Below are 71,817 nucleotides of genomic sequence, written 5' to 3'. Positions count from 1 at the left end.
TAATTGAGCCTTATATTGCATTGTTCGTTCAATTAAGGAATCAATTAAGCAATTCAGATTTCGGTTGGATCAAAAAACATCATCATGTGTGTTACATCCACTCTCCACACTTCCCCAGTTCGCTTACAGAGGTCATCATCACCTGAATTCTAACCCTGTCTCTCACTTTCACCAGCACAATGAGCAACCATCCAATTGACATTGACAATTGACCTCTACTCCCATTGGACCAGCAATACACATCACTGTCCCCTGCTTCCCTCTGCTCTGTATTTAAACCCCCTGTTAGTTTCGTTCAATGCTAAATCTTGTCAGTTTACTTGCAATTCTCAGTGTTCCTCTTGTTTACTGATCTCATGTGTTCCTGACCTTTGTTTACACCCTGTGTAAGACATCCTGAATTGTCCTCTGACTGTTTGTACGCCTGATCGATTGACCTACTCCTGTTGCCTTACCTCCATTGCTTTGTTATACTGTTATACCTGCTTCTTCCCGCACCCGAGTCTTACACTTCCCTGACTGTTCGCATAGGCAGTTGTGACAATGTGCTGGAAAGCCCACTAATAGTTGAAAATTTGGTAATGCAAGACCCCCAGCAGAAGTTTTCTTTCTTGAATAATAGCAAAGTTTTGTCAATTGTAAAGCCATGGTAGGTAAAACTCTCTGCACATGTAAGTGTCGGTGCCAGAGACAGAAGTACTGGATCTGTTTAAAGGAAGCAGAACAGATGTAGACCAATTGATTTTGTAACCAGAAAAGAAGCCAAATAAATTAAGCACTTGTAATGTATCAGAAGGGAATTGGGTATATCTGCAATATATAGCAGCACATCATCTGCACAGAAAGAGAGAGACATATGATGCCTAGTATCCTGAATGTTTAGGAGTAATCCCAGAGCTTTCAATGCTTGTGCCAAAGGTTCCAATGACAGGAGAAAGCTATTGTCATGTCAGGTAATTGCCTACAGGGGACCTTAATCACCTATTGAGTTTCCTTTCACTTATTGCTATTTATGGCTCATTTGTGTATTATTTGTATTTGTGTATCATTTGCGCGATTATCAGTGACGTCGCCAACCATTTTTGCCGGGGCTGCAGCCTCACTACAGATGTCTGGGCAATGCCCCAGATGTCCTCAAATCCTAGCAAGACCCCTGCGATCTGCTACACATCATCCCTGGAGATTCAATCCTCTGTTACTGTCTGATTCTAATTTTGTTAAATTTATAACTGCTCAAATAGATTTTGTTTTAGAAACAAATTCCACACCAGAGATTTCTCCCTCCACTCTTTGGGGGACATTTAAGGCTTATATACAAATAATTTCATTTAGTGTTCAAAACAATAAATGCAGATCAGGGAGACTTTCAGAACTGGTTAATCTCATCTCTCAAATAGATCAAGTTTATGCCAACTCCCCTACACCAGATCTTGGGGCGTCTAGTTTATCAGTCTGAATTTGATCTTTTGTCTACAAAACAGGCAGAACATTTGCTGTACAAAGCCCACCATAGAACTTATGAGTATGGCGACAAGGCCAGTAAAGCACCCGCCCATCATCTTCGGCAGTCAGCTGCTCCCCATTTAATTTCACAAATTCAGTCCCAGTCTGCCTGGTAAATGATCAAAAGGAAATAAACAATCAGTTCTATAATTTCTATAATCTCTTTACACATCCAAATCACCTCCGGACCCTTCCTCTCTAGAATCCTTTTTTAATGGCCTCAACATTCCCTCTATTTATTCTGATATGAAGTCCCTAGAAAACCCTGTTTCCCCTGATGAGATAACTAGGGCAATCAAATTCTTGCAGACCGGCAAATCCCCTGGACCTGATAGCTTCCCTGTAGAATTCTACAAAAAGTTTACCAAACAGTTATCACCTATCCTAACTTCTATGTTTTTGGATGCTTTTAATTCCTTTACTCTACTCCCTACTCTTTGTCAAGCCTCAATATCCTTATTGCTTAAGAAAAATAAACCCTCCATCAACTGCAGCTCATATCGTCCCATATCACTTCTACACGTTAAAATCCTTGCTAAAATTGTAGCCCTGCGTCTTGAGTCTGTCTTGCCATCAATAATTTCAACAGATCACACTGGATTTATTCTAAACAGGCATTCCTTTTTTAACCTCAGATGGCTTTTTAATATTATTTACACTCCCTCAGTAACACCTCTGCCTGAGGTGATTGTGTCTCTTGATGCTGAGAAAGCTTTTGATCGGGTCGAATGGGACTACCTTTTTGATATGTTACAATGGTTTGGCTTTGGCCCCACATTCATTTCTTGGATTAAATTGCTGTACTATTCCCCTCTTGCTTCTGTCCGAACTAATAGTACCCAGTCTAAATATTTTCCTCTTCAGCGTGGAACCAGACAAGGGTGTCCACTTTCCTCTCTCCTCTTAGCCATTGCACTTCATGATAATCAGCAAGTGCAGGGCATAGAACTGGAAGGTCACACTCAGAAGGTTTCCCTGTATGCTGATGACCTATTACTTTATTATTATTTCTGAACTGGCTACCTCTCTTCCACACCCAATATCCATTTTGGAACAGCTCAGGAATTTCTCAGGATACAAATTGAACCTTGATAAAAGTGAACTTTTTCCCATTAATTAAACTGCCGCCCAATATCCGCTTCACACTTTACCCTTTAAAATTGCCCATGATAATTTCACATATCTGGGAATTTTAGTTACATGTTCTCATGCAAATCTTCTTAAATCCAATTTTACCCCACTTTTAGAACATACTAAGCAAGACCTAATCCGTTGGTCCACTATACCATTGTCACTTGCGGGCCGAATAAACTCTGTTACAATGACTATACTCCCCAATTTTCTCTCTTTCAATGCATCCCAATTTTTATCCCTAAAGTGTTCTTCATTAAGCTTAATCAAGTGATCTCCTTTATTTGTAACAAAAAATCTCCTCACATTCGGAGAGTTTTCCTTCAAAGACCAAAGGCAAAGTGGGGCATGGCGCTACCTGATTTTCAAATGTATTACTGGGCAGCCAATATTCTGAATCTGTTATACTGGCGCCAGCCCCAATCACAAGAAACTACCCCAGCTTGGCTACAAATACAAATTAATTCCTGTAAATCCTCATCCCTTCCTGCCTTACTGTGTTAGACACACTCTGAAAATCTGGACTCAATTTAGAACTCGATTTGCCCTGATGTCACTTTCTGTACTTCCCCTATTGACAGTAACCACCTGTTCCCTCCCTCTCTGGCAGACCAGACATTTCATTTTTGGCATAATAACCATTCAGGATTTATACAAAGATAGGATTTTTATGTAATTTGAACAGCTCGCAAATAAGTTTAATTTACCTCAGTCCCATTTTATTCGATACCTGCAAGTTAGGTATTTTATACGTTCTCAATTCACTCAATTTCCGTCACTTCCCCCGAAAACTGATACAGATTCCATACTCTGCAGTTTACCAAGTAAGAAGGGTCTGATATCCCAGATTTATTCCACTATCTTTCTCTTACACTGTTCCTCCCTGTCCATATTAAAAACTTTATGGGAGCTTAACATGATGAGCAGTGGGCGGCTATTTTATCTCAGGTGCACTCCTCGTCTGTGTGCTAGGCATGGGTTTATACAATTCACGATTATACATCGTACCCATATATCTGAAACCAAACTGGCTAGGATTTTTCCAGGTTTGGACTCAATGTGTGACAGGTGCAATCAGGCTCCGGCCACGTGTCCCAACTTTATTCCTTTCTGGTTCTCCATATTTGAGACTTTTTCTCAGATTACAGGGATCAAAATTAATCCTACACCACTCATAGCTCTTTTTGGTGTTTCACCAGATGACGTCCCACTGTCCAGAAGTCAGTCAAATTGCTTGGCCTTTGCCACTCTCCTGGCTAGACACCTTATACTTCTCAATTTTAAGCGGGCTGCCCCACCCTCATTTGTTCACTGGATCAGGGACACTATGCAATTTTTCAAATTAGAAAAAGTCAAATACACACTCCAAGGGTCCACTGAGAAGTTTTATTCAATTTGACAACCTTTTTTGTCTGTTTTTGATAAATTGAGCCTCCCTTCCCTACCTTAGCTGGAGGTTGAGATACCCAAATCCCTTTTTTGGTTGCCTTTCATTCCGCTTGTTGCTGGCTGTGCATGATAATTATCTTTTTTTTCTCAGTTAATATTATTATTACTATTATTATTTTTAATATTATATGTGTGTATGTATGCATTTGTATATATGTATATATTATTATTATTTTTATTTTTTTAAGATTGTGGGGTGGGTGGGTGTGTGGGAGGGGATATAATGTATATACATCCCATACTTAATCTCTTGTTTTAAAAAGCACACTGTGCTTGGCAAGTTTATGATGTCTCTGCATTTTATATTATATTCATGTATCCTTGCTTGGCACTGTGTAAACTATTGCATAAACTCAATAAAAAGATTAATGAAAGAAAAAAAAGTATATATCGATTTCCATCGATTGACGTAGGTAAAGGCCTCTAGCTACCCTCTCTAAAGGCAGAGATGTCAATGAAATCTGCAAAGGTGCCCGGGGTGTAGGACCAAAAGCCTTATTAGACGCACAGTCTTCACATCTCTTACACCATTCCTTAACATCTTGAGTCCATCCAGGCCAATAAAACCTTAACCCCACCTTATCAAGCACATTTTCTATCCCCAAATGACCACCAGTTTTCCCATTATGCAGAAACTGTGACTGTGGTAGCACACTTCTCTTGACCAACTGGTGCCCCCTTCTTTCTATATATACAAGTATCCCTTTCCACATCCAACTGATCCCAAATACGACAATATCTCTTCAGTGTTGGATGTACTTGCATTTTAACAGGGGTACTATTTTGACCTTCTTTCTTCAAATGTATTAATTGTTGCAAATCACAATCATTTGTTTGCTTCTCCTTTAGACTCCAATCTATCCCACTTGAACCCTGTCCTCCTCCTGATAATACTACTATGGTAGGGTCTGGTGGTCGCCATGAAAGGGAGTCAGCATTTGAATGTTGTTTTCTCTGCTTCTGTTCAATACTGTTTATTTGGTTTAGTATTTTACATTTCACAAAATAAAGACAATTCAATTTTTAATACTTGTGATTAAAATCATTAAAATATCAGTCCTTAAAATCACTTACAAAATTTTAAAATCTTTGTGATTTTTACAAGAACAAAAACAATTAACTTCAAATTAAACGTGTTCAAATCAACAAAACAAACGTGATAAAAGCAAAAGCTGCTCACCAACAAAAGAGTCAAATACATTGAAAATAACTGAAAATGCATTAAACAAAATAAAGAAACAATTAAAAAGGAAAAAATAAAAAACAAACAAAAAAGGTCTAATGCATTTTAAATTAAACCCAAAACGGTCAATGTATTTGACAACAAAATATAACAAAACTATACCAAAAACCCTAAACAATGTGATTTAAAAGCAACTAAATCTTTAAAAACAATTAAGATTCGTTTTTAAAATCTTTTTAAAAACAATCATCCGTAAAGTATTTAAAAGATCTTGGACTCGGGCTCCAGCAGGGGGAACTACCGTCCCCGGAGGTGGGTCCCATCATGGGATCCTGAGCTCCCCCAGATCTTGTATACGCCAGTTCTTGTAGGCTTCCTCCTTGCCCCTCTGATGGACCTCCAGATTGACATAGTCTCTTACAAACACCATGCCCCTCCGCGCGATGACGATCGGGTCCAGCTCCTGCTTATTGAACAAACAGATGTTCCGTCCCTCCCACAGTGCCTGCTTCACTGCGCAGACGACACGCCACCAGCACCTCAGGGTAGATGATGAAATTCCCCTGGCCGGACCGTACAGGATCTGCTGGGCGGTCGCCCGCGCAGGAACGGCAAACCTGTGGAGGAACGGAGAAAACAGGAGCCAGACCCTGTGGGCAGAGGGGCACTCACTAAAGATGTGAGTCTCCGTCTCCTTCCCCAGGCAACCCTTATAGGGGCAGGTGTCATAAGGAGCTATGCCCCTTCTGTGCATGAACACTCGGGTGGGGAGACACCGACTCACAGCCATCCAGGAGACATCTTTCTGCGTGTTCGTGAGGCAAACGTGCGTAGCGTTAGCCCAGATAAACCGGCAGGTTTCGGGAGGGAAATCTTCTATCCGGCTGGTCTCCTGGGCAGATCTCATCTGGCTACAGATGGTCTTATAATCCCAGGAGGCCAGCACGACTTTATGGAGGCCTACTTCGAGCGCAAAGGCTCGGAGCGCCCTGCAGAACGGCGGGGGATCCCACGAGTGCGGCCTGGTGTTATCCATGGCGCAGAGGCCGAATGGTCTCAGGCTGCTGGCAAAATAAAAGCGGTTCATGAAACTCACTTTCTTGCCAGCAGCCTGGATGTTCTTGACCACATAGGCCAGCCCCTGCGCCTTTATCAGCCGCACAACGTCCGGGACCCCCCTGCCTCCATCCAGGGTACCCTTCACCATCTGTACTCTTTTCAGCCTCTCCATTTTGCTCCCCCAGACAAACCGAAATATAATTCGGGTCACTAGTTTTGCGATGACCTTGTCTGGGGGGAAGATCATTCCTACGTAGAGGAGTATCGGGAAGAGGATGGCCTTTACGACCAGCACCTTACCAGCCATCGTCAAGGTCCTTGTGCTCCAGCCGTGGATCTTCCTTTGGACCTTCACTATGGCCTCCTCCCAGCTCCGGGCGCCCGTGTTGGTCCCGTCGATCGTGATCCCCAGAACCTTGATAGACGGCTTCACAGGGAACACGGTCGGCGGGCCCCGGCCGACAGGCCATGCCCTGGAGAGGTAGACCTCGCTCTTGGCCTTAAATAACATAATGAAATGAAGACAACTGTTCTAACCACCTGGCAACCTGTCCTTCAGGGTCCTTAAAATTACGCAGCCATCATAATGAGCTGTGGTCAGTCCGCGGTAGAAACTCTCGTCCCCACAAGAAATGTCAGAAATAACGGGTGAATATAACCACAGCTAAAAGTTCATGACAAGTGGTTGCATAATTTCACTCAGATTTTGTAAGGGCACGACTGGCATAAGCTACAACTTGTTCTCGACCATCATGCATCTGTGACGGTACAGCCCCCATCCCATGGTCACAAGCATCAGTGTCAAGAATACATTTTTTAGCTGGGTCAGGGTATGCCAAACAGGGGAAGTAATACATTTTTGTTTCAAAGTGTCAAATGCAACCTGGCACTCACTATACCATTTAAAGGGGGACTTCTTCTCAGTCAGCCTATGAAGGGGTTGTGCAATTAACCCAAACCCAGCAACAAAGCATCTGTGATAAGAAGCTAAACCAAGAAGACTGGTTGGTTTAACCTTTAATTGTGACCTCTTCAAATGCCCTACCAAACACTATGATATTATCCAATTAATATGATGTCACCTACTGTAAGTCAGCCAAAACTAATTCCATAAGTATGAGTAACGATGTTGGGGTTTATTGTACTTTACAGACTCTTATTTATAGGTTATGCAATAAATAAAGTATTTAATAATTAGTGGGAACTTTTAAACTGACAACCAAGTACATATTAATCATAGCCAACTCCCCATCGCATTTAATGTCTCAGTATTAAATCTGAATGTCTACCTGAAAAAACAAAATCTGGTAATCGTGGTTTCCCCAAGGATTTAAGTCTGTATCTTTTCTTCTCTATATTTTTTGGGGAAGAGTTGTGGGTGAGAACGGTGTGAACATCCGGGTTCAGTCCTCAAATCCACACAACATGCAAGGGAAAACAATTTCAATGGGGAAATGAATTTGGTACGACACCTGTCCATATAACACTAATTTTTTATGAGAAATGTATTCAGGTTATATTTATCTATGTATTACTAATTTATACATATGTCACTCCATTATTTTAGTTAATTAATTAAAATATTTATTTAACAAAATATTTTAGGAAAATAAGCATTTTCATTGATTTAAATAATGATTCCCAGGTACTTCAGGAAAACATTTTTTTTAAGAAATGTGTCCAGTCAATCATTTCCTAAACAAAGAGCCTGCATGGACACTGAGACATGTATACACCTGTGCAGCTCATAGGTCTTTATTATGTCCACTTCCTCCTATTGAAGTCCAATCTACACCGGTACAGATCCAGAAGAACTGTTCCCGAAGCCAGATTGAACTGATCAATAGATTATTTCTTACCTAATCAGTGTACTTGGAGATCTTGTGTTATTACTATAGCTACTAAATGACCAAAAATGTTTTAATTTCCTGAAGCATCTGGCATCTATTTATCCCATATCTAGGAAACCTTCACTGAATGATTACAGTTTCCTCCGATTTCTATTTCTATATTTGCTCTAATTCAGTTTTCAACATTTTATTTTTATTTCTTGTTTGTAAAACCTATTCTATGTTTGTCCTTTTTCTTTAAAATTATGTTATATTAATTTAGCTCACTTATTCAATGCTTGAATAAGACCACCTGCCTAATATTGTGTAGGCCCCCCTTTTGCCGCCAAAACAGTCCTGACCCGTCGAGGCATGGACTCCACTAGACCTCTGAAGGTGTGCTGTGGTATCTGGTACCAAGACGTTAGCAGCAGATCCTTTAAGTCCTGTAAGTTGCGAGGTGGGGCCTCCATGGATCAGACTTGTTGTTCAGCACATCCCACAGATGCTCGATTGGATCACCCACATAAAAATGGGTGTAATTCCTACACTGTTTGCCCAATTTGGATGTAACTACCCTCTAATTAAAGATGAAAGTCTACAGTTAAAGAACATCTTGTTTCCTTTCAAATCCATTGTAGTGGCTTACAGGGCCAAAATGATGACAATTGTCACTGTCCAAATATTTATTGACCTAACTGTAATTTTCATAGATATGACATTCACCTTCAGTCACAGTTAATAATTAGATAATTTGATGATTTCTCCTCCTCCCCTCCCTCTCAAAGACCCTCGAGCGTGCGGTCCACCCTCAGCTCCCTGCATTCCTTTCCCATCACTCACTCCTGGATCCTGTGCAATCCGGCTTCTGCACAGCCCACTCCACTGAGACGGCTCTCCTGGCAGTCACTGACTCAGGCGCGTCGCTAGACGTCCGGTTTTAACCGGGCCCGGTCGCCCGGGGCTGACAGTGATTTCTCCGGTAAGACCGGGGGGCTGACGGTGATTTCGCACGTCAGTATAATATAATCGCAATTGGATCAAAAGACCCGGGGCTATTACTAAGAGACCCCGGGCTTAAGCCTGACACAGCATTTGACATGTGGTTCTCCTCCTACCTCAACAACCAGACCTATCAAGTAACCGGCGAGGTTCCTCACCCACCCCCCCAACCTCTCCTCACAGGCCCCGTCCTGGGCTCTATACTCGCTGCCTGGCACTGGCGGAGCCAGAGGGGTGTCACCCCTGACATCTGATGGCCACCCCGGGTGGAACCACACAATTTCTGTCGCTACTGGTAGTTTGATGCTGATTGACATATCATTTCACCTCTTGTTGAAAGAAGCATTTATATTGACGTTTGGCGGCACATTTTTCAAATCCAGGATAATAATAATAATAATAATAAGAAGAAGAAGAAGAAGAAGAACATACAGAAGAGGAAGAGACAATATTTCTACAGCAACACAAGCTCTTTTTGCGATTGGTGAAAACATCATATTTGAAGTACGTTTTAATGTTTAGCATCGGGCTTAGGTTTCCTAAAAAACTTTTACGAAAGGTTAGTCGCTGTGTAAGTTAATGTTACACATTTGACTCCATTAAGACAGTTAATTAGACAAGAGAAATCGGTTCCCAATTTAGCCTAACATTACGTGCACATCTGTGCTAGTGATACACGCATATACAGTGCAGTGTGTAAGTTACAGTACACGCATGTTTAGTTAATGCGGGTAACTAGTCTACAGCTGTCAGTGTTCAGCAAGTTAACATTTAGCAATTTGAAATCCATTAACTCTTCTAGATTTTCGTAATTGAACTCAAAAGGAACAACTGTTATTATCAATCTGTTAACGTTACTCAAAAGATAGCCTGTTTGCTATCGTAAGGTGTAGGAAATTATAGCAGCTAATGCCCCGTTTCCTCTGGTTCAGCGTCCGTCACCCACTGAGGAAACACTGAGCTGTGCTTGTGTAGACAGACAGGGAGGAGATCAGATGCATTGTGTCGGAAGATATAATCTCAAGTGCCGTGTGTGATGACGAAGAAAATAGTTTTATTAGCAGCATGGAGTGAAATCCACGTACAGAAACAATGACTGCTTACACCTAATATCCGAGTAACACAGGACCGGTGCAGCGCCCTTACTAGTAATAAACCGAAGGATAATAATCGCATCGTAGCAGCCGATGTTATTAATATTGTATGAACAGCTAAACAGATAACAGATAACAGATACATTAATGAATAAATAAATACAGCAGATGTGGGGTTCCCTCTAAAACATTAATGACTGGTTAAATAAATGCGTCCATAAACGCCATGACTGAGACGCGCACACTTCAGTTCAATTATAACCTGCTATATTGTAGCTGGATGATCAATCGTGAAACGTGTGTATTCTGTTTCAACTGTAACTTGCCGGTTTAAGACCCCGGTAAAGTCAGTCTGACGTTTGATACCAGTTTGATTTTCAACTCCCGCTACCTGGCATGAATGAAAAGAGCTGTATCTGCCCAACCACAGCAGCTAGCGCCTTCAAACCATCACATGAAGAGGACCAGTTGTGAATTCTTTCACAGCCTTTGTTTTACTTGTGAATCATAAGAATGATCTGTGAAAATCAGTAACATCACATATATGCAACCAAACTCCCGGAATCATTTAAAAAAATAGCACAGCAGATGCAAGGTTAAAATATACTATTATTTAAAAAAGACCAATTGTGAATTGTTTGACAGTCTATGTTTTACCAGTGAATCCTGTGAATAATTTGTGAAAAACATTCCACATACATGCACACACTAAGTCTGAAATGCGTAAAATCGTTTTATCTCCCCAACCACAGCACAGAGAACGTCCAAACCAACTGTAATGTTCAGAAGACGAATTGTGAATTGTTTCACAGTATGTATTTTACCTGGGAATAATAAGAATAATTTGTGACATGCCTGAAATTGCTTGATATCCCTAACCACCAGTAGCAACAGTATCACTGATTCTGTCATGCATCAGGTGCTCCCACAGTTAAAATAACTTTATGTGAAGAAGACCAGTTGTGAATTGTTTCAGAATGTTTTGTACCTTTGAATAGTATGGATATACAATTAAAACAAACACAAATCATAAGAGAGACACAGTGGGAATCACTTCACAGTCTGTTTTATTTATGCCTAGTAATCTGTTGTGAAAAGCAGTAACATCTCTCACACACTAGGTCTTCATGAATAACAAAGACAATAAGAACAATAACAAAACATTCACAAACACAACTAATATTTTCCAAAGACATTTGAAAGAAACCTAATATAAATAGAACCCTAATAAAAGCAACAAATTGATTTAAATAAAACTATATACACTCACCTAAAGGATTATTAGGAACACCTGTTCAATTTCTCATTAATGCAATTATCTAACCAACCAATCACATGGCAGTTGCTTCAGTGCATTTAGGGGTGTGGTCCTGGTCAAGACAATCTCCTGAACTCCAAACTGAATGTCTGAATGGGAAAGAAAGGTGATTTAAGCAATTTTGAGCGTGGCATGGTTGTTGGTGCCAGACGGGCCGGTCTGAGTATTTCACAATCTGCTCAGTTACTCGGATTTTCACGCACAACCATTTCTAGGGTTTACAAAGAATGGTGTGAAAAGGGAAAAACATCCAGTATGCGGCAGTCCTGTGGGAGAAAATGCCTTGTTGATGCTAGAGGTCAGAGGAGAATGGGCCGACTGATTCAAGCTGATAGAAGAGCAACTTTGACAGAAATAACCACTCATTACAACCGAGGTATGCAGCAAAGCATTTGTGAAGCCACAACACGTACAACCTTGAGGCGGATGGGCTACAACAGCTGAAGACCCCACCGGGTACCACTCATCTCCACTACAAATAGGAAAAAGAGGCTACAATTTGCACAAGCTCACCAAAATTGGACAGTTGAAGACTGGAAAAATGTTGCCTGGTCTGATGAGTCTCGATTTCTGTTGAGACATTCAGATGGTAGAGTCAGAATTTGGCGTAAACAGAATGAGAACATGGATCCATCATGCCTTGTTACCACTGTGCAGGCTGGTGGTGGTGGTGTAATGGTGTGGGGGATGTTTTCTTGGCACACTTTAGGCCCCTTAGTGCCAATTGGGCATCGTTTAAATGCCACGGCCTACCTGAGCATTGTTTCTGACCATGTCCATCCCTTTATGACCACCATGTACCCATCCTCTGATGGCTACTTCCAGCAGGATAATGCACCATGTCACAAAGGTCGAATCATTTCAAATTGGTTTCTTGAACATGACAATGAGTTCACTGTACTAAACTGGCCCCCACAGTCACCAGATCTCAACCCAATAGAGCATCTTTGGGATGTGGTGGAACGGGAGCTTCGTGCCCTGGATGTGCATCCCACAAATCTCCATCAACTGCAAGATGCTATCCTATCAATATGGGCCAACATTTCTAAAGAGTGCTTTCAGCACCTTGTTGAATCAATGCCACGTAGAATTAAGGCAGTTCTGAAGGCGAAAGGGGGTCAAACACAGTATTAGTATGGTGTTCCTAATAGTCCTTTAGGTGAGTGTACATTACTAAATAAAACCATCACAAATAAAATCTGGTTCATATTGACAAGGAATTTATGAAAATGTGGTTATTATTATCTAATTACATAACAGCTAGTTTCCATTTTGTCATTATGAAAATTATAATCTGTATATAATGTGCCACTGCTCCTATGCCTAGGTAGCCTCTAGTGCTTATTTATAGACAAACAGGACACCACCAGTCATCTTTCTGTTGTTTTGCCTTTTCAAATTCATCCTGAGTCATTTGGATGCAAGTGCTGTGTAGCCATTTCTGGCAACTATCACTGTATCTGAAAAAAAGTACATACATGTAATCATAGTCACTGAAGAACATATAAGAGATTGACGTGTTTCAAAACAATACAAAGTGTAGAACAACATTCATACATCAACAGCTGTCTTTTAACTTACCCAGCAGGACTTGCTTGGCACTGATTTACAACCACACAGCATGCAAACTTCATTTAGTGACACTATAAAAGGATATACAAAAGTCAGTATAATTGTATTCCTGCTTATTGCATGCTTTACCTTATTAAATGCAAAATGCTTTTAGATGATTCTACAGAAAAGGCAATAGATCAAATAGATATGCTTATTATGGCCATCACACTTGCTACATGCAAGCTTTTACAATTGCAAGGTATTCATTTTTCTGTCAGTTTTATCCAAAGGAACTTAATGGGGTTGCAATTACTTAGTTGGATCTTCTGTAGCAATATGGGTAGGGTACCTTGCTCATGGCTATAGCTAACATTTGGTTAAGGATACAGAATAAGTACTCCACACTGTCAACTTTTTCAGCAAAAGAGTTTATTTAACACTTTGCTTTTTCATGGAATTATATGTTGCACAACAGTACATTATTAAGATTGTTCTTTTCCATTTTAAGTTGTAGAATTATATAAAAACATCTATACCTGAGGCTTCCAAAATCATCTCAGCCATTTCCTTCCTTACATTGTGAATGGCCTCTGTGGTTGACTGCATGACGATAAAGCTAGGAATTTCAGGAAAGTCCTCCAAAATAACAGCAGCCATCTGATGTAATTTCACAACACATGGATCTCCTTTTTACTTCATGAATATTTCTGTTCAGAATGTATACAAATATGTCTTATTTTCTGTGCAGATCTTTCAGACTCTTTCTTAGTTCTTTATATTGTATCACAACCAGAAAGAGGGAACTAATGTTCTGTGAGTTGTTGTAAAACATGTCCATGATGGAACATTTGACTTGCTTACCTGCATCACGAATATTCCACAGCTAGAGCCATCTTACTGAAGGGAATGACTAATCACGCCTGGAATCCAATGTATTTTGACCAGCTCTTCTTTACCGAGTGCAACCCATCTAATTTTGAAGTAGTCTCTGTTACAGATAAAGTTTAATTTCAATGGAGTTGAATCCTTAGAAAAAGAATTTAAATATACGTACTCACAATCACAAATTAAAAACTGTTGTCAACTTCTATGGTAGTTGTGGGATCCTACACATCCTAGAACTACCAAAACAGTTCATCATAGTTTTAAAATTGTGATGGTTGTTGTAACTTCACAGACTTCTATGTTGCAATATTGAGAAATTTGGATCCTAAATGTTTTGGCCATAGCGTTTTTGATTATACACATCTTGAACATGTTCATTCTAAATGCACGTATTTACTTCATCTTTCTATCCAAAAAATATTCAATACTGGAACCTGTCTGCTGCATAAGAAGAATCTCGTACAGAACTTCCGAGGGGTTCAAGCACAAACATTGTTTGTGATATGATATGAATATACTAGGACAGAAGACATTGTTAATAGTTTTATTATTATGAACAAATGTGGATTGAGAGACATAGTAATACATACACAGGCTATAATTAAAATTTTATACATGTAAAATTTTATACATATGAACTGTACATTTTTATGTTAATGCAAATTTTCAACTTTATTGATATTAAATTATATAACATTGCTAGCTACATCTACATCTTTAAAAAAAAAAAAATCTACACCAGACCCTACGTCAGGTACCTTTTCTTTTTTTAAATAATCCTCCTTTTTTGGATATGAAGTGTTTGTAGGTTACTCACCGCAAGTTTCCAGTTACTGTTTTGATTGTTAAAACCAATGGCTGCGTCATACTCATCAAATTTGACCTGTCAGACACACCAAAAAATTACAGTATCAGCAACTAAAGAAATTAATAATTGAATAACTACATATTTAAATAGAATGCTATTTACATGATAGATATGTTATTACTATTTTAAAAGCAGAAATAATCTATTATTATTATTATTATTAGTAGTATAATCAATGGAATCTTTTTTTTGCATTAAAATTGAATTTATTCCAATTCCAAACCAACCTTCTACATGGCAATTTGTGTTTCTTGTTTGTTTTTCAGTTTCTGGTTTGTCTACCCTTTCCTTTGCTAGATCACAAGCATACCTTGACAGATCTCCCAAAAGGACTCCGCTCCACAGAGGGAATATAGCAAGGTTGCTGTCAAAGAAGTATGGATTATTGCCATCAGAAGACTTACTGTCTTCTCTAGAAAGCCGTTTCAAGCTGTCATTGCAGATTGTTTTAAATTCAGCTGTAAATGGTGACCTTCCCACAATTGTTTTAGATTGCTGGCGGGCTTCATCGTCATCTATACAGCTCTCTCCTGTTGTTACATTCACCCCGATTTCTGACACTTTTGCTTTTCTTATATATTCAGTCAGTAATTCAGTGTTTCTCCAAACAAAGCGGAGATCTTGACTTAGCATTGAATACAATGCACACCACCTTGAAAAGGGACTTGGCAGCTTTCATTGTGGTGCAATTTTGCAGAAGTGCAAAAGAATAAGTTGCAAATTCTTGTAGTCCTTTGTCCTTAGTTTTTCTTCCTATTGCATCACAAACTGCTTTAATTGCATGGGCAGAACATATGTGTATCAAGGTAAACATCTGCACCTGTATCTTCGTAAGCTAGTTTTGGACAATTTGATGTGCTCATTCTAGGTATGCCATTATGTGTTCTTTGTTAAAAGCTAGGAGAACACTTTGTAGAAGGGCCCAGCTGTAATCAGTTTCCATATGATGTATCCGTATTGATGTGCATTTTGACAGATGTAGAACAAACTGCATCAACCAGAATGTTATGGTGGGTATGCGGTGTTCATTTGTTAGCATCTCTGCAACTGGCAGTGGTGGTTTACATTTCAATATGAAAATATACTTTGCAGGACATGATTTAAATGTACATGTAGCATTCACTCGTAGGTAATGTTTTGTCTTATTTGATTCTATTTTAATATGCTGATATTTGAATGCTATTGGACAGCATGGGTTTCTCTTCTTAAATTCATTATAAAACACATGAGTCCAAGGCTTGCACAGACTTAGTTTACATTTAAGAGGTGCAATTTTTTGCCATTCTTTGGGGTCAGTGGTTATGCTAAACACCTTTGGAACTGTAACTGTTTTCCGCATTACCTTTGCTGCAATTTCCTCCTCTTCCTCACAGTTACTGGTATATGTTTCTGCCTCATCTTCCTCACAGCTCACCTCAGTGTTACTGGCTATTGTTACTGGCTCCTCTTCCTCACAGCTCTCCTCAGTGTTACTCGCATATCTCAGCACTTCTTTTCTTACACCCCTTCTGTTATTGTTCCATACAACTGAAAGCCATTTCTTATTTTTTATATCATCTCCAAAACATTTTTGCTAAACAAAACCAAATTCTTGAATTCCATGGAATTGTTTTGGAATAATTTTTGCTGTTTTGAATTCCCTTATCAGTGCAGTCAAACCTCCTGCTCTCTCCCACAAGTTGTGTCTCCTCACTGCCTGATATTTTTTCTTCACAACTGGTCCCTTTTTTAACTTAGGCATTATCCTAGGCAATAAAAAAGAACAATGATAGAGATTACATTAAAAATCCAACATGGAAAAATGCATTTTATATACAATAGAAAACATCCAGGGACGTAGGTTTAGTTTGAGAATTGGGGGGCACGCTGACAGTATTTGTGGGGTTGCTGTGAATATTACGCATATGGAGCCGTGCTTAAAATATTAGTGGGTGGGGGGAATTTAACGTTCTCTCAACATTGGGGCAGACGTGTCCCCACCACCCAATAAACCTACGCATAGGAAAATAAACAAGGCTATATATATTTAAAATGATTATCCCATGTGGAAAACAAAGTAATGTCATTACACATCAGCTAGTCACCACATTTTGGCAAACATTTTTTGAAATTAAAATATGAATCCCAACAATAATTCGATGCTACTTAAGAAATAAAAATGTACGTCAACTTACCTCTAGGCCTACCGTTAGCGGTTGCGCAGTGTGTGATATTGACTAATGGAACTAAACTAAAGTTTTTTTTTTCTCTCTCTCTCTTTTTCCATCATTCACGCATTGAAGTTGTTTAAAACCATTAACAATATTAAGATAGTAAAAACACCCGAACTTGTTTATATAAACTGAGGTTCAGTTGCAAAGTGCATTTAAAAGCATATTACCCATTTATCAGGTGGTCTGTATGATATAGATTTTCACAAATAATTCTTATGATTCACAAGTAAAATAAAGCTCTTTTCATTCATGCCGGGTAGCGTGAGTCGAAAATCAAACTAGTATCAAACGTCAAGCTGACTTTACCTCGGTCTGGTACCGGACGTCTGCTAAGTAAATTATAAATAATACGGAAAAAAGTATTGTTCGCAGTTACAAATCTGCAGAAAGAGTAATAAATTAAGGGAGTCACGTTGGGCCATTTAAAATACATATATACTAGCACAAATGATGACGATAATACTAATACTAAATAGCAAATATGTATTGTTATTGTTGCACATGGAAACGTATTCTTATGGGAACGTGCTTGTCTGAATATAATGTTCACAAAAGTCCTCTCCACATCAGGCTTTGTCACTCGTAGTGTTGTTCTCTGTCTCTGTTTTAAACACAAACACAAACCAAACCCACTGTCGCTCCTCCACCCGTCAGAGGGACGGATTCACAGTGGCCTGGTTTTACAGAAAAAGCTCTGGGACTCCGACACGACACGGCACGGATGCTTAAGACAGTGGAACCGAGGCATAAGTTACTTACTGCAGAGTAGGGCTAGTCATGATCTAACTAGTAATTTAGGATTAATTAAGATTGAGATTGGACTAAAATGTGGGTAATTGTATGTTTAGATGTAACCATAGACTCTTATTTTTGCTTATAGGGTCAATTAAACATGAAAACAAAGGGAGAGATATCAGACTGTATGCAATTGCAACTATGCAATTCATGTAACACACAAATGCTATCTTATCTCTTTGGTGCTTGAGCTTTATTTTCTGAAAATATTTTGGATGTTCAACACTTATAGACCCAGAATATATATTCATGAAAACAGAGTGACCCAAGTCTCTTGTGTGAGAGAGAGAGAGAGAGAGAGAGAGAGAGACTGAGCTGCAGTTCTGAGGCAGAGACACTGACTATAGTATGGTAGTTAAAGAGTTCTAGTGAAGTAACCCTTTTGGACCACACTATCTGCCACATTGAAGAACTCTGGGTTAAACCTCTAATCAGCAATCATAGGATTCATTCATGCTCCTCAGATGCCAGGTTAGTGTTACACACTAATTTTCTGTCATGGTCTCTGGACCCCCTGAAGTAGCCTTGGCCACCCCCTGGCCACCCCATATATAAAACTCTAGTTCCGTGACTGCTGCCTGGGCCACCTCATCGCATTCTATGGTTTATCCTACCACTTCTACATAGATGATGCACAGATCTTCCCGTCTTTTCCCTTCTGACCCTCTCATCCCCTTTCACATCTCTTCTTGTTTGTGTGCTATCTCCACCTCACACCACCTCAAGCTCAACCTCTCCAAATCTCCTTTTTTTCCCCCCACTCTTCCTCACCTTCTGCTGATCTCTCCATCTCAATCCCCTTGGAATCTATGACACTCCTTCTTCTTCCGCTAAGAACCTAGGAGTCACCCTCGATCATGTGCTCTCCTACACTCAGCACATCACCACACTGACACTCACCTGCAGATTCTTCCTGAGCAACATATGCCGAATCCGACCCTTCCTCACCAACTACTCAACTCAGCTGCTCGTCCAGTCACTGGTCCTCTCCCAGCTGGATCTGCAGGTGTGTTTCAGCATGGGGATGTGCTGGGTGTAGGAGAACGTAGGATCGAGGGTGACTCCTAGATTTTTAGTGGAAGAAGATGGAGAGAGTGTGGTGGATTCCAAGGGGATTGAGATGGAGAGATCAGCAGAAGGTGAGGAAGAGTGGGGAAAAAAGAGGAGATCAGGGAGGCCGCCCGAGCACAGCTGAGGGAGTCAGTGACTGCCAGGAGAGCCATCTCAGTGGAGTGAGCTGTGCGGAAGCTGGATTACGGAGGATCAAGGAGTGAGTGTTGGGACAGAAAGTCAGAGAGCTGACGGTGGACCGCCCGCTCAAGAGTCTTTGAGAGGAAGGGGAGTAGGGAGACAGTGCGGTAGTTCTGAGGAGAGGTGGGGTCAAGCATTGGTTGATGTTGTGCTATGGATTTTTTTTTGTCAGTCAGCAGTATCTGTCTGATAGCTATAGGGTAAGCAAGATGTTAGCCTAGTATCAATTAAAATAAAATGCTCTCTGGCAGAAACATTTTATTATTATTTCTCAATAAAACAAAAACCAAAAAGGGAGTATTGAGAGCAGATTTACATCTAATTCTATAGTTTTATGTGCAGAAATGTCCAAATTTGAACCAGCACGATGTAACCCATACTTTTTCATCTAACATAAGTGGTTTTAGGGTTTGGTTTTTCTTAACCTTAGGTTGCATACTGAAGATAACGCCTCACAATGCATATGCTGCGTCAAAATGACCCAATAATGTAATATCTGTGTTTTATTTATATGGGACTCTAAAATATTATCAATTTTGTGAAACATAATTATTTTGCCTTTCAGGCAATATTTTATTGTTTTGAAATGTTTTTAGTACTTGTGATGGAAGAAAAATGTGGAGTTAAGTATTCTAATTATCTTTGTTTATTTAACGTGAGTGATTGGGAAAGATTTCAGAGGCTTCAGGCTATGGAATCTCAGGGTTATTGGAACAAAAAAGGCAGTTCTAGAGCAGCAAAGATTTTCTCAACAAGAAGACACTTTTTAGAAAAACAGATTTCAATTTCCCTCCATATTAAAGCGAATAATTTTCCTTCACATACCTCTTTAACAGTTTGATACACTTTTCAATGGCAACATATTATAAACATTCATAATGGCTTTTGAGAATATTAGCATATTTTTCTTACAATCAATCTTGAAGTCAAAGTTTCACATTTAACCTTTTAGTGTAAATAACAAAATAAAACCACCTCAAACATCAAAATCAAAACGTATTAATCGGAAGAGACTGCAACAATTTGGAGAAGGTTTCCTAGGAATATGGGAATCATTATTGAGATCAATGGCCTATTGGCTAATATTTTGTTAGGTAAATATATTACTTCAATAAACGAATAATGGAGTGACATCTGTATGAATATAAATAACACATATTGATAATATACCCTGAATACATTTCTTGTAAAACATTAATAGGAGAAAGAATAACTGTTAGCATGCTGAGCAATGTTAACCAAAGTTGACGAGGGTTTGAGTAAGTTGACGAGGGATTGAGAGTGATAGGGCTTGAGAAGCCGGAAGAGGAGTTTGGTCTGAAAAGTAATAATAATGTGCTGCTGTTTCCAGCACACGAGGTTCTGAAGGTAACTGAAAGAGAATACGAAGGAAAATATGGAATTTACTTCATAAATTTTACTTTATAAAAAATTCAATGAGACAGTCATAGTAAGATTAAAATGGTTATGAAACTGTTTGGCAGTTATCAGGTTCAGAAAATATCAAGCAGACTAAAGAAATAGGAAACCCACACCCCCCGAATAGGAAGGGGAGAAGTGACGGTGTCTGTGAGCTCTGCTTCCCCTGGCAGACAAGCAGCCTGAGTGAGCGAAAGAGAGAGATAGTAATGGTTGCATTTTAATAATAATAACACTGATGTTGATAAGAATAATAAATAAAAGAAAACAATAATAAAAAACTAAAGCACTGGATGAGACAAGGTATTATTCCTAATACTGTGAATATAATTACAAATGTATGTTTATGGGAATGTTGTAAAACAAACTAAAACAATAATAAATTGATAACTGTAAATATTGACCTAAGAATTATTAACTATATTGTCTAAGGAGTTGCTGTAATGACTACTGATATTAATGAGATCCTATGAACATATCTGATATGTACATTATGCATCGTATCCGAATGAAACTGATATTTGACCCTTATGACTCGGACAGGACAAAAAACAATCCGAGATGTACGTTAAAGCTCCAGGAGATTGCAACCAGGCACTGCACCTTTCATAAGAGAGCTCAAATATCTTCTAAGGAAAGGTTGCCGCACGTGCAGCCCTTCCCTGGCTTGCCCATCTGGCGCATGTTGTTGACAACACAGGCAAGGGGAGGGAGATGTGTGGGAGGCATTATTTTTAAATTGCCACATTTGTCAAGCTCATAATCCTGGGAAGGGAGCTGAAATCACAAAATCATTACTTTGTTCATATGCAAATAGATTGTGTTAAAATGCCTACATGTTGTGGTTATGAATATATATTTGTACAAATGTAAATGTTTTCTACAAAGGGTTGAAGTCTATCCCTGTATGAAGGCTGATGCAGTACAAGTAGTAAAAATACTGTTATGGGGTGCTAAAATGTGCAAACAGGGCTCGAATGTCCAGATGGCCTTCCTATAGTCCTAATGACTGTCAGCAAATCTGAAAAAAGAAAAGAAAAAGAACAGAAAAGAAAATAAGCTCTTTCTCTGCATGAGATTATTATGGGACAACCCATGAGGCTTCCTGCCTCTCCTCCAGGTTCTGTAAGGGAGATGGACATCCACTTGACGGATGATTCAATGTTGTATTTTTGTAACACATGCATTCAAAGCTGTCCATTCACAGGTAAAAGCTGACCAGCCCAGCAGGACTTTCTCCTGGATCCTCTTCCTCGCTGTCTGCAGGACCATCGTCTGTGCCATAACAGCCTGGGAAAAGGACATCTTCAGTGCCCAGCCAATGGGATCATTGCTGACTGAGGAAATCAGTCCAGAAGCAGCTGACATCATCATCAACCTCCAGATAAAGAGACCAGCGCAGGGTCTGAGCAGTGGCCCACAAGGAGCAGCTGGACGCACGAGTCCACAAATATCGGGTGATGTGCTGGTAACCTCTCCCCTTCCACATATTGACACTGACACTTACACTGATCAAATACAACTGAGGATTCGACAGCGACGACAAAGCCACCTGACCAGAACAAACACCTACAATCCCAATCGAGAAACAGCACTGAATCCCGATGATGGCTGGGGTTGGCCTCACCCTTCTGATCATTGCCCTGACAGCTCTACTGGAGCGATCCAGCTCGATTGAATGCCAACAACTCAACCACAGTCCCACGGCGGGACACAAATAACAGCTGCTCCACCTCCCTGAGAACACCGATCTCCAACTGTCCTATCAGTTTACTAAAAGACTTGAATATATCATGCTCTTATAGGCCAAGGACTGCTTTTATTCTTGGACTATTCATTTTTCTCTATTTGTTTTGTGTTGATCAAGTGTTGCTGTACTCTGCATAATTATAATTTTGCTCTTATTGTGCCTTGGTCCCTGTATATGTGCATGTTTACAAAAATGTTTGGCTCGCTTGGTGTCTTCATCCATGGACGCTCTGAAACCTAAGTGCTTCGATGCCCACCGGGCTCAACTGCTGAAACAACGACAAAATAACACGTAATGAACACTGGAAATCGTCGTTGTTGTACCTTAACACAGCATATTTCTTATGTTATGTTGTTAAATAAGTTCTAATGTGGTTAGTGTAGTTTTGTGGTTAGTGTACGTTTTTCATATGTTCATGTTCTTCCTTTCAGCTCTTATCTAGCCAGCCAGAGTGCAGAAGAATCAACACCCAGTGACCCAGAGTGCTGCAAAATGTATGCAATCATTGAAATACAAAAATGTTTAAAACTGTTATTACTAGTGCCATTGGGAAGGCCTATGTGTACCTGCACCATATTTTACTACAGTACTACATTTACCATGGTATAAATATGCCAAAATGTAAATGTTCCCTTTTTATTTTCTGAATTAATAACATATTTTGGTTATTTTGTTGATATAAGGACCGTCAAATGTCCGCGTTTTTCATTTCAGAAATGTGGTCACCTAATTGTATGCGGCGCCTGAAAATACTCAAACTTTCACATACGTCCCGTCGAGAAAACTCTGGACACCCCTGCACTAGATGGACTAGATAAAAGAGCAATCACACAACGTAAATAGGCTTCTGGTAATGTGGGCAGTATCGAGTTTTCGATCTAAGAGCTTTAGGTATTGAAACTGATATTATTATTATTACTGGCTGTAGTATTGTTGTTGTTTCAGTCAATAGGGCTGCAGTACAGTACAGTAATCCATCAACGCGTCTCCAACGAAGACGCCTGCGCAGATGCAATCGCCTCAGTCCAGCCTGCTCCCTCCTCCCACTCCCGAAATCCGCCTCGGATTGCACCAGATGCGGCAAGTAAAATCTGCCTTGTACCCTGTATTCTTTGTTTTTAAACCTCCTTGGCTATATATGTATATATACAAAAGCAAAACAAAAATACATACATAAGAAACAAAAAAGAAAGCGGTGGTGAAGGACAGAGCGACAGGGATCCTGCTGCAGGGACCATGCTTTCCACTCGCACATGCACAGTCTCTTGTGTGCAGCTGCCTTTACAGGCCGCAGCCTGCAGTTTAAATTACACACCTGGCCAACATTTTGTCAGCGAGGAGTGGAGAAAACAGTGACCGAGGCTGTGTTCTACTACCCTACTACATACTGCATGCTACATACGGATTTTCTCACTAGTAAGTAGTACAGTACGCAGTGTGACGAGGAATGATTGCGTATACTGTGTATGTCATGTGACCTCACGTGACTGACAGATGTCGTTCGGTAAAACTAAAAAAGTTAAAAATAATAAAAACGGTTGAAATGTACTTTCTCTTTTTAAATCAGGAACCATCAATCCAATTGGAAACATTTTACTTACAGTTTTAAGTGCAGTAGTACAGTTAGTACACATTACAATAAGCATGCATGCTGACGAGTGCAGATATGCGATACAGACTGATCCGAGATACGTGCTAAGGGGGGCGGAAGAGAAGTTTCATTAAAACTACAGAGGCGCTAACAATGCATCAATACGAGAGCATTGAGGAAGCATAGTTGAATAAAGAGCAAAAAAGCAACAGGGCTGCCCTCAGGGGCGAGCGAGGAAAAGGAACCGGATCAAAAGCAAAGGGTGCAGAGGGGATGCCGAATAATGTCCTCTCTCACTTCAGAGGATGCATGTGTCTGTTGGCAGTTTACTGAACAGATATTATTTGACCTTTTAAAACAGGAAATTATACGTGAAATGATACAATGCTGACAAAGAGGCCACAGCTGGTAATGTCCTTGAGACGCTGTCTGCTCTGTTTATCGTGTACAGACAGGCACCCTGAGTCACGCTGTTTTCACTTTTGGCACACAAGGGGTGTCACACACTGCCAAATCAGGACAAAACATTGGTAACAATATTGAATAATAACAACAGAAGTGCATTATTCAACTTCAACAACAATTCTTGGAAAAGGGGAGAGGGATGTGTAGGCTGGTTGCTAGGAAAGTGATGAAATTACCTACACAAACACTTATGCCTTTATTTGCATTTTTACATAAATATTTTTAGGTTGGAGACACCTGATAAAACAGGAAATTGAACTGACAATATAGGAGTTGTCCAGGAAAAGGGGTGAAGTTATACGCATTTCCACAGTGGCCAGCTACGCAGTACTTGATGTAACACGGGGAAGTGGCTCAGGCATTCTAACCTTCACTGGTTCTGGCTCTCTGTTGCAACAGAGCAGAACATTGTGTGTGTGTTTGTGGGAGGAAGGCTAGAAGTGACAGTTGAGGAAGCGAGAAATTAATTTCGAAGATAAAACTAAATGTGGTGATGTGTGAGAAAAAAAAAAAAAGATATCAAGACCCTTAGCACACCCTTAACATAACAACCCAGGTCCTCATGTGCTGAACTTCACCCCTCTCCCTTCACTCTGCCTGGTGCTGAGTAGAATGAGTGAGAAGTTTGATCCTTGTCTCAATTTAACCCTGTTCACATTTCTCACCTCTCTTCCTCAGGACACCATCTACAGCCATGGATTCCACTGTTACGTTGCGGAGGTGCAAGCCAAAGATCATCGAGGCTCTTGGCTCTGACCCAGACTTCATCCTGCAGCACGCTGACTCACTAGACCTACTGTCCTGCCAGGAATACCGCCGGATCAAAGCGGCAGGAAACCCTTCAGAGAAAGCCCGGGACCTCCTGGACTGTGTCCTGGATAAAGGGTGCCGCGCCACCACCACCCTTCTGGAGCTGCTGCAGAAGCCAGAGATACAGGAGACCTACCCCCAGCTGGGGTTCCTCAGGGAGGGGGCAGTGCAGGAGGCACAGCGGGCAGGTGGGCGGCTCACGCAGATATGTGTAGTCCCGAGGAGGGTGGCACTTGCTCCAGTAGTCCTGAGAGAGAGAGAGGACTGGGAGAGAGTGGGATCCTGGAAAAATATATTTAGTTGTATATTAATACATGTGTATGCATGCACTGTATGTGTTTATTTGTTAGTTTGTTTTATTGGCTTGTTTAGCAGACATCCTGATCCAGGACAGCTTTGAGTTTGAAAGGTTTTATCATTTTAAGTGCAAGTATAAAACAAGATGCATACAGTAAGCCATATTAAAATGAAAGCACAATATAACTGCGACCAACAAAGGCAAGTATAGGTTTGCAAGTTATAATGTTATCATGTGATTTCTAAATTATTACAAGTTAAGGCAGCACTCATATGAGCAATAGCTAATCCAACCAGAGTACTACTTTCCCATTCAGAAATCAACATGGTTATTACTATCTATATTTTGGTGATATTAACTTCTTGGTTACACATGGGGCTAAAACAGAGCAGTTATACCTTTTAACACACCTTTGTTGTTGTTTTTTCACAGCCCAGCAAAAAGGGAATAACAAAATAAAAATTGATGAAGTGACATATCCCACAGAGCTGGAAGCTGAGCCAGGTCAGTGCATCACAAACACAATCTTGGCAGCTCAAGTTATTCCAAGGGACTTTGATAATATTCAGTTGTGGGCCGACACCTGGCAGATGAAATTCAATGTGGACAAGTGCAAGATATTACATGCAGGTAACAAAAATGTCCACTATAGTTACACTATGGGAGGAATAGAACTAGATGAAGTAACGCATGAGAAAGACCTAGGAGTCTATGTGGACGCCTCACTTTCTCCATCCAAACAATGTGGGGAAGCAATAAAAAAGGCAAACAGAATGCTAGGGTATATTGTCAAAAGTGTAGAATTGAGAGGGCAGTGATGTTCAGACTGTACAATGCACTAGTTAGAGCTCATCTGGATACTGTGGACAGTTCTGGGCTCCACACTTCAAGAAAGATATCGCTGCTCTAGAGGCAGTTCAGAGGAGAGCAACCAGACTTATCCCAGGTCTGAAGGGAATGTCCTACTGAGAGACTGAGGACCTGAACCTTCTCACCCTGGAACAGAGGTGTGTACATGGGGACTTGATCCAAGTCTTCAAAATCATGAAAGGCATCGACCACATCAAACCGGAGGAGCTTTTCCAGATCAGCAGGGACACACGCACCCGGGGACACAAATGGAAATTGGGCTTCAAGGCATTCAAGACAGAAAACAGGAGACACTTCTTTACACAGAGAGTCGTCACAATCTGGAACAAACTCCCCAGCCATGTGATTGAAGCTGAAAATTTGGGAACATTTAAAAATAGACTAGATAAGATCCTTGGATCACTCAGTTATTAATGGACACCAAACGAGCACGATGGAGTGAATGGCCTCCTCTTGTTTGTAAACTTTATGTTCTTATGTTCTTAAACTAAAAGGAATTTGGGGGCCAAAACACAACAGCAGTGTGAACAAATGTGAACTGTGAAAAATGCATAAATTATAAGAACATGGAAATGCTAGGGGAAGAGAGTGAGGCAGCCAAGACTCCAAAACTGTAACCCTGAGTCAAATCCTTACTGTTCAGGAGCTCTGTGTCATGTCTGTGGTAATAGGAGTGGAATGTTGTCCTTAGTTTGTGCAGTTCCACTTCCATGTATTTTACTGCCACCTAGTGGACAATTTTAAAAGAGCAAGCAATTTAAATAAAACGTACAATATAATTACAAGTCTCCCAGTTTGTAGTCTGCACTGTGATTAGCCACTACTGATCCTGCCTGTCTTATCTACCTGATTGTCTTGTCTGTATTACCTGTCCTGTCTCTCTTTGCCAGTCTTATCCAGCTTGCCTACCTACCGATTTGTCTTACCTGTCCCCTCTGCCTGTGTTCTCCAGGGTCGGCGCTGGTGACAGAGAAGCAGCTCATGCGTCTGGCGGGGGCCCTGGGCCACGAGTGGAAGCAGGTGGGGCGGCAGCTGCTGGGGCTGGGCAGCGTGCGGCTGGAGCAGTGCGAGGAGGAGAACCCGCACTGCCCGCGTGAGGCAGTGTTTGCCATGCTGCGCACCTGGAGGACCCGCGAGCGCTGGGGGGCCACGGCGGGGCGACTGCACGCCCTGCTATCCCAGGACGACTCCCCCCTGCACCCCGAGACTTATGACTTCCTGCTGGACCCCCCCTGACCCAAGCCACGCCTCCCTGCCTGCATTGCTGGAGTCTACAATTCCACCCACATACACACGCAAAACAAACTCAGACCCCTAACCCGAAGTGCAACCACAATCCTCACCCTAACTGTATCGCCTAATCCTGACTTTACTTCTTACACTAACAGTAACTCAAGGCCTGAGGGCAGTCCTCCAGCGCATCTCCCTGACCCTGAATTCAGACCATCATTCGACAATCATTAACACACAAGAAGTCAGTGCACAAGGACTCCATTTTTTGTTTTTGTTTATTAAATAGTTAAAAACCTGTTCACTGACGCAAGAAGTTGAGTCTATACAGGTTTTCTTATGCGTTTAGTGAATGCAGTCATGCAGCTTTTATTTTGGGAGTGCGAGGAGAAAACAAATCGAACGTGAAGAAGCACTACAGTTTCAGTGCAGGAATTAGGTGAATGATTTGTTTGTCCTACAAACCCCAACTTCATCCATAAACCTGTCCCTGACCTGACTAAAAGTCATAACCTTAACACTCCCACTTGAGCTTTCCTTGACTCAATTTTTTCAATGGACTCCAGACTAACTTTAAACCAAACCTCACCCCCAAGGCTTGACTGGGAAAGTGACTGAACGGGTTGAGTCAATCTCCAATGCAGCTGCAGTTTGAACTTGAAGTATAAAATTGTGTCTTATAAAGAGGTCTGTGACGTCACCATGGAGAATAAGTACTTTTTTTTATTTCTTTATTATTGACTGACCTTGAAATCTCAAAGTTCACAGCCCTACTGCAAAACATGGAATTTATTGTAATCCCTCTTCAAGGAACTATGCTGTGATCCTGTGTTCACTTTCAATAATGTTTTCTCTTATATAGGGTTTTAATTTGGGTAGCTAATTTGGGTTTCCATTTTTGTTGTTCGGCTCAATACGTGTGTGTGTGTCATCTGGTATTCCTTCTGACCATTGTACAAATCTTAAACAGTAACATTGATATCAAAAGATCTACGTTTTTTTAATATTTTAAATTCAGCTAACTTTTGTAAGACGGCATTTAAATAAAAAGAAAAAGAAGAAGAAATTAGAAAATCCCCTTTCTGTGCCTGCCGAGTCTCTTGCTGCATTTGCACCTGGACAGTTTTAGACTAATCCTGACTTTCACACTTCGTAAAATTGCATACATTTTACGATGTTTAAAAATCTTTGTCTGTTCATTTTATCACAGTCATCACTTTTACCTGCTGTATAGTAAGGTCACCACTAGGCATTGCGTCCTGTTCATGTTGTGTACAGTGGAAAGTTTTTATTTTAATATGTATTTATTTTATCTCAGTAACCTATGGTAAAGCAGGCAGGCAGGCAACACGCTGCTTCACCCTATCATGGTTTCACTCTGCCCACCCTTGTACCCGATCACCTGAGTTTTGCAGCTCCCCCCCCCCCCCCACACTCCGCTTGCCACACACACACACCTACACTTATTGACACACACACAAAGGCAGAGGGTTTTGTCCCACTCCTGCACAAACATGTCACCAGTCTCAGTCCTGCTGTTTACTACAGACTCGTCACATCAGCCCTGCATTCCGTTCTAGTACAACGAGAACACAGGACCTCACACGAACTGCCACCCCTCATCCTCACCCACCAGATGCCAGTGCAAGGGATGTTATTGCTGCATTGCCAAACTGAACAATTCCCTGATTTCTACCGAGATTTTCTGCTGGTTTCTGGATTATTCCCTTCCCAGCGGACTGCACCCTTTGCTGCCCCAAGCAAACCCCAAGCAGCATGTGTAGGGTCAGGCCTCAAGGATTGCAACTGCAAAACCTGGCAAACGTGACTAAAGAAGGGTTGATATACGCAGGGTGATTGCAGTGCAAGCTTTATAATGCAGAAAAGTGAGGAAAAGACTACCAAATGCAGTATACATTTTACCAATAATAATAGTAATCATCGTCACCATCATAATACTGTAATGCTTTTCCATTATTAGATCTTTTTTTTTCAAACACTGATAACATTATGGGGCAGACTGCCTGCTTATACAGTACTGGTGTTATCAGGCATGAGGGTGTTATGCAGAAATTATCCCAATCAGTGAAAAGATAGTGGTTATCGGTTTATGAGTGGGAGTTATTACACGCAATACTTTTCGATGGATTGAGGGTGGCTTCTGCACGGTGAACAAAATCTCACGTAAGCATAGTGACAGGGCCCGTTCCTCCCCTTTCTCCTCTCCCCCTGCGCCGCGGCCTCGCCTCTGTCCCCTCACCCTGCATGTGCTGCGGCCTTGCCTCTCTCACGCTCACCTAGCTGCACCTTGCTGGGTTCTGTGGGTGCCTGAGATGTCAACTCGCGTGAGTGTAGGGAGGTCCTAGGTTACTTCCTGTCTAATGAAGGAATCTCCCCCCTCCCCAAAATGCAAACGCACACACAATTTCTTTCTTCAATGTGGTACACCAGGGTAAAACTATTATTATTGTTATTCCCACAAGACTACCATAAGACCTTGATCAAGTCTCAACTGAAAGAAAGAAACAAACAAAAAACAGTAAAGGAGAGAAAGTAATTTATGAGTAATGGCCTGTACTCCTGTCTGGTGCCTGTGTTCTCAGTACAGGGTGCTGTGGTTTCTGCGATAACTAAGCCATACTCATATAAATAGCACTGATACAGCATTGCACCTACCCACAATTATTTCCCATAGTGTGGAAGAAGATTTAAAAAAAAGAATTTCTCAAGAAGGGTCTGTGTCTCTCTGTTGCCCTGTTACATATTGAATCCCTTCTCTGTTTTTGAGTGCAGCTGCAGGGCTACACAGCTACACACACAGACATGTAGGTGGACCCTAAAAGGCACAATCCTGTCAGTTAGTCAAGGCAGAACTTATCTGGCCTGCCTGGGACCTTTGCTCAAGGAACAGAATCACCGACACCTTGAGATGAGTTAACCCAGATTCCATGATCAATAAGCAACCTTTATGTCACATGAACCCTTGTTAACCGTCTTCCCTGAAGCATGACAATGTAGTTGGAGGAGGAAGTGCTTTCAGGGTGGCTGAAGACTCCTTGTGTGTGTGAGAGAGAGAGAGTGAGTATTTTCAAACAGTAGCACACAACTGCAGTCAGGTGTTCATGGGGTATGCGAGGAAATCAGAATGGTTGACAAATGAGGAGACAATGCTGTATCAGGGTTATAGAAAAGCTGCACAATTTCAACCAATAGGGATGCATTGAAGGGGCTCTCAGAGATGTGGGGAAATTTTAGGAGCGTCACAGGGAGCACATATTGAACAGCTCGATGTGAATGATTAACACATGATCAACAAAGCCGATCTATAAGGTTTATCTATGAGGTTTAGGTATGTGTGTGAGAGTGTGTGAGTGTGCATCTGTGTGTGTGCGAGTGCGTGTGTATTCTGGCTCCCACCCGTTGGATGACGATGGGTAACAAACTGAGCTTTTGTACAAGGTTTCCAAATCCACAATCAGTAATTTTCCAGGGCTTTGGGCATATTCCAAGCATTACAAAAATGTGGGGCCTGAAAATTAACAATTCCCACAACTCCATATAGACATTCACAATGCACTAGAATGTACGTATAGTTAGTGGGGGAGCTGTGTGGGTCAATAGCATTTAACCGAGTGGCAGAAAACACTATAGATCCTCGGAACAGAATTCAGGACTGTGAGAAAAATTCTATAGTATGTTAGGGTCAGAGTTCTGACTTTAACTTTAAACCACAGAACCCACAGACTATAAACTGCAGAACCCACACACTGCAGATGCAGTAGCTCAACAGGCGAGGTGCACAGTAGTACTGAATAATGAAGCCTGCCAGCTGGGTATAAATTTAGAGTCCTATATTGCTTGCAACATGGTAATTTTTTCCCCCTTGAAGTTATGCCAAATAATTTGCTCTTTGATCCTGGTGTACCCGTTGCCCTTGCCTTCACTTCTCCCAAGTCAAAAACTGTAGAGAGGTATCGGGTTCTACCTGAGGCCCCATTTGGGTACGAGTCTCCCTTGATTACTAACATCACACTGCACTGCACAATACTACACTGTACTGTAATATACTACACTCCACTGCACTATATAGTACAATGCACTACACTATACTCCAGTGCATTGCACTATATTATACTGCACTACACTACAATGCATTAAACTACATTGCACTATACTACACCACACTGCTGTGTACTACAATGCACTGCGCTACATTATCTCAGCCTGGAAAAAAAAAAAAAAAAAAAAAAACCCTCATCATCATAAAACAAATCTTTGGTTAACTTAAAGGCACTAAAACACTTAAACTTTTGTCTACTTTTTTTACTGTAGGCTATATGGATTCTGACCCCGGTCTTTGTCACTGACAAGAATAGATCGATACAGGAAAGTGATAACAGTTTCGGGAATGAGGTGTATAGATGAGTTGAAATAGTCTTGTTTTCCTTTCAGACGGCTTGGACAAGTGTTCTAAGAATGGAAATGCAAAATAGTCAGGGCCTTATAGAGATCACCAAGAACATTCAATTGTATGCTCAGTTTATGTATGTATTTGTTGATTTATCTATGTAGTTCCGTACAGACGCATGTGTCCCGTTTGCACCCCTTATACATAATTTAAGACTATACAATGAAATATGTACAGTGTATTTGTAGCACCCTGCAGGATTTTTGTAATTGACTGGAGCTAAGTTTTCGCAAATGTTCAGTCTTCCTCTTGCTTCTACCTTTCTCTGTTCGAGGCAAAGCGGTTAAAGGTGCGTTTAAAGCAGAAAGCGCAACTTAGACAGTTCGATCAAGTGTTGCAAAAAGAAAAAAGTAACCGCCGCCCCCTCCGTCAGACATCGCGCTGCGTGGGGACCCTGCCTTTCTATTGGCCGTCGCAGCGGAGCCCGGCTGGCTCGTACTGGGAACCCATGCTGGACACTCCGCCACAATCCCAGTCAGCCCGAGTCGCACCGTAGCCATGACCGCAACAGCACCCAAACACATCAGCACTGTGGACCAGAACGGAGACTGTAGAGGTAAGTACATGGGATCATGGGGGGCGGATCATAAATAATCATACAGAACCAGTGCATGAAAAATGAACTTGCTCTCACCCTGTCACACACACATATCTGGACATATTTGGCTATTCTGAAACCTGATTCGGATTAGAGGAGGGAGCCTGTGTAAAGGGATGCAGCATGCATGTGCCTTCATCTTCGCTCACTTGGATAATACTTTTCCACCCTGGACAGAACACCTGGTCAATCGGTTGAGCGACATATGCAGAATGAAAGTTGATTTGACCCCAAACTTATTATTTCGGAAAACACTTATAAGGCAATGGTTCTGAATACAACCAAAACAAGTTTTTAATTTGTGTGTGCATGTATTGATTGGATACATTTGCAATTAAAAGATCACCACAAACCACGCGTTAGCTCTGCTTTTGTTTTTTTTTGGGGGGGGGGACTACTTTAGAATTGTATTGATGGATTTAATGTAATGCAAGGTACAGCCTCGGGGACCAGGCGCCTGGAAGCCTGCGGCATACCCACACACTCCCATAAGGACTTCGGAGTTGATGGACTTAGTCGGTCTTAGAGGGGAGTGGAAATTTCCACTGGTCTAGTGCAGCCACTAAAGCCAGGCGGCCGAGGGGGGGTGGGGAGGCGCGCAGAGGCGCAGGGGACGCGGAGTGCTGGCTGTGTGGCGGATTGAGAACATGTAACAACCCCAGTGACACCAGTAGTGGAACTGGTAACATTTGGTGACAATAAGCAACACAGACCCTTATACCCCCCTCACCCGCCCCTTTTTTGTATTCATAGTTGTCAGCTACATAAAAGTCACCGAAACCACCTAGAATGAGATGTATTAACATTTTTTTTAATTATTCTTATTACGCATCTCCAATTAAGTGACTCATTTCGTTTTCTGCGGGTTTTCGTATCTAAAGTCAGCGACACTGTTGAGTCCTATCACTGTACAATATATAGTTAAACCTCAGCAGATAACGGTGAGAAAAGTTAGGATGCCCCGCTCGCCACACACTGCACAACCCAGAAAAATGCTTTTGCACTGCAGAACAAGACTTTAAAAGAGTTTTTACTTGTAAACGTGCGTAAATAATGATTTTGCAATCGCATTTATAATATACAGATTTTATTGATTTATTAGCAGACGCCCTTGTCCAGGGCGATAAACATATATACGTAAATTATTGCTCCGAAACGATAACTGGGCCCGACATGCTAGTCTTTAGCTCAACGCGACCCTAGACTGGAGCGGTAATTGAATATGAATTAATTAATCATAGACATATGCACTACATTGCCTATGGTATGTCTTTCCTGCGCCAGCTGAGTGATATGTTGGCAGCCATCTTGGGTGCTGTAACAAATGGTAACATGCAATTACAACAAGATTCAATTTAATTATCTTATAGTTAAAATACAAACAAACGATAATTTGCTGTTACATTACTTTTTAACTCCCGATTTATATTTATTTGATTGATTTAGCTGCAAAAAGCAAAAATGGAGACTTACACATAAGCTACAATACACTCTGATATGTTTCAATGTGGGACGGATCTGTATTATACAATTAACCAATAGCCTTGTAGAGTTCATTATGACATTAAATAATTACATCATATAATTAAAACAATACAATGTTTTTAACTACATAAAGTACACCATATAACATAATGAACAGCATATACACTGTTAATTATATATTATATGATGTACTTTGTTATGTAGTTACAAAGGGGCCTCCAGACACATCTGCATTTTCTTGTTAAATGTTAATCTACACTTCATCAATGTTTTTAACACACACAGTAGCTTTATACATATACACACAGTGTATAGAAAAAGAGAAGAGAGAGAAATTCTCAAATTAGTATTTTCCTTGATGTCTGCACACAGCACGCATCTAGATGTGCAAATCTATGGGCAGATTATCCAGCCTAGGGATAAATCCACAGACCTCGACACACTCGCTCCCTTCCTTCCCTACAGTTCTCAATGGGCCTTAGCAGCTTGGCAGTAGGGACCATCATTTGAGTAGGCTCCTCAGCGTTACCAACAGAGCCACAGTATATATAGTCAGCAGCTGTTAAGTGGTCCAGTCTCTTCAGGTTTTGATGGACTGCCAAGTGTGCAAGGCTACCAAATGCCTGTTACTAGATGTCCTGGACTGTACTGGAGCCAAAGACATGGTGTCTTGTCAACAGCTGGATCGCGAATGCCAATGCAAAGAATTATTGCGTCTGGGTGCTGGTCGTCCGATTGTGCACTGCTATAGCTTCTGTGTAGCATATTACCTGACCTGCATTTGTGTCAATGTAACAAATCTGGATATTTGGGCACCAAATGTTCTTTTGCCATTGCATCATCACGAATAAAGAGAGAGAGAGAGAGAGAGAGACGGAGAGGGAAAGAGACTCAGACCCAGTGAAAGAGCAAAATATAGCACACCCAAGAGACTGAGCGCCTCCGCAGGGCTCCACCTTGTGTGTGCCGTGTGCCCCCAGCTGCAGCACAGAACTTCTCCTCTCCTCACTTTGTCACTCCAAAATACCAACGATTTTCACAATACTTGAAATCGAAGTCTGTTTTGTTTTTCTGCAGCACTGGCTGGGCTTCAACAATTCTCAGCAGCTTAATTTACACTGTAGCTAAATGCACAAAGACCTTAGTGTCTTACTGTCTGACCCCCCCCCCACCACCTCCCTTGGTCTTCTTTCTTCTCTCTCTCTCTCTAATTCAAGTACACTCTGAGCAAGAACAATTAACTGGCAAGAAAGGACACCATACAACACCCAGAACTCTCCTTCTCTGTTCCACTATCCCTCTTTTGTCTGTTCCTTCTCTCTCTTCTCAATTTTCAAAATTGTATTAGCTTGAGAACCCAATCACACAACAAAAGCTGCACATTACATCCAACAACAAAACAGAACCTCCTCTCTACCATTCAGCTCCCATCACTCCTTTCCTCTCCCTCATCTGGCTTCTCTCTCTCTCTCTCTCTCTCTCTCCCCATGTCAATTTTCATGACATTACAGAGAAGCCAAGTCCCAAGAAGCCAAACACCCAATTGCTAAATGATTTCAAATAATTACCAACCACAGATTTGGCATGTAAATGTAGCCCTAACTCTATCTGTCCCTCTCTCGGTCTCTCCCAGAGGAGAATGGGGTGGCAGTGATGCCCCCCCGGGCCAGGCCACAGCTAAATGGGATTGTTCTTGACCACGGCGAGGGGGAGAGATTCCTTAGCGATGCCTTCCAGATCATCCTGCAGGAGGCTCTGTGCAAAGGATCCGATCGACGGGAAAAGGTCAGGGATCAACACAGTGCTCTCTCTTTTTTGCTCCTTTTGCTCTGTCCTCTTCTGTCCCAATGTCACCCTCTCTTGCACTGTGTGGTACTTGGTGGTGTACGTGGGCATGTGTCAGGGGTGGGTGATATATAAATAGTTATAATATATTTATATATCAATATATAGCTTTCATGTATTTAATTAACACACCAATGTTTTTTTTTGTTTTTGTTTTTTTAACGCATGTTTATTTTTGATCTGTGTGCCATAGGAAAAGGTGCTGAAAAAATACAACTGTATATTTCTTTCCCAGTGATATTTTTTATAGTTGTTAAAGAGAAATACCTTTACAACTGCTACTGGCATATCACCCAACCCCAGTGTGTCACTTTCACCCTCTTCTACTATAGCTGTGTGGTTCAGTGCCATGCATCAGTATGTCCTGTGCCGTGCATCAGTGGTCTGTTTGTTGCAGGTGTGCGAGTGGCGGGAGCCAGATGAACTGAGGGCCCTGCTGGACCTGGAGCTGCGGGAGGGCGGCGAGTCCAACGAACAGCTGCTGCGCCGGGTCCGAGACATCGCCAAGTACAGCGTCAAGACCAGTAAGAGCCACCTCAGTGCTGCCTACACTGTGTAGCCGATGCGGGTCAGAGCTCCCCGCCTGGGATTCGAACCGCGCACCACCGGCGCCCCTCCGAGCGCTCCGCACCACAGCGGTTCCAGCGCAGTACAGCGTTAAGCCCTCTACGCTAAAAGGTCGGGCCTCCTACCACGGGAGGCTCAACACTGTACTACTTTTACTGAGGGGTTACGTCACTTTACAACTGCACACCCACCACTACTGCCACTATAGTACATCGACCCCCCCAGATACCACATTCCCCCCTGGCACTCACCTAGACCCCTTAACTCCCCTCTACAGGTTATTGATCCCCAACTGGTGCCTTCAGTGATTAACTCCACTACAGAGCACAGACTGCCCCTCCCTCTAAAGCCCCTTACGGACCCCTCCACCTCACCACAGCTCACAGTCTGTCCTTCATTGTTTCTCACCTCTCTTCAGATCACCCTCGGTTTTTCAACCAGCTGTTCGCAGGGATGGATTACCACTCCCTGGCCGGACGTTTCCTCACAGAGACCCTCAATACCAGCCAGTAGGTATCAGAACACTGCAGCCCAGCAGCCTCTTGCCCACTGCGTTCACGTAGAGACAGAAGGGGCGACACCCTTACACTCTGTCCAGCTCACGTGTGTGTGAGAGTGCATGTGTGTGATAGGAATGATTTCTCTCTCTCTCTCTCTCTCTCTGAGTTCCAGTGATCTTTTTCGGAATTCAGAAGCTAGGGACAGTCTGTGTGCAACATTAACACACTCGGTCTCTCTCTCTCTCTGAGGTATACCTATGAGGTCGCCCCAGTGTTCGTGCTGATGGAGGGGGTGGTCCTATCCCAGTTGCGCACGCTAGTGGGCTGGTCGGCGGGTGACGGGATCTTCTGCCCTGGCGGCTCTATGTCCAACATGTACGCCATGAACCTGGCGCGCTACCGAGCTTTTCCGCAGGTCAAGAGACAGGGCCTGTGGGCGGTGCCACGCCTCGCAGTCTTCACTTCACAGGAGGTGAGGCTGGCGGGATGGGGGATGTCGGGGTACAGAAAGTAGGAGTGGGTAGTCATGATCTGCCCTGGTGTCATACTCTAGTATACAACTGTATAACAGCCTCAACAGGATATTCAGGCCTTGGTGAACATGGTCTCTGTCTGTATCTGTTCTTCTAGGCGCACTACTCCGTCAATAAATCTGCGTGCTTCCAGGGGATCGGGCTGGACAACGTGTTCGTGGTGAGGGTGGATCACAGGTAAAAGCACCTTAGACCCCCGATCCTGGCCAGTTCTGTTACTCTCTCTGCGATTCTTACTGTGCTGTTCTGTATGTTTTTCTTCTGTTGTTGACCTGCAGGGGTGGCATGATCCCAGAAGACCTAGAGGAGAAAATTGAGCTGGCTAAATCTCAGGCAGGTTCCTCGATATTATCCACCTCTAGACAGGAAAAGGCATCAATTGCCCAGCTGTCATATTACAGACGGCATCTTAGGCAAGTTATTGACATGGACTTGCGCACGTGTTCGTGTGCATCTTATGTGGTGCAGTGCTTGACCCTCAGTTCCTCCCTCTGCAGGGTGCTGTGCCATTCCTAGTGAGCGCCACATCTGGCACAACCATCCTGGGTGCCTTTGACCCACTGGACCGGCTCGCAGACGTGTGCGAGAAACACAAGCTGTGGCTGCATGTAGACGTGAGTACAGCAGGGAGGCTGCATGACCAGGGGTTGCTGTATCGAATCGTTCTGCTGTTACAAACAAGGGGAAGCACATTCTCTTCACCCCTACCGCTTTCTCTCTCTCTCCCTCTCTCTCTCTTTCAAACATTCCACAACACACGAAAGATCCCCTCTTCTTCCCCCAGCCTGCAGCTTTCATTATCTGGTGTTTTTAAGGGTTGAAAGATGACAAGATGAGTAAAGAGGACTGAAGGCGTCTTATCTTCTTCTTTGCTCTTGTGTTTACAGGCTGCCTGGGGCGGGAGTGTGTTGTTCTCAAAGAAGCACAGACACCTGCTGAAGGGCATCGAGAGGTGGGTGACCCTGGCTGGGATACCAGTCCCAACCAGACTCCATTTCCTGTTTTCCACCCTCCCCAGGATCCCTTTTCCATCTTTTCTCTTCTCTTTTGCCAAGAATTACAGTGTGTCTACTGCACATGTGAACTTAGCATTCATCTTCACAGTTATGGCTTGTGTCTTTCTTTAGGCTGTGAGTGACAGTGCTCCTGCTGTAATGACCAGGCCAGCTGACTGTCATACTGACTGAGCACTGTTCTCATGAAATGACCTTTAACCCTGTCTCTGTATACCTAGGGTAGACTCCATTTCCTGGAACCCCCATAAGATGCTGATGGCCGGGCTGCAGTGCTCAGTGTTTCTCCTCAGGGATACCACGGTAAGTCTCAATACCAGAACGGCCCAGTCCATTGTGGAGTGATCCTGCATTTTATATGCCACCCACTACACATGCCATAAGGCACACTTTTGCAGTTTTATTAGTCCAAATCTATGATTTCTTCAAGGTGAAAATAATCCTTGTCTCCTTCTGCTGGAGTCGGTAGTCTGGGGTTTGGACCAACAGCTGTGTCATAACACAGACGGGCGAATGCAAACAAGCTTGTCCAGTTAATATCTATAGAACAGAGGCAATGTCTTGACTTCTCCACCCTCCTTTATGTCTCCGCAGGACCTACTGAAGCGTTGCCACTGTGCCAACGCCACCTACCTCTTCCAGCAGGACAAGTTCTACGACCTGAGCTACGACACAGGGGACAAGTCAGTGCAGTGTGGCCGCAAGGTGGACTGCCTAAAGCTGTGGCTGATGTGGAAAGCTGTGGGCACGCAGGGGCTGGAGGAGCGTGTGGACAAGGCGTTCAACTGCACCAGGTTGGCACTGACGTACCGAGCTGAGACTGACCCCTATACTCGCCTGTCCTGACCCTGTACTGAATTACCTCGACTGACTTTGGCTAAGTTTGTCTAGCTGTAGTTTAATAGCTATCGAACGTGCAAGAACGAACCAGCTCTTGCACACTAACAGTACCTGGGATCACCAAGAAGTCACCAATCACCAATGATGTAATGACACCTTTGTCTCTCTATGTAGGTATATTGTGGAGGAGTTGAAGAAACGAGAGGGCTTCCAGCTGGTCATTGAGGTGAGTAACCTTTTAGCAGCAACCCCACCCCACTGTAGCCTCTTGTGTAATGTGAAAGGGAAGGCATTCTCAGTGCCTCCAGAGCTCCCAAAGCCCACTGCTGAAATTGGAGTACACGCCAATTAGATAGTTACTTAAGTTATAAGGTTGGAGAGAAGGTAGTTGTAATCTCAGGTGTGGCCGGTCATTGTTCAGTAGTTCGGTGTTGAACGTGTTAAGGAATGGCAATTCCACAGGGACACACCTTCCACACCTGCCTACGTCAGGAAGACTGATTACTCCCATTCTGATCCCTTCCAGGCTTTTACAAGCTGCAGGGCTCTTGTTTTGCAGAATCCAGTATCAACCTCTAGATAATTCAGGTTGGTTTTCTTAATGGGAGTAAATGCATACAGACCCACCAAGATGTGACCTATAGCGTAAGGTTTTGTGGGAATTTTAACCACATAAAATCTGAATATTCAAATATGCACCATTTATATTGCACCATTTTTATGTTACTTTGTATGATTAATTTTATAGTGAAAACAATAGTAACGGTTGTGTTCTGTCTATAACTCTCTTCCTCTCCCCTCCCTCGGCATCTCTCTCTCCTTTCTTCCTCAGCCCGAGTTTGTGAACGTGTGTTTCTGGTTTGTGCCTCCGAGTCTGAGAGGGCAGGAGGCCAGTGAAGACTATCAGGAGCGACTGGCCAAGGTGGGCACGAGTGCAAGACTAACACAGAAGCACTGCCTTACCAGTGTGGTCTCCCTCTATCTTCCTCTTCCTACAGTTCTTCTCAATCTCCCTCCCCCTTCATACTCCCTTTTGGTCTGTCAGATTCCTTCCTCTTTGTCACCCCCTTGGCCCCTTCCAGCCCCAATCCCACCACAACCCTCTCACCCCTCCACCCCCATGCATCCCTCTCTTGCCCCCCTACCCCTGCCCCCGATAGCTGTGACTGAATGCTGTATTTGGGACTGTAAGTATTCCTGCCCCCTATCGAGTGACAGGCCGCATTTCAGCGTGCAACCAGCCCCCTCTTTAGGAAGCAGATTACAGATACATGGTGTCAGGTTTAATAATGCTGCTACAAATAGATCCCATGAGTTGAGAAACACAGGGGACCAGGGAGAGTGCTGGCTTTAAGAAAAAGGGGAAAAAACACCATGCAGACAATTCTGACATATCAACCACAGGTGTCTACAGTTTCTAGGTCCAAAACACAGAATTTGCAGTATCTTGCGGTATCATGGTGCTTATCAAGGGAAATGATATCTGATCCCTTGTAATTCGTTACCATGCTACAAATGTGAAGGTGGGCTGACACTTTTGACCAGTTTTCTGATGCATTTCCTTTCCATTCACAGCATTGTTTTTGTAGTGGACTATATTTATATATAGATATATGCATGTTTATATACAAACCTATCTCCAGAAATTAGTCAGAAGTTACTAACTACGTCTCGCTTGTCCCCCCAGGTGGCGCCCACCATTAAGGAGCGGATGGTGCGGAAGGGCAGTATGATGGTGGGGTACCAGCCTCAGCACGAGAGAGTCAACTTCTTCCGCCTGGTGCTGATCTCCCCCCAGATTTCCCAGCAGGACCTGCTCTTCTTCCTGGATGAGATTGAGAGGCTGGGCAGAGACCTCTAACTGCTGCCTGTTCACTTTAATACACCCCCCACCAACACACACTGTTCTCTCTTCTGTCATATGGTGTTACTCCCGTTCCCTCTTTTTCATAGTTGAGGCAGACTGATTGAGAAGCTGGGCAGTAGAGAGCTCCACGTGCTCGCTTTAATCTGCCCCCCCTCCCCCTCTTCTCTCCCTCCCCCATCCTCTCTCCCTCACTCCTTCTCCACCCCCCCTCCACCCTCTTTCTCTCTCTCTCTCTCTCTCTCTCTCTCTCTCTCTCTCTCTCCTTCACCACCCCTCCTCCTTTTCTGCACCTCTTTCTGTCTCCCTCTACCAGAACCCCTTCCCTTTTCTTCTGGGTTGGGCAGGACAAGCCAGAGGAACGCTCCTCTGCCGCTCCCTCCATCCGTCTACCCTCCTCATCCCTTCTATTTATCTCCATCATGATTCACCTCTTCCCTGTCAGTCCCTTCTGTCACCTCTCTCTCCACTCAGTTTCTCTCCCATTACAACTTCTATCTCCTTCTTGCTCAAACACCCTACCCACCCCCCCATCTTGTTCCCCTTCCCCCATCCCTCTCACTCCCCTCCCCCACTCTCATTCTGACCCCCACCCTGCACCAGCTCTCTCTTCTTTCCTTATATGGAGAAGAAAAAAAAAACTATATTCAGACATATTTTGTAGCAGTGGCTGGTCACACTATGTCTACGTCCAAAATGTTGTCTATGGATCTCTGAGTGAAGAATTAATTTATATGGTACAACAGGGTTTGTTAATTGCCTGAATTCAGGAAGGACCTTATTAGGAACCATTTTTAAAAGCGTAGAATGCAGTCAGCACATTTAGTATCCGTCCAAATTACCCCACTGCCTGTTAAAAACATCAGACACTTAAGCTGTGCATTTCAGTAGCTTTACTTTCTCTCCCAGCTGAACTCTGATTTGTTTGATTGGACCAATTATTTGTGAGATCAGAACAGGTCTTAGTGTTTGGTTTTCTAGATTTCTACGGACTGTCTCCAAAAAATATTAAAGACATTAGCTCTCCAGGACCAGGGTGGCAGACTGCTGACCTAAAATCAATATGTGGTCTCCAGTATTCTCTCTCTCAAAAAAAGGAAATTTGTGCAATAAACCTAATCTGAAATGTGCTTTTTTTCTCTTAGTAAGAGTTTGTATAGTCTGTGAATGTTTTATATGATCTGTGTTAGTTATAATACTGCTTTGTAACACAATCAACTGACTTCTGCTTTTAAAATGTATCTTTATCAAAAACTAAAAAGACTACTACTTAAAGTATGGGTCTCATTAATGTTATTTGTGACTGAGTACACGCAAAAATGTATACAAATGTTTTAATTTCACAAAAACCTAATGGGTCAGCTACAGACTGAAAACAGCATACTAACTGGGGATGATCCTGTTAGTACTGCTAGAATGAGTCCCTAGCTCTGGACAGAAAATTGGTCTCAATTGCAACCACCCAAAAGTAACAGCTCCTGCCCTCTAGAGGATACTAAAGCCCAGCACTAAGTTAGTCGAACTGTTTATACACTAAGAATTGTAGTACCGTATTATGTGTAACAATTGGACAATTATAACTTAGAACATTACAAAAAAATATTATGTAAGATTTATACAAGTTACCTAATGGATATGTAGGCTATTTCATTTTACAACAAAGCAATATATGTATAATACACCATACATTGAATGTGCATGTATGAATATCGACCCATATACAACTTGGTAAAGATCAATATTAGCTTGTAACGTACAGGTCAAAAGTCCTTTGTCACAGACGATGGCCAGTAGTAACTTTTTCGATTCATCAACATTTCAGTACAATTAAATACTCTTATTTCCCCCTAAGACTAATTTATTGAGATTTTATCTGTATTAGCTTAGTTGTCCAAAACACTTAAATGTTCTCATTATGAGCTGTGAGCCCCCTTCAGGTATTTGATATAACAACAACAGTTTAACCCTTAATGTACTAAATAGGGGATCAACTGGCCCTGATGTACAGTTGTGAGCAAAATTATTCAACCCCCACTGAAAATCAGGTTTATTGTCAAAATGTACAGACTGTTAGCTGTTTGCAATGAACAAATCAAACAAAAGCAATTGAAATAGCTCAACACAACGAATGCAACACAAAGTCCTAGAAGATTCTACAGTGGCCATCACCACCTGACTTGAACCCCACAGAAAATCTTTGGTGGGATTTGAAAGGCGGTTTCAGCACACAAACCCAAGAATATGACTGAACTGGAGGCCATTGCTCATGAGGAATGGGCTAAGGTCATAACAGCAAAAGGGTGCTCTACTAAGTACTAAAGATGCTTGCCATGAAGGGGTTGTGTTGAGCTATTTCAATTGCTTTTGTTTGATTTGTTCATTGCAAACAGCTGACAGTCTGTACATTTTGACAATGAACCTGATTTGCAATGGGGGTTGAATAATTTTGCTCACAACTGCACTACTACTAGCCAAGGTTGTCTGACAGTTCTCTGAAAATTCCCCTCTCGGTGAAAATAATAATAATAATATTTCGAGTGGCTATACTACTAAATCTAACTGCACACACCCACCGTCCAGTACCATTAAAGAAAATACGTTTTTAAATAAGCAGCTCGGTCTTGGGAAACAGAAGGTTGTAAATTGTAAAGCTAACAAAACAGTAAAACTCATACATTGGTTTTCAAGATCTTTCCCCCAATTACAATCTATAATTTGGAAGTAAGAAACTATTGTGCCGGTTATTTTACCTCTCTCCCTCCGCATCGGTTGCTGTGAAGGACACGTATAGACAGACTTCTTCATTTTCTCCTACTAATCCAACGAAGTACAACATGTTTCGGTCATCCAGGCTGTACGACTTGTTATGATTTCGTTGTTTTTTTTTTTTTTTGTCTTGTTTGCATGAGTTTTAAGTTTTTGTTGGTGCGCCACGTAATGACGTCAGAACAAAAGTCAGTCGACGTAGGCGCTCGGGATAAAAATAGGAATGCTGCAAAATCAATTCACAACATGTATTAATGTGAGATGCAAAGCAGCAATTATCAGACAATTGTATTTGAATAAATATTAAAAACGTAAGTATTTTAAAACATGTATTGTATATATACATATATCTAGCATAACGTGAAGTGCTATATCCCTCGGATGAAGGATTCTTGGATAGGGGCGCCATCTAGTGCAGATATGAAATTGTAGCTTTTAATTTAATTTAATTAGTATTATCATAATTATTAGCGTGATATGATAAACAATAATAACGGTAATCTTTTTTTTAAATAGGTTTGACATGTACTGTATTGATCTTACCACCATAAATGTCCAGAAGCAGAAAACACATACATAAAATAAACAAACGAGAGAGAAACAAATGAAGACTGGGGGGGGGGGGGGGACTTTAGTGACACCTCTAATTCAAATATTTCTTCTCTGAACGACTTTCGGCGATTTAAAATAATAGTTGAGTGCTCGTGATGGCCGGTGTCTAAACCCTTACCAAGATGGTCGGCCGATAACTCTCGCCCTCATCAAGATGGCGGTTGAGAACGTCCTAACCTTTTTTTTTCCCCTTCTTCTCTGCTAACCCCTCGGAGTCACGTGGTGCCACTCTCCCCGGGGAGCACTTCCGGTGGCGTTTCCTGTGTTTGTAAACTGAGGGAGGACTGCAACTCGGCGAGAGAGGGAGCGAAAACAGCCGGACACGAGGGGAAAACGAGCAGGTAAATAAACTTAGGCCACCCGGCCGTGCTTTCGGTGCGTGGCTGCAAGGGGCGAGCGACGCTGTTTACGAGCGAAGCGGGTTGAAGAGGCGATCGGGGCGGCGGAGGGGAAGGAGGAGGAGGAGGAGGAGGAGGAGGAGGGGGGTAAGGTGCCCATGCGAGGTCTGTAGTCGTGTTGTGTTGTAAAAAGACTCCATCCACAACGCCCCGTGTTGTCGGTGGGGGGGTGAATAACTCCGGACCACCGCGACCGATAAGCGAGGATTATCTGCAAATCTCACGCACCTCCCGAGCCCCGCTGCATTACATAACACATCGCTTTATTTCTTTGTTTCGTGATCCCAACTGCTTCGGAGAGAAAATTACTTTTTTTTTTTTGGTTTGTGTTGTGTGCATAAGTAGATGTGTGCAGCTATACGCGGTTTGCACGCCTGGCTTACTGTATAGTGCAGAGAGATGAGTGAAGGGGGGGGGGTTTAAGTTTGGCAGGGTGTCGGGGCATCCCTTCGTGCAGACGTACTTACTGTGAGATGTAGTGTTTGTTGCTGTTGCGGGAAAACACGCTCATTGGCGCGACTGAGGGCTCGTTTCAGTTCGGGCGCCCGTGTTGTAAATGTGCCACAACCGCGGATGAGGGTCGGACGAGCCCGTTGTGTCCGTTGATCCTGTGCCGCTGGAAAGTAGCGCAGCGATGGCGACTCGGCGATCGTCACTCCGGCCCTGGAGCTGCTGTCAGGACGAGATGCTCCCGGCTGAACTGCACTTTCACTTTTCACTTCTTACGTGTTCATGGTGTGCGTCTTCTGCGTAAAATCACGATGCTGGCAAAACAGTCTTTACAGACATGACATGATTTTAACATTGTCTGATTAACACTGAACCAAACAAAAAATAGACACAGAAAGAAAGAAAAAAACGAACTTGTACATAACAGAACAGTAATCGTTTTGACTGGTTATTATACGAAATACATATGAATGTGAGAGATTTACGACTGCACAATATTCCCTGCACTCTATACAAACATATATATATATATATCATATCATAGTGTGGTGCGAATTGTTGCTATGTGGTAGAAATGTAAACCTGTATGGGATAAACTACTGAATTTCTGTAGTTACGAATAGATTCAATGCAAAAGTGATACCAGGCGCTGAGGTGTGCAGAAACGGGAAAGGTGTAGATAAAACCTTTCCACATTGCTGTTTCACTGTGGCGAAGGACTCCAGGGCACATAGTGGAAGTACAGAGCAGGCGAGATCAGGGTGGCAAAAACTGGAGCCGCTCTGTTACAAGGAGAGTGGTGGGTGTCTGCAGCAGAGCCAACTGGCCCAGCCTGTGATCTGATTCATTATGACTCCCTGAGGATTTTCCAAAATAAAGGTGCAAATGAAGACCAGGGATAATGAGGATGTTAATAATAATAATAGCAGTAAAAGTGGTCTGGAATGAGTGTGTTTATAGGATTCTTTCTCTCCTTTAATCACCTTAAATCTCATAACATTGGTCCCCTTGAGCCAGCAGTGAGGTTGAATTAGGCAGATGGATTAAAAAACTCAACATGCTGTGCTGGATTGGGCTGGCCTGTAATGAGCTCTCTGCTGTTGTCTGTGTTTCAGGTTTTTTTTGTAGTGTGGCAGACAGAGCCGATCACAGAACAGTTTGTCCAGGACTGAGGGGGCGGGGGCACTGCGACAGGTAAGAGCCGTGTAGGCCCGTTCGATCCAATTACTCGTTTGACTGGTTGTTTTGTCAGTCAATTTATTGTATTTATTTAGTTTGATTAATTTTCCCTTTCTTGTAACAGGCTCATTAAACTATATATTTTCTTCATATCCGTAAACCAGCAGGGGTGGGACCAGGGTCACCCCAATTTTCAGGACAAAGTGAAAAAAACAAATGGCAAACAAATCTTGCAGCAATCTTGCTTTAAGGGGAAGGACTCGCTTCATGGTCAGGCAGCTGAATAAGTGGAAAAGCTGGGTTGCTTTCACATTTCACAGTTTGTCAGCACATACCCCCCCCCCCTACCAACAACCCCCGGACAGTGTCATTGAGTCCCTGCTCTCTTAATGCCTGTGCACCTTACTGATTTATGTTGATAATTGTGCCACCCCAAGGTCCAAAATAACTACTGGACTCATCTGGACAACCCATTTCAAATGTTCTGGTCACGCCACTAAGTATGATTTAAAAAGCTGTATATAACCCCTGCTGAGTCGAGCTCCTCCAGTTCTGGCTTTGAGGAGCACTGCTGTATTATCTGGCCTTTTAGTATTCTTCTCTTTTCTTCCTGTTTTGTTTCGTTTGTTGATCTGATTCATGTAAGAGTGTTGATTGACAATCACAAAACCGCACCTCCCTCTCCCTCCAGGGTTAGTACCAGATGTTTGGGGTGGGTGAGGGGTCCTGACAGACAGACCAGCCCGATTGTTGGCTCCTTCCGTTTCCCCCGCCGACAGTAACCACGGCGATGACGCACCTGCCCAGCAGCGCGGTCCGCGACCACATGAAATGGGTAACTTGTCATTTTATTGTTATTAATAATAATATTATTGTATTTTGTCTAAATCTATATAATTTAAGCTAAAAATGTGACTTGGATTTTACATTTGTGAATCCTTGTATTAATTACCTGTTTGTCTACCTCTCCCTCTCCCTCCCCCTCTCTCAACCCCTTTCCTTCTTTCGCTCACCCCTCGTGTCATCCTGCCCATCTCTGTCCCTCTCCATTTCCCTTCTCTTTCCCACAATCTTCTCCCCCTCCTCTCTCCTTCTCTCCAGGCGGGGTTGCTGGGCTGTGAGGCAGTGCTGTCCAGTATGGCGCTGATGCAGGCCAGCTCAATGGCCGGGCAGAAGAAGATGATGTCGCCGCTGGGGCAGGGGGGCGGGGGGGGCATGGGGCAGCGGGACGGAGGCGACCGAAGCTCTCACAGTCACATGGTGCTGCCCTCAGGACTCAGCTGCCCCCCGTTGGTGAGAGAGCACGGCCGGGGCGGGGCTGGGTGGGTGGTGATGGTGGTGAGGGGTCCGGGGTTGCAGGGGGGTAATGGGGCTCTCAATCTGCACGTCACTTTCTTTATCGTTTTGAAAACTTTATGTATTGCTAAAGATGGCTTCTAATCCCATCCCATCCCCCCACCCCTCTCTCTCTCCCCCTCTTTCCTTTCTCCCCTCCTCTCTTTCTCTCCCATGTTTCTCTGCCCCTGCCCCTGCCCCTTCCCCTTCCCCCCCCTTACCTTTCTTCCTCCTGTCTCTGTCCATTTTTCTCTCTCTCCCTCCCTCAGCTCATTCGGAAGGAGGGAGAGTTCCATTCCTCCCGACTGCTGGATGAGAAGGACCTGCGAGAGAGTGAAGAGCTGCAGCTGAAGAAGAAGAACAGGAAGTCTGGAACGCCCTGCAAAGTGAGAGAGGGGAGGAAGAGGGGAGGGGAGGGGAGAAGAGGAACAGGGCGGGGGGTGGTGAGTGATGATGGAAAGATAGGGAGGGGGAGGAGAGCAAAGAGAGGGGAGAGGGAGGGGTAGTGGGGGAGGGCTGGGGGATGTTGAAGAAACAGGGTGTGGTTCGGAGAGAGTGAGAGAAGCTTTGGGGGAGAGAGAGTGGGAAGGGAGAGCAAGCGGTAGACGAGGAAGGTTGTCTGTCTGACTCTGTGCTGTGCTCAGGTGGTGGTGGTGGACGAGAACGGCGACTGCCCCCTGAAGGTGCAGAAGAACTTCATCTGTGAGCACTGCTACGGCGCCTTCCGCAGCTCCTACCACCTCAAGAGACACATCCTCACCCACACAGGCAAGACCACCACCCCCCCGCATTCATCCGTCCTTTCATCCATGCACAGATGTGTCAGAAGGTGTGTTCAGGTGCTAACAAGCTCTTCCCTGTTTCCTATTGCCCCCCATCCCCACCCTATGTTGGCACAGGAGAGAAGCCTTTTGCGTGCGACGTGTGCGACATGAGGTTCATCCAGCGGTACCACCTGGACCGGCACAAGCGGGTGCACAGCGGGGAGAAGCCCTACCAGTGCGAGCGCTGCCAGCAGGTCAGGGCACCGCCCTGCACTCACCCACAACTGCCAGTTTGTGACATACACTCTCTCTCTGTCTCTGCGCCATCTCTCTTTCTCTCGCACTCCATTATTGTCTCTCTTGTAATTCTGTTGTAATTCTTGTGGAATGTATGAAATAGCCCAGGTAATCTGTGGTCTGCATTTAAGGTGGGTGTGTGTTCTCGTCAAGTTAAAAACACCAGTTGAAATATTGATGGTGAAAAGGTCCAGCACAATCTCAAACTCCAACCACTTCTCTCCGTCTCTGTCTGCAGAACTTCTCTCGGACGGACCGCCTGCTGCGACACAGACGGATGTGTCAGGGCGGTGGTGCCAAGGCAGAGCCCCAGTCCTGCCTGGAGACACGGCAGTACGCTCAGGACCCCAATACCACTCCCCAGGGCTGGAGCCCCCTGACGCAGGCCCCCACCGGCCGCCTGGCAGTCTGAGAGCCCACCGCCCCCACGCCCCTACCGCCCCTCCCCTCCAGCCTGAACCCTAACCCCGCTAAACTCACAGCACCATTCACTCTCACGTGGGCAGGAGCTCAGGGGACGCCCCCCACTGGCGCCCCGTGGTACTGTAGCTCCAGTGTGGCGTCTGGGTCGAGAGGAGGGTGAAACCAGCTAGCTTCCTCTGCTGTTAGATGTTGGGACATTTTTCTCTCTACTTTTTTTTTTGGTAGATGTTCTCAATTATTAATTTTATTTCAATATTTTTTTTTTCTTCATGGTACACACGAGATTTGGGGAGGGGGATCGGGTGGACTAGAAGTGGGAGGGTTATGCAGTTTTTTTTGTTTTTTTTTAGGGTGTGACAAACTGGGTTTTTAAATTTTAATAATAGCAGCAATAGACAAAAAAAAAAAAATAGACAACATAAGATGACGTCCTGTACTCGAGAATTGCAAATCGCTGTTAAGGCAATGGAACTATGAGGGGGAGGGGAAAATTAGAAAAGTTTAAAAAAAAAAATAATTTCGAGAGTGGAAGAATCTTGTGAAGCCAGACACAACTGTTAGAGTCAGTGTGTGAAATATCATGGGTAATGCATGGCAAGGTCGAAATATATATTAGTGCATCCTCCCTGGCTGCTGTTACTGCTATTTCAGAAGGAAAACCTTTATTTTTAAAGCAAAGGAGTTACATTTGATCTCCCTCCATTTTCAAGACGAACTTCTCTGACGCACTGTGTTCGCGGGACGGGGTGTGGTGTGACTTTTGCCCCCTTCCAGTAGAGCAGTAACCAGCAATAGACCCCTTTGCCTAACCTGTGCCCTGTGACGTGGGTCAGCCTTGTGGTATCCCGTTTCGGCGATGTGGACAATAACAAACTAATCGATTTAATTAATTCACTGTTTTTCTGGAAGTGGGCAAAGGGCCTCTCGGAGGGATGGAAAACTTCTGCATGAGGGGAAACATCTTGGGAAGAGAGCGGTTAATAGATTGCAAACTTCATCATACTGGACAATGGGGGTCACTGGGACAGCTGTACTATGGTGGGTAGGTGGGGAGACCCTACAGCTTTTAAAGTGACTGAAGAAAACGCTTTTTGCAGTACAAGCACCTCTGCAGAAGTGCGTTGGAGAAATGTCACAGTGCTGACCCAGAACCACACGAGAGCAGGGGGGTGCCAATGCGTACGGCGAAGGGGGGAGGGGGGATTGGGGTGCCGTGGCAGTGGGGAAGCACGTTCTGCTTGTGTGTTTGGGGGTAGAGAGACAGACAGACAAAAAGGAGCACAGGGCAGTGCTTGACCAAAAGTACTGGGGAGTCTGACAGTAATTGTGTTGTGGGGGTAAACTCAGGCACGAGGCTTTAACCAGTACCCCAATCTGTGGCGATGCGTGGCAGTGTTTTTGTTCATTATTTTGACCCACTACTTGCCCCCCTCACTCAGGATATTGTTACAGCAGTAGGCAGCTACAGCATTCTCAATGTTATTGTTTATAGATATAATTATACACAAGACAATATAAAAGTATTTCTGAAAAATAAATACATAGTGGCCTTCAAAGATTATTATTATCATCATTATTTTTCGGTTGTTGTTGGTAGTCTTCTACTGGATTAGATGCTTCTTACTGTCCAGCGTGTTCTCACAGTTGAAATGCTAGTCAACTTGGGGTAGAGAAACGCACTGATAGTGGCTGTGGTTCTCACTAAAGCAGGGGGAGGGTCAGGACGGTCTGGTTCAGTGCGGTGCCGTGTGGTGCCGTGCGGTGCCGTGCAGGCGTACCTAGTTGCCTCTTTAAATGCTATATTGCAAAATTGGGACAAACAGGCAAAATACACAAGGCAGTATATCGGAATAAGAGTATATTGTTGTATAGTACTGGAGTATAATGGGGCGGGCTTGTCCCTGAATAACTGAACCATTCTGCAGAGAAACGGGTCATTTAAAAAATTTGTTTGTTTTAAAAAATGGTGACAGTGCTGGCCGCAGCCGGGCATTCCTGAGTTCTCTGTGATTTGTAAGCAGCAGCTTCTGGGTGCATTTCACTTGCACGTTTTCAGGGTCGTTACCCTGACAGCATGGGGGTTGGTTTAAAATGCAAAGAGCCAGACTGCATTTCAAAAGAATGAAATAAAAATGGGGGGAGTGATAAAGGATTGATTTGGGAGTCTTATTTAAAAGGGGGAGTGTAAAGTAGGTGACTATGTTCTCAAATCTCAAGGAACTTTATTATTATTTTTTAACTCTTTCAAACACTGGAGTGAAATAATAAAAATAATGTTATTTTAAATTTTTTTAAGGACATCTGTAATAAATGGTAACCAAGAAGTGGGATCAGTTTTGAGAACCAGTAATTTAAAGCAGATTTAGAAGTGGCTTTTTGTCACCTCTAAAAACTCCCTTTAAGGTTTTAACGCAGAATTGTTTTCTTAGTAAAATCTCGATAGGTAGCCATAGAAACTTAAGCGCTTGCCTGTCTAGAATAGTGATAAAACAAATTAGTTTATTTTATTTCCTTTTTTTTTTTTTTTTTTTTAAGTCTTGCATGCCAGGGCTTGGTCCTTGCAGTTTTACTAAAGGGATCTTTTTTGTGTAGGTAAAAGATTTGCAAAAAATATGTATTTAAAAAAAATAAAAAAAAAATACTTTTTTTTAATCATTATTATTATTGTTATTATTAAAACAGGCAAACTAATATGTACCCTTTAAGGTCCAGCTAGTTCCATTGTATTGAGTGAAGTGCAGGGCTTCTGTTATGCTGAAATAAATGATTTTTTAAAAAGACTGACTGTCTCATTATTTTATCGCAGATTTATGTAAGTGGATGACCTTGGCAGCACAATACTGTAAATACTGTAATTGATGTAGTTTGTTTGTGTTAATAAATGTATAATACAGTGCCTAAAGAAATTCAAAACGGATACTTTTTTCTTGCCATATAGCCTGGAATTAAAATGAATTATTAAAAAATATAAGCACACAACCAAAACTACTCTGCAGTGGCTAAGCAACAAAAAGGTAAATGTTCTTAAGTGGCCCAGTCAGAGCCCAGACCTAAATCCAATTGGAAATGTATGGCCTAATTTGAAGAATACTATCCATCAGTGTTCCTGAGGATCCAGTTATGATTTTTCATTTCAGCATTTGTAATATATATATATATATTTTTTTTTTATTATTATTATTTTTTTTTTTCCCTTAACAGTGGGGAAGTAGGGTGTGTACATAAGTGGGGAACAAAAACTTAATTAAATGCATGAAACTCACAGTGCCTAGATTTTCTCTAGGCACTATATAATTGTAGGGGTGAGCAGCACAGTTCCTGGAGAGCCTCAGTCCTACAGCGCACACAGAGCTTTGAATCGCTTAGTACAGAGACATGGAAAAACCCATGAATACAGTAACACAATGAAGCAAAGACAGTCCAACTGAGTCATTAACAGCTCAGATGCAATGAAAACTAGAAGACATGTTATTGTTCTGTGTCTCTCCAGGATCAGGGCTGGAGACACTTTTTTGATTACAGGACTGCAGTTCAACACATACAAAAAGTATGTAAAACGTCTCCCAACATCATACTCCCTTCTTTCACACCGAGCCATTGAGGCTGAAGAACTCATAGAGGAGAGTAAATGTAAGCTGCAAATTGACCAGCAGCCACAAGAGGGCACTGTTCACTGCACCACTGTGAGGCAGCCGATCACAAAACCGAGATCCTATTTGACTTTAATTACAAATTTCATTACAAGGTGCTGGTCCTTCTGGGCAGAACTGTGCAGGCTATGGATCCCTGGTGAGGCAATGACTCTGCATATTTCTGTAGTGCAGAAATCACCAGCGCCCAGCCTAATAATAGGCCTGCTGTTAGTCTGACCAAGTCTGAGAGAGAAGAGAAGCAACTAGAGTCACACAAGACATTACCCGAGTGCCACAGTGTCATTCCACATGCGTGTCTCTGCCTTTCTGATTTAGTCTTTTTATTTATTTTGCTCCCAGTACAAAAATGTTCTTCCAAGATCCCATGGCAGGTATAACCTACTTTATAGAAGTGGACAATATCTGAGGCTGTGGGTCGAGGGTGTAGGAGACCTCAGCCTCTGGATTCCTGGGCCGGCAGGTCAGAAAGACAGAAAATAAACATTTCTGTTTGTGCTGTGTTTGTTCTGTACAGCAGAGTTCATTGAGTGCCAGCAGATGAAGAGCTATGAAAATAAATAATTAAAAAGGAGAAGATGGGGGAATGTTATTTGTAAACAGGGAGGGGAATAACAGCTGAAAGTTGCAGGCATTAAATTGCATCACTTTTCAGAAAGTGACCTTTTTCTCCACTGCTCCCCTGTGTCCCCGAACCCTGCTGAGGTCACGCCTGTCACTGTAATTAATAATTTTGTAATCCCTATTAGAACCCCCCCTTCTACTCCCTCTATCTCCTGTACAGCTCCAGACAGTCAGAGACACATGCTACTCAGTTTCCTGCCAAGTCAGCACAAGAGCAGGATGGAGAGAGAAAGTGGTGGGGGGGGTTGAAACGACAAAGTCAGCCTTTTCTAGATGTCAGTAACTTTGAATCTCTCTGATGAATTTGTGTATCTGAGGGTGGATGGAGAAAGTTCTGGGAAGGAGAGAAGAGCGGAAAGGTGAGGGCTGTGCTGTTGAGCGGGCAGCTGGATCAGAGTATGTACCAAATCGTACCAGGCATATCTCTATCTGTCTATCTATCTATCTATCTATCTATATTTTGTCATACAGCTATAGTCAAAAAATAAGAACTGGCTGACCTCTCACCTCATCAGCATTGTAGCATTGTAACTGCAGGAATTTGTCAAAAAACATCACCACGTGTCATTAGATTGTCTGTTTTTTCTTGTATTTTTTTCAAATTCTGAAGGTGTGGACTTGAGAGGAGACAAAGGGAGGGGAATAGTGGAGGGGAGGGGAGCTGTGGGAAGCCCACTGCAGGACTTTCTCTAAAATAACACCCAGTCTCCCAGTCTCGGAATCGCATTATCCCACGCTAATAGGATTCCACCTCCTAGCCGGCAGAGACCCAATAAAAGGCTCTGGCTCATTAACCGATAGTGTGGATGCAAACTGAAAATAAAAAAAGGATATAAATATATATATATAAAAATAAATTAAAAAGAAAAGGATGGGGGGGATTAGAGACAGCTCTGTCGGCACTTTGCAAGTTTTAATGAGCTCCTTCACTACTTTTTTTAATTAAAAAGACTAAGACTGAGAGAGAGAATCTATGTCTCACCCCCCCCCCCCCATACAGCATCCAGTATGAAAAATAAGATACAGCCAGCCATTTTCCCTTTTTTATCTTTCCTGAGGCTGAGGGCAACACAGATCTGCCCCCTACTGATCCACCCAGCTCCCCCCAGGTGAAGAATTTGACTCTCATGCATTTCAAGCAGATTCTTCTTCTGCAGCGATTCCAGATGTGCTTTAACGTTCTAAATGGACCAAAATTAACGAACTGCCAATGAACATGTTTTGGAGGCCAAAGCGCTGGGATCCTTCATGAGCCACTCTGTCTGTCAATCGCTCAGCCTTCAGGAAAATGGCTTCAGCATGTGGGGTGTCAGACTACTTTTCCTCTGACTGATCCCAGAATGACAGGCAGCTGTGTGCTGAAGGATCCCAGACACTCAGTTTCAAACGGCATTAGCTGGGATGGTGTTTCCAGGATTCCTGTCATCGGTGAGTGTGTGTGTCAGTGTACGTGTGTCAGTGTGAGAGACGCATAAAGAGAGGTGCGAGTCCGTAAGTGTGTGCGTGCCAGGGTGTTGTTTTGTGCACCCGGGCCTCCTGTCTGCATGCCCCCCCGTGCCCCCCACTTTTGACCTGACTGTGCTTAAAAGTTTCAGCGCGGCAGTGAGATCAGCGCGAGAGCGGAGGGGGTTTAACCGAGAGGGAGGAAAGACAGTCTCCTGTTTTAAGGGAGAGACATGTGGCTGATTAACAGCACCCAGAGGGCTTGCAGCACTTAACTCCGTGCCTTCTTAAGTGAGGAGCAATATTAAGCTGGTGGGAGGCAGCCCTGTCTCTTAAAGCACCACTGCACCCCCAACAGGCCCCAGCCCCCACCCCCCTTTCCCCCGCACCGCTCTCTAATACCACACACTCGGACGCACAGGGATCCAAATTGCTCGGTCCAACTCGCTGCTGTATTCTCATTCTCCACTCCCACAACTGTGCGAAGACTCCCTGCATCGCTTCAACTCCACACGGTTCACAGACGCACTCATTTCCCTGGCCTCACACGTTATATTAATCACCACAGTGCATTATTATTATTATTTCATTATTATTTTCTGTTTTTCAACACGAATGTCACTTAAACAAGATGAGTTTTACTCATGTCGTGAAAAGGGTACCACAGCTCAGCATGAGAGAAATCTGGCAATGCCAACACATAGAGGGCTGAGGCACTTAGAGGTGGAGCGGTTCCTTCAAGAAGGAAGGATGGGAATTCTGGGAAACTGGGAATTAGTTACTGACTGACTGAACTGAACCCACTGAATGGACTTCTGGGCTCAGCAAAGCTTCAGAGCAGGGCCAGAACTGAGTATGACAGCAGTCTGAACTCTGCAGGGGGGGTTACTGACAACAGGAAGCCTCTTCTCTCACACCTGCCCCGGCCCGCTGTGTTGTTCAAGTTGACAGCCTTATCAGGAAACAGCTGCGCGGGATTCTGGGTAACCTAAGAGTGTACAGAGTGAGCAAAACAAAGCAGATGGGAAGAGGTCAGACATTTTGCTATCTCCTTTCCTCTGCCCTGCCGTGTCGAAGAGCAATGCAGCTTGGTAGAGGAGGCCACTTCTTCATGAAGCGCTGTCTCGCTGCGGAACAGGAGAGACGCGAAGACACGAGCCAGGCAACCCTCCTGTCTGTCCCTGTGGCACAAAGGGACATTACCAAAAGAATCGGGGAACGCAGAAGGTTATTTAAAGTCGTAATTTACACACCCCCCATAAAAAAAGTTGCTTACTCTGTCATAAATTCATTTACCCCCCATCCTCTGCTACCAACCCCCCCAGGTTCGAGAACAGCCCCTCATTTAATGTTTAATTAATAAATGAGTCAGCTGCTCTGTTCGCCGCGTGCTGCGATCTCCCTCGTTAATCACAACGAGCTGCCAGCTCTCCTTGCGCTGTTAATTAGAGCTGGTATTTGAGAGACTGAAGGTGTTCTATGCCCGTCAGCATGTCACTGCTCCTCATTAACATTTCAAATCCGCCCCCCTCCCTTCTACTGCAAGCCACACACCCCCACATACTCCAACCCACCCCACACACACACACAGATGCCCAAGAAAGCAGGAACATTTTTATATACGCAGAACAATGTCTCGAAATGTACAGCTGTCACCAGTCCATTTCTGTGTCTGTGGGTCCATTTGACCATCATTCTCTTTATTTCTACCTGTCCTGTCTATCTGTCTATCACTCTGTCTTTCTACCTATCTGCCTTTCCATCTGTGTTTGGGGGAGAGATGGACTGGCCACAGGTAGAACAGAGAGCAGAGAGAGATATCTGTACTGATGCTCTCTGAGGCGTGAGACCTTGGCTTTCCCAGGGTAGAATCTCTAAAACTACAATGCCCACCCTGATGAGCTCCCAGAGGACCTCCAGGCAACCGTACCGTGTTCTGCCAGCAGTGAGGCGCAGTGGCAACAGGTAGTGTGTAGGGGAATTCGATAGGAACCTGCAACCAGGGCAAGTGATACAAAGAGGATTTGCCGGCTGCAAGACAGAATGTAGTACAAAGGCGTCTCTGACCAACCTAGAGGCCAATGACCTATTGGGCGTCACCTCTCTATCTCTCTCTCCCTATCACCCTCTCTCCCTCTCTCTCTCCGGACAGATCCACCTGCACTACTGACCCAGTTTAATTCCCTGTTAAGCTGTTGGCTTGCCTTGATACACCTTCCTCCTGTGTTTCACCCCAGTGAAAGCCCTGTGCAGAAACCAGTAAAGATGACACACAACAAAGCCCAGAGACATACGGCACAGTAAAGCACAGACACAGAGCGCGGAGGGGAAACGCAACTGAAACCACGGTGCACATCAGACCTCATCAGAGCCCTGTGCTTGGTCTCTGCAGTGCTGCTGTGTGTCTCTCGATTTCTTTCTTTCTCATCCTCTCGCTCCTTTCTTGTTCTCTTCTTCTGCCTGGCTTGCATGGGAGAGAGAGAGAGAGACTGACAGAGCTGGGTGTCTCTGGCCCCCGAGCTGCGGCCCTCTGCGACCTCCCCAGAGCCCCCCATCAGTGTAACAATGGGGCCCCCTTGTCGCTGCAGTCAGGGGAGCAGAAGGTGTCCATTAACATCCCCTCTAATTGGGCCCCTGCCAGCTGCTACTGCTGCCACCACCGCTACTGCTTCCCCTCCATTCCCACGGCGTCGAGGCCTAGCTGCCAACAGAGGGCCTGTCTGGAGCACAAACACAGGTCTTCACACCTCAGAACAAAAATGTATAAACGACAACAACTATGTGAATTTGAGTGGGGAGGGGGTGAAGTCACATCAAGGTCACGTCGTTCCAAGAGCAATACATAATTGGATCCCAGGCTGGTTTCAGTGTTGTTTATATTTTTTAATTATTTTAACATGTGCTTTCCACTTCTGTTTTTTCTCATCTCGGTTTGCAAATCTGCTTGCGATGTGGAGATCTGAGCTTGTGTTTTCTACTCAAAACGAGAGCCGTTCGGGGATAACCACTGCACTTTGCCCTGCTCCGATTTAAACAGAGAGTAAAAAAACACAGTCTCCACGAAGCGGTAGCTGTTAGAAAATGAAAATGCAGAAGGTGGAGGATGACTTGAGAAACACCAGCATGCTGGGGAGTTATGTATCCTGCCTTCCTCCGCTCTAAGGCAAGACAGACACCTGCATTGAGCCGAATGGTTGAATGCAGTTCTTTATCCGCTGCTTATTTGTATTTGTTTCCATTTAAAGGCAATTATTTTTTCCTATATACTGCAAACTGCACAAGCAGACAGTCAGTCAGCCACCCTGCCTGCCTCTCCCTCTTCCCCCTACGTGCGGACAGAGGCGTACAGTAGTCACACATCACCGGGCAGCTGCTCATTAGCATGCAAACTCTGTCAGTCAGGATGGCCTTCTTTTTATATTTACTCTCTCTCTCTCTCTCTCTCTCTCTCTCTCTCTCTCTGTCTCTTCCTGAGCATATTACCACCCTCGAACCATTGCAAAGAACAGACGTCCTTATTGTGCCAGCAGGGGGTGAAAATCAGCACTTTACAGAGCACCCAGGAAGCCCTGCATGGTGTGTGAACTCCAGCCCGGAGCTGCATTCACCTGCTGCCTGGGGAAAGGCATCGGTCACAGCGCGGGGAGAAGCAGAGAGCAGGAGCTGCACACACAGAGCACATATATATGTAAGTGGGAGGGGCATCCCTGTGACTATGTGAATATGAGACTCTGCTTGGGCTGTTTTGGCTGCCCTGACAGTTGAAGGCACACCTGGGACAAAACCAGCAGGAATATCTTCAGCTCTTTTCACGTGGGTCACTCTGGCAAACAGTCAGGGAACCAGAACCGAGGGAACCGTTATCCAGCACTTGGTTGTGCCCCTCTCGTCAGTTAACCCACCACACCTGCTGCTGTTCAGGAAGCAGTTTAAGAAATATAAATCAATAAATATTGACAGACTGCTCTCCAAACACAGGCGCTCAGATGGGATAAAAGGCTGACGCTGCACACTGCAGTTATCTTGACGGCACTGCGACTGTGCTGATCTTCCGCTAGACCTTAGTAAATTTACAAACCCCTGGGAAGAGCCCCAAGGGGATGAGCTGATTATAGCCTCAAGGACTGTCCTTCTGTTCACAACGTACTGCAAGTAACAGTAACCCCCCCCCCACTGCTGCAATGCTTTGGATAGGTAGCCAAAGGGGTCTTGGCTCCCTGATTGATCTCTCAGTACTGGCAGTGATGAGGTCCACTAAGGAGCATCAGGAGTGCCTGCATGTGAGGAGCGTCTGGGACTGCAAGGAGGTCAAGGGGGGGTCTCAGGTTTCGACCCTGTTGTCCTGCTCCACAGTGCTGACACCAGACCCCAAGGAGACATTGGAATCAGTGCATCAAAATACAATGTATTTTAATCACATTGCGACTTAAAATATAGCGCTCTGATCACCTGAGTGTGTCGGTGCTCACTGTACGAAGCTTATTCAGTCGGCGTCCCTTAAATGCTGCAATGAACTATCTTACAAAATTCAAATGATTTCCTCTGAAATACCAAAAATCCTGTATTTCTGTGGATAGATTGCGATCCAGTGGTTACCCGAAAGTCGAGATCAGAAGCAGTGTGATGTAATAAACCACCACCAGCCCACAGCCAGGACATTCACTCTGCAAGAACAGAGTGGCAGTGTAGCCCAAATCAGCTGATTTCAAATTATAAAAGGGATGCAGGCTTTCCATAAAAAGCCACTCTTCCCAAGAACAAAAGTGCCAATTGTCCTCTCTACCCACCCGACATAAACAAACATGGGACTAATAGGCTAATTCATTCTATGTTTGTTTTTTTAATCGGTGGGTTGCAGTAGGAATCCTACAGTATCTCTACCCAGTCAGGGCTTCTTCTAAACTGAGATTTCTGCTGTTAATGATGAGCAAATAAATTACTGGCAGAGGGTGGGGAAAATATATAAAATGAAAATGTCCTAGTGTAATCATTTCAGAGCTGTAGATCATATGCGCAAGACAGATTAAAAAGGAGGAAAAAAGAAAGAAAAAAAAACTCCAGTCAAGGAGAATAAAGAATTCCCTAGAGACTGCATCAAAAGATGACAGTCAGGTGGCAGCCATTTTGGATGACAACATTACTGCCGGCTGCTGCTGCCTGACAAAATGGCCGCCACTGGAGGAAAAGAGATGAGATGAAAGGGGAACAGTTCTGAGGCGCAGTAGAATAGAATAAGATTCACAACCGAAAAATATCTCCTTTAACCTACCCCACTACTGCCCAAACTGAGACTAAGAACGCAGCTTTTCTTTTTTTTTCTAAAAACCCCAAACCCCAAAACAAGGCCTCATTGAACTGATTTTAAGTTCAGGGTTGTGGAGTGGGTGTTGTTTTTCTTTTTCCTCCGTGCGATGACCAACATGAAGCTTGACAAGAATTCTTAAACAAACGTTCCTGGGCCGTTACTGAGAAGAACACACACAAACAAACGCACACTGGGATCTGAGAAAGACCTGAGCCCGACAAAATCCAGCTTTGTCTACGCCGATTATCCAGAACAGCCCAGAGTGCGCCAAAAAGACGGTTTAAAAAAACTTGAAACTGGGAGAGTTACGGAACGTCTACATACACAGTTCCCCCGAAATCCAAGAAGTAGTCTTAACATCACAATACTAAACAACAATAAACTAAGAAGCGAAACTGCCTTCCTATCTTTTCTGCGTCTATGGTCTGATTAAAATTCCTTTGAGGACACAGCTCTGCTTTCACCTTGTTTGGTCAAAACCTGCGGGAATCACAAAAAGTATAAATTAGTATGGCAAGAAGCAAGGAATGGCTTCCATACTCAAACCTCCTTAAATCCCTGGTTCTACTACACTCCTGCTTACAAGGGAATGAAAAGGGACTGGGAAGATGCTGGAGGTGGGAAAATGATCAGAATGCCAGAAAAAACTTGGAATATTTTCCACCACATAACATCGGTCTCCTCTTTAAGGCTCCTGTAGGGTTTTTCTTATTTTTTCATACATATATTATACATATATATAAATCTGCTCTGCAGGTGGTTGTTGGAGTAAAAGTGGTTTTGTTTTCTATTGTTTTTCTCATTTTAACAGCCAGTGTCAAATCTTTAAAGATCTGTGACCAAGTGGGAGTTATTATATAGCAATAATTTCAAATACTTGGTGCAGTTTAGTATTTTAACAGCTCAAAGGCAATGGAAAAAACAGACGGTACTGTACTGCAGCTCTCCAGGACCGGGAGTGAGGAAATGTATAAATAACAGACTTGATCCAGACACAGTCAGTCTCGGGCCGGCTTGAAGACGGAGAGGGGTCCCTGTAGAGTAAGCACGTGGTTGGGGATGGATGGATGGGTGAATGGAGAGCTGATGGGTCACAGGCGGTTGGTTGCAGGTTCCGCTGTCCAATCAATGGTGACACAAAGCAGACGCTAACTCTCCGGCCGTCCCTGTCCCCCTCCCCTCTCTCTCTCTGTCCATTCGCCATCTGTCCCCAGCAGAATTTTTTATAAGCTGCTAATTTTGTTTTGTTTTCTCCGTGTCGCTCCCCCCCCCAACACTTCGCTTCGCTTGCAGTCTGTTGGATCACAGAGAGGAAGAATCAACGATGATCTCTCTCCTTCTGCCTGTCTGTCTCTATCGCTTTCTCTCGGTGTATGTCATCTCCTCACTGCGCAGTTGTCCTCTCTTTCTTGTGCTTTGGATCACCATTTCCAAAACGACTGTGACTCCCTTTCCCTCTCTCCCTCTCCCACTGTAATTCTCGTTTTCAGCCACTCTTCGTCCTCACGCCGTGCCATCGGAGAGTCATCTCCCAACGCCGCCTCTGTTGTCACTGATAAACACGGCTTCCACTGATAACCCCTTTCCAACGCTGTCTCCATCGCCCACTCTCCATTGGCTCTCCTTCAACCAGGGAGGGAGAGAAGGCAGCAGGCTCCTGGCCAATCAGAAGCAGCGTGTGCAGTGACGGGCGGGCGAAAATGGGAGGGTGGGGATACGCTCAAGACGACTATGGTGGCAGCCTGGGGGCCATGCCATCCTCTCACCGCATACCACCCCTACCCCACAACTCTCTGCCTCCCTCTCCTAGGTGTCTCTGAAGAGTGTATCAAATTAAATTACGACTGGACTGGATTTCCAATACACTGGATGGGACAGCATTTGTATTGACTTGGAGTATGTTACTGCACTGGTTCACATGGTAATGCATTGGACTGGTTTGAAGTGGGAATACATATGAATGGACTGAAATACATTGGGATTGTTGGACTGGTGTGCAAACTGGGAAAGGATTTGAGCAGACACAAGACTGAATGTGGCTGTATGGGACTGGTCTGGATTGTACTGCGCTTTACTGGAATGGACTGGACAGCACCAGAAGCAACCAGAGTGAAAGATTTTCAGACTGGTTGATGTGGATGTGATGAGACAGGACCACGTTAGGTTAGACTGGACCAGCGCCTATACAGTGGAGATTCGGTTAATATATGAAGGTGTGGGGAGTGGTACTAATGCCCAGTGCATCACAGCTACTGCAATAACTGCTTGAAAAAATTCCAGGTCCACTCTCTGGTACACTCGTATTCCAGTATTACTGTTATACCATCCAAACAGTGCAGATACGTCTCACCTATAATCAATTAATCAATCAATCAATTAATCAATCAATGCATTCAGCTATTAAGCATAATTTCATAGAGATGCAATTTCACTGCAGAACCCCCTCATAGGACCATCAGGCCTGTACCAATCTCTGTCGATCTTCTGTCAGCTCCCTCTGTTTGCAATAGTGCTTCTGCATCACTCTCTGCTTTGCAGCTTCTACATTGTTATCACCAGCGCAGCACAGCTACAGCACAACACAGATTAAGCACAGCTACAGCAAAACACAAGATACAGCACAGCTACAGCAAAACACAGCACAGCACAACACAACACAACACAACTACAGCACAGCCACAACACAACTAAGCGCCACTGAATTCGAATCACTCTTGGTTTTGCATCCACTGTAAAGAAGCAACAGCAACTGCGACAAACAGCGTTCAGACAATTGGCCGGTGCCCCCGGTGGACGGTCCTGGTCACAGCAGGGTATGACACAGCCCAGGAACAAGCCCACGCTCTGAGCTGCCGGGTGAGCCACGCCAGAGACTTTGGATTCTGTCGAGAACCAGACCAGTGCATTGTGGGCATTCGGCACAAGCTAGACACCATCCACAGCACACTCAGTGTGAGATCATGTATACTTACAACTGTCGATTTACACAGCTAACTGTCCCCCACTGCCCTGCTCTTGAGCCCATGTTTGCAAATGCTTTGGCAATACTGACACAACTTAATCATGCCAATACAGCACACAGACTCAATGTGAAGAGACAAGGCAGTGTGTAACTCTGTGTCAAATGCATTTATCAGTTTGCCCCCGTTGTTACTCCACCTTCGATTAATTGTGCATGAAGAATCAAGAACACTGTACCTGGATATCCAGGGGAAATAAAAACATTGTGATGTGATGACTTTAATCAGCAACACACGCAGCTCATTTGACTCAGCTGGTGAAGTGGAACAAGCAGCCGGCAACGGCACAACTGCTGCACTAAACTCTGGTGCTGTATCCATACGGATGGCTCAGTGTGCTCTCACCCCATCAGTGTTGCCCCTGGACGGGCCTGGGATCTCAAGCGCACTATGCAAGAAATGTCTACTTGAGCACTTTTGCATAAGGTTTTGCAAAACCACCACCACAAAGAAAACAACACCAGCAAGTATGCATATATACATATAACTAATATAGTGGAAGTCTGTTGTGGCCCTGTCATTGCACACAGCACAATGGCAAGAGAAGTCTGGAGTGTTTTCATACACACTACTGCAGATACTTTTTCGGCGCATACTCAAAATACATCTTTTCAGACAGTACTTGTAATTTAGTAATTTACTCTCCTGTAAGATAGCACTTTACAATGTTTTATCATACTACTTGCCTTGTGTTACTAGTACTCGTATTGTTATTTTGATTTCCCCTATGCTCCCTTTCCCTTAGCCCTTGATTGTGACCTAACACCTTGTCTGGACTCTTTACAATCCAGGATGTAAGACCTCATATATTGTATACACTTGTGTAAATTGGAATTCGTAGAATGTATTATGCTTTGAATTGCATTGTATTATGTAAATTGGAATTCGTAATGTTTTATGCCTTGAACTGCACTATATTTTTGCACTTTGTATTGCACTTATATTTTGTAAGTTGCTCTGGATAAGGGCATCTGCTAATAAATAAATAAATAAATAAATAAATAATAATAATAATAATAATAATATACATGCAATATATCACCAATACAAAGACAGAGAGAGAGGGTGCCTGTGATTGACAGCTCCTTGATTCTGGGACATTCCCCAGTTTTTGCTGATCCTCTTATTTGGACGCTGCCCCCTCCCCCCTCTGTGTTTTCTGCCGTCTAGTGCCGCTCCGCACTGACGGGCCGACAGGGAGCGAAGCAGGAGAACGAGTTTTGGGCCCAATTAGCTCTGATCAAGATTAATTATACTCAAGTAAAAATCCCTAGTTTTCCTCCCCCTACCCACCCCCCCCACACATACACCCACCACCTTTGTTTATCAGCAAAACAGGCTCTCCTACACAAACACTCATGCACTGTGTACTGCATTGCACTGTAATAGATGGTTGAACCACAATCAAGGAGGCAGTACGGCACATTATTATCCACTGCACTACACTGGCATAGAGAATACAGAGTCGCACTGCGATAGACGGTGGTACTTCAGTGATTTATATTGTGCTGTTCTACACTCCATAGCACTGCACTATACTCTATATCACTGCACGACACTATAGCACTGCACTGCATGGCACTCTATAGCAGTGCACAGCACTATATAGCACTGTTCAACACTCTATAGCACTGCACTGTACTCTATATCACGGCACTATGCTATATAGCACTGCACAGCACACTATAGCACTGCACTGTACTCTGTGGGGACTGCTGTATTACTCTATAGCCCTGCACTGCACTTTACTCAATACTGCACGGCACTCAATAGTACTGCACTGTACTCTTTAGCACTACTCTGCACTCTATAGCACTGCACTGTACTGTGAGGACTGCTGTATTACTCTATAGCACTGCACACTGCACTGTACTCTATAGCATTGCACTGCACTGCATTCTGGGTACTGCTGTATTACTCTATATCACTGCACTGCACTCTATAGCACTGCACTGTACTCTGTGGGGACTGCAGTATTACTCTATAGCACTGCACTGTACTCTGTAGGGACTGCTGCACTACATTATGCTGAACTGTGGTTCCCTGGGAAGGGAGAGATTTATTCCAGCGAAGAGCCACCCAACCTCTTCCCTGACCGCCAGACACCCCAGTATCCTGATTGAGGGGTGACTGTCACTCCCCCACAGATGCAGAAACAGGCCCTGACATTAACACACACTGCCCCCCATCCATTTCAGTCTGGGGAGTGAGTGTGGGGGGAGCCAAGGAGAGATCAGGGTATACTCCATTGTGTATTGACCAGATCTCTCCTGTTATGTAACCACAAAAAAAGCACAGCTCAACATCAGAGTGAAACTTCTCTTTAGCTACAAGAAAAGCGCAAACGCCACACACACAATGGGAATAATGTCATCTGAGCCTCTTTTCCATCTTCGCACGTTTGAGAGTTTTCACACCTACTCTGAAGCTCATATATAAAGCCAGGACAGCCTTGGAATCCTTCCCCAATTCACCGCCCCACCCCCGGTCAGATGAAGATGGCAGCCATAACCACACAGCCATTATAATCGCTGAACATCTATCATCATTAATGTGGGTCAATGGGAAAGGGAACTGACCAGACTGGATTAAGCAGGTAAACAGGCCGTGACCACAGGGTGGTGGCGGGGTTGGGGAGGTTGTGGGCTGGACTTGTAAACCATGTGTACTTCAACACCCCCCCCTCCTTCCAGCTTAGGTCAGTGTGCTCTGACACACGACAGCACGGTATGGCTCACAAAGCAGCTGACACACTGGTGCAAAACACGAAGCGCAGTGCGAGTGTGTTTAATGGGTGTCAAACAGGAACATAAGAAAACAAAACATTGCAATAATATGGATAATAATAAATATAATAAAGATCATAAAACGAACACTAAAAGACAGCAGATAGCCCCATAAACATGAAGCTACGCCAGTAATCAGCCAGACACTAAAGACTAATGGGACGAGGAAATTAACAGATTGTCCTCGTGTCGTCTTCCTGGAGCCGGCTCTGTTTGCTCAGCCGAAGAGCGTATGGTTTGCGATACTCTGGCTTCTGAAGAAACAGTGGGGTTCACTGACCCACTCCACTGTGGCAGTGCTCAGTATGTGTTTGTCCCCTGCCATCCATCCCCAAACCTTTCTCCATCCCTCCCCTCCACACCATCCGGCCCAGATCCCCCATCAACAACCACTCAGAACAGCGCGATCGTGAACAGAGGTGCACAGGGGAATAGGGTGGTGATGGTGTGTGGGGGGGGATTAGTAGTAGAGTCAAGAAGAATCTGTGTAGGAATGTGTGCCATTGAAGAAGCCGCCCTGACCACATCCCCCCCACCCCACCCCTTCCAGAAGATGCGGAATCCATTGCTGTTAAAACCATCAGCTTTGCTTCTCTATTGAAGTAGTAGCTCTTGTTACTGAGTGACAGATGCCCAGCTATCTCTGAGCTGTAGCACTGGTGTATTATTATCATTATTAAATTACTTATGGTATAGAGCTGACAGAGAGCAAGGGCACTTACACTCCACTATATTATTATTATTATTATTATTATTATTATTATTATTATTATTATTATTATTATTATTATTATTATACATTAGTTTGGCAGAGAGATAGACACAGAGTTAGAGATTGCAAGACAGAGTGATAGATCGACAGACAAATCGATAGTTAGAGATAGAGAGAGATGGATAGAGATATGGATGAAGGAACAGGAAGTACAGACAGATAGAGAGTGAAAGTGACTTTGGCAGTTCTGTCCTGTTGGTTAGCTAAGCGTTACTGTGATTTATTTTGTAACTCTAAAAGAGATGAGATATGGACTTCCTTCCTGGATGGAGAATTGTGTGTGTGTGTGGGGGGGGGGGGGGGCGCAGAAACATTTGGTTTCAATGCAGGATTCAGTCCACACTGCTCACTGGGTGACTGACACTAAGCTCTGTAGCTCTGCCGGCTGGGGTAATGTCATTATGGAGCCGAGTCATAAAATTGCACATTACGGACTTCAATTATGGTAATACTGCTTTACATTGCCGTCACTTTAAATAAAGCCCACAGATAACAGGGGACAGCAAACAAGGGCAGATTGGGGCATGTGAAACACATGGCACAGATGGATAGACACATCACATAAAGCAGAGAGATGCACACAGATTGCTAGATGGATAGATGGATTGTGTAGGTGAACGCATGGGGACAGGCCCTCAAACAGACTGAAACAGTAAAAGAAGGGAGAGATGGGCAGAAGGAGACAGGGGGGACAGACTGAGAGGTTGTGCAGACAGACCACAGGATGTCATGGTCATTACTGATAGGTAGAACAGAACAGACTGTGTGTGTGTGTGTGTGTGTGTGTGTGTGTGTGTGTGTGTGATTTCATCTCCATTAGCACTTCCAGGTTCCATTCAGCCACCCAGAGTGGGATTTACGGTGCAGCATGCAGACTGGGTGACAAATGTCTGGAAATCGTAAAGACAAGTCACCCCTCCTGTCACCCCCACCACTCTCAGCCTCTCAGCCTCCTCACCTCGTGCCACACCGCACACCGGAGGAGCACTGTGCCACTCCTGCACCGCCCCAGAGGAGGCACTCTGTGCTGTGGTTCTGCACTGCTCTGGTGGTGGCGGTGCTGTGAGCACCTGCCTGTATTTCCAACATCACGCTGGCTGACCCAAGATGTTTACAGCGCATCCTCACACACGCCGCTGCATGTGTAAAACCTATATCCCTTTTCACAGACTCCGTGGAAAGAGGGAACCATGAAATACATAGCAAAGAACATACATAATAAAAATAAATAAATAATAATAATAACCACAACAACATTATCATGATCAATATATTATTATATTTACGGATGTTGGGAATGAATAAAATAATACTTATTGTTATTAATCATATTTAAAAATACTTCATTATTGTTGATAATACTCTTGCTTAGGTGTTCCTTTCTATTTTTCTTGTTATTTGGATCTTTTTTGCTTTACAATCATAAATCATTCCCAGATTTTAACCTACAGGAGAAAAATGCTAAATGGGTCCAGTTAACTAAATAATGACTACAATCACAGTGATTAGAGAGGCAGAGAGATGCAGATGAAATCTGAACTGCAGGACACAGCAGGCTGGGATGGTGGTGGGGGGGGGGCGGAGGCACTACATTTCTGTGTTCCTGCTGTGGAGTTTCCTTCCCTCTTATCTGGATATTTATGCCATTGAACAAAAGCAGCAGCAGCTATCTATTGACAAAGTGGGCTGCGCATTTGTTTACGATTGAAGGGGGGGGGATTTATAATGCCATAACAACTGTAAAACAGGAGTGTGGTACGTCTCGGGTGAAGTGTCTGAGACAGAGAGAGAGAGAGAGGAGGGGTGAAATAGAGAGAGAGTGAGAGTTGCATTTCTAGGAAAGCAATTTCAGAGGAGAATTATATGCAGTTGAAAGATACTGCAGCTTTAAATCAAAGTCTCTCTCTCTCTCTCTCTCTTTCTCTCTCTTATGACGTCAAGGCCGCGGTAACCTCCCCCCAAACACACACACACACACACACACCGTTATCCTGACAGCCCCCACTCCTCTCCCAATCTCCCTATGGGATAGGTTTTTACGACTGTAACCTGACACCGTTTCTGCGTCCTATCAGCGACAGGGCCGTAATTCACATCAAAGGCGGCCGGTGCCCAATCACAGCGAACCCATAAATTAGCCTGTCACTGCCCTGGCCAATCAGGAGTGGCCATTAAATCACAGCTGTCAGAGCAACGGCCAATGGCGAGGCGGCGGCGGTAAATCTGTCAGAAGCGCAGTCTGTTAACGGCCGCTGGGGAATCCGCCCGGAGAAGAGGGGGAGGAGAGAGAGAGAGAGAGAGAGAGAGAGAGAGGGGAGGGAGGAGGTGTGAGAGCGTAGACAGAGAACAGCAAATAAGGAAACTGAATGTTTTTCTACATCAATAAGCCACTATTAAACACACCGGGAAGTGTATACAGAATAAGAGCGCAGATTGTTCTGACTTCAACGATACCAAACACTAGTACTACGAACAAAAGCACGGACTACATATTATTATTATTATTTACAAATCATGCACTATTTCAGCATGGCAATGCTGAAATACTGTAACATGCATTCATGATTTCATATATTCTATGTCAATGTAGTTTCTTATTCAGTGTTCTTAAAATAAAAATAATAATAATACAGGGTTACAATTTCTTTCTCAATAAGTTTCTGAATCTATTCTGATCAGTAATATTGCATTGTATCGCCAAACTGAATTACTTGATATTACACACCGTTGTATTACACCAGTATCATATCTGTCCTATTACTCCAAACAGTAGCCAGAGGACACTGATGAAAGCCAACACCACAAACTCAAACTATCACCAATAAGCACCTACACATGTTACTAAACTCAGTAGAAATACAGCCCTGATTCAAAGAGAAGTCCCATTTTACTGGCAAATCTTAATCTTTATTTAAACCATTAAATTAATTCCAGTGTAGCTAAAACAGTCCAAATACAACTCTAAAAACTAACCCTGATGAAAAGGTAAGCCAAAGAGCATTCCTGTCTGGATCTGAGACTGCAGTTAACCTCCCCGTTACCAATCATTTGCCAAGATATTATTCTGTAATTTAGGATTTTAAATATGAGAAACGTAATTGAATGTATGGGTGGGGGGGCAAAAATAGGACAATACATACAGAAGCCACACTGTTATTTATATAAAGTGATTTTGTTCTTTTTTTATAAATATAGACAGACTTGGGTTTCATTTTTGAGGTTGTAGATTTCAAAAACGTATTAAAAAGGAATGGACAATGCGGGACTCAGGATTCGACTGGAAAACAGCCCGGACACCAGATCTGAGGCCGACACCCTGATTGTAATTTTCCTTTCATTTTTATTATATCTATACATATATTTATTATTTAGATTTTCCCTTTATACTGAGGTTTTCAACTCACCCCTTCTATCCCCTACTGTACCCACACAGATAGAGGGAAAAGAGGGGTGTCAAGGCAACTGGGGGCTACTGCGAGTATCTCCTGGTTCTATACCACCCAGCCCCCCACCTCCCTCTCTCTCTTTCCCTCTCTCTCTCTCTTAATGGAGATTTATGTCTTCCTGTGCCACTCCAGCAAGCTGTAAATAACCCCCCCTCCTGATCTCATCTGTCTGCACGTTATCTCTCCCCCACATACCGGTCATGTGATAGCAAACACTGTAAGAATATACTATATGAATCAATTACATCAATGAATCAATCAATTAATACCCTTATTGAACAGCTCCGGCACCGGCGCATTTGATTGTATTCTGACATTGGAAAGGAAAAGCTGTCACTCAAGGCCATGGGCAGCAGCACCCAGAGAGGACTCTGTAGGATGGAGACCTCGAGAGCTGGGTGATATAGGGTCTTTTTTTATAGTGCTATGTACTTGTATTTTTTTAAAGCCATGCCTGAGTGAAGATCCAAGGCAAGGGGTCAGGGACGCAGTCAGATGAATGAAGTGGTGATGGTCTTCATCTTCAGCCAGAGATGCAGTGGGGCTGCGGTCACCAGTGGACTAGTCTCCCGCTTCAGATGTAAATTGGAGACAGATCTCTCCCTCCCTCTCTTTCTTGCTCTCATGAGGCTTGTGTCAAACAAGAGGCTCACCTTAACCAATTGTTTACCTGTTCTATAACGGTACAGTCCAGTCAGTGGCTGTGCAGGCAGGACAGGACAGTCCAGTCCAGGCAGTGTCTCTGCAGAAGGACAGTCCAGTCAGTGTCTCTGCAGAAGGACAGTCCAGTCCAGTCCAGTCAGTGTCTTTGCAGCAGGACAGTCCAGTCAGTGTCTCTGCAGAAGGACAGTCCAGCCCAGTCCAGTCAGTTTCTCTATAGCAGGACAGTCCAGCCCAGTCCAGTCAGTGTCTCTGTAGCAGTCCAGTCTGGTCAGTGACTCTGCTGCAGCAGTACAGTACAATACAATACAGTCAGTTATTCTGCAGCAGCAGTACAGTACAGCATAAGAATAGCTCAGCACATGGTCTCTATATTGGCTTAGATAAAAGCATGTGCTAAATGACAACCAATTATAGCTTTATTATGTAGCTCTTTTTACTCTGCTGCAAAGGGTCACTATTGATAAAGGTGTCTGTTTCAATGACTGAAGATTATATATTGAAATGGACAAAAACTATATAGAAAGCACCCAAGTGTCTGAAGAGCCACCGGGATTCTCCAGAGACAAACACAATTCTTCTGGCCTGTCTCTCTCTCTCTCTCTCT

General features: G+C 43.6%; 3 protein-coding genes and 1 long non-coding RNA gene across 5 annotated transcripts; 3 read left to right on the top strand and 1 right to left on the bottom strand.

Annotated features, from left to right (window-relative positions):
• Positions 1–12,495: 12,495 nt before the first annotated feature.
• On the bottom strand, positions 12,496–14,938 carry LOC136754045 (uncharacterized). Its single transcript, XR_010817504.1, has 5 exons — positions 14,825–14,938; positions 13,984–14,110; positions 13,659–13,829; positions 13,150–13,211; positions 12,496–13,028 (listed from the first exon to the last, which is right to left on the bottom strand). It is a non-coding gene; the product is annotated as an uncharacterized LOC136754045 (long non-coding RNA).
• An 8,120-nt stretch (positions 14,939–23,058) lies between these two features.
• Positions 23,059–28,644, top strand: LOC136752835 (uncharacterized). Of its 2 annotated transcripts, none has more exons than XM_066708493.1 (4): positions 23,059–23,383; positions 25,038–25,357; positions 25,900–25,971; positions 27,290–28,644. In XM_066708493.1, the coding sequence occupies exons 1-4, from the start codon at positions 23,313–23,315 to the stop codon at positions 27,571–27,573; spliced, it is 747 nt and encodes a 248-aa protein (XP_066564590.1). In that variant the 5' UTR covers positions 23,059–23,312; the 3' UTR covers positions 27,574–28,644. The 2 variants fall into 2 exon arrangements, with proteins under 2 accessions (XP_066564590.1, XP_066564591.1); XM_066708494.1 differs by lacking the exon at positions 23,059–23,383 and adding an exon at positions 23,391–23,719.
• Positions 28,645–32,028: 3,384 nt separating this feature from the next.
• csad (cysteine sulfinic acid decarboxylase) lies at positions 32,029–42,555 on the top strand. Its single transcript, XM_066708478.1, has 14 exons — positions 32,029–32,591; positions 35,752–35,903; positions 36,361–36,487; positions 36,949–37,039; positions 37,280–37,502; positions 37,661–37,740; positions 37,842–37,896; positions 38,061–38,177; positions 38,451–38,515; positions 38,798–38,879; positions 39,171–39,370; positions 39,591–39,642; positions 40,249–40,338; positions 41,104–42,555. Exons 1-14 carry the CDS (start codon positions 32,534–32,536, stop codon positions 41,275–41,277), a joined length of 1,566 nt encoding a protein of 521 aa, XP_066564575.1. The 5' UTR covers positions 32,029–32,533; the 3' UTR covers positions 41,278–42,555.
• Positions 42,556–44,891: 2,336 nt separating this feature from the next.
• On the top strand, positions 44,892–52,284 carry LOC136752830 (zinc finger protein 740). The gene is made up of 8 exons (XM_066708477.1): positions 44,892–44,999; positions 46,622–46,700; positions 47,377–47,520; positions 47,787–47,978; positions 48,290–48,406; positions 48,665–48,788; positions 48,920–49,038; positions 49,320–52,284. The coding sequence occupies exons 3-8, from the start codon at positions 47,476–47,478 to the stop codon at positions 49,491–49,493; spliced, it is 771 nt and encodes a 256-aa protein (XP_066564574.1). The 5' UTR covers positions 44,892–44,999; positions 46,622–46,700; positions 47,377–47,475; the 3' UTR covers positions 49,494–52,284.
• The last annotated feature ends 19,533 nt before the right edge of the window (positions 52,285–71,817 follow it).

Source organism: Amia ocellicauda, chromosome 7 (assembly GCF_036373705.1).
Source record: "Amia ocellicauda isolate fAmiCal2 chromosome 7, fAmiCal2.hap1, whole genome shotgun sequence".
Taxonomy (NCBI): domain Eukaryota; kingdom Metazoa; phylum Chordata; class Actinopteri; order Amiiformes; family Amiidae; genus Amia; species Amia ocellicauda.
The sequence above is the reverse complement of the archived record's forward strand: the minus strand, read 5'-3'. Positions and strand labels throughout refer to the sequence as shown.

Bases quoted from the DNA above. Each gene is read 5' to 3' on its own strand.
- LOC136752830 (XM_066708477.1), top strand. From the start codon at position 47,476: ATGACGCACCTGCCCAGCAGCGCGGTCCGCGACCACATGAAATGG. The intron at 47,521-47,786 runs GTAACTTGTCAT...CCTTCTCTCCAG, and splicing joins TCCGCGACCACATGAAATGG to GCGGGGTTGCTGGGCTGTGA. The intron at 47,979-48,289 runs GTGAGAGAGCAC...TCCCTCCCTCAG, and splicing joins GACTCAGCTGCCCCCCGTTG to CTCATTCGGAAGGAGGGAGA.
- LOC136752835 (XM_066708493.1), top strand. From the start codon at position 23,313: ATGCAATCGCCTCAGTCCAGCCTGCTCCCTCCTCCCACTCCCGAAATC. The intron at 23,384-25,037 runs GCAAGTAAAATC...TCTCTTCCTCAG, and splicing joins CTCGGATTGCACCAGATGCG to GACACCATCTACAGCCATGG. The intron at 25,358-25,899 runs GTGGGCGGCTCA...GTTTTTTCACAG, and splicing joins GCAGGAGGCACAGCGGGCAG to CCCAGCAAAAAGGGAATAAC.
- csad (XM_066708478.1), top strand. From the start codon at position 32,534: ATGACCGCAACAGCACCCAAACACATCAGCACTGTGGACCAGAACGGA. The intron at 36,488-36,948 runs GTAAGAGCCACC...ACCTCTCTTCAG, and splicing joins CAAGTACAGCGTCAAGACCA to ATCACCCTCGGTTTTTCAAC. The intron at 37,897-38,060 runs GCAGGTTCCTCG...CTCCCTCTGCAG, and splicing joins TTGAGCTGGCTAAATCTCAG to GGTGCTGTGCCATTCCTAGT.